Here is a 70,393-nt window from a genome sequence, read left to right as displayed (position 1 = left end):
CCCACACGAACACAGTGACATAATGAGGGTCCCTACATGCAAAACGAAGCATTGAGAACTGTGTAAGTGTACAGACCGTTTAATAAGAAGATAAAGATAAAGACAGTCCACTTCGTGTATACAGACAGGAGCCATCTTTGGTAAACAGTCTCGACTAATCAAACCACGAACGACGTGCTAAGTGAGCTGAACTGTATGAATGGCGTTCGTGGTTTGATTAGTCGAGACTGTTTACCAAAGATGGCTCCTGTCTGTATACACGAAGTGGACTGTCTTTATCTTTATCTTCTTATTAAACGGTCTGTACACTTACACAGTTCTCAATGCTTCGTTTTGCATGTAGGGACCCTCATTATGTCACTGTGTTCGTGTGGGGCTATTTTGAGCCTTGTTAGTGGTATAAACTAGCGATTTCTTTTTACTTATTAAATGCCCCCATTACTAGTGTTATACGCTAAACAGTTTTTAGAGATAAAACTCTTTACATTCGATTATCATGAAAACAAATCTCAGAGAACGGTTGACTAGGTACCAATGTTTTATTAGACCAAAGGTTCATTTTGCGCCGGAGTTCTCCTTTAAGAGGAAAGGAAATCCAAAACCTTAATTTGATTGTTTAGTTGTTTGTTTCTGGGAAACTGTAATGTTTCTTCAAATGTCTAAGACACACATTTGATCTTCATGCTGATGGATTTCATACTGACAGCGTAATTCTTCCAGGTTGACCAAACAACACCAATGGCGTAATGGGTGGGATCTTCCCCCCATAAATACACACCGTTGGGGTTTGTATAGTGACAGGCTGCATACCAAAATGCCCCGAGATACAGTTTGGCACAGTTATTCTCATAGGGGTCTTGGTCTTTGTCAAAGGTGGTGAACTTCTGTTCATTTTGGACAGATAAAGAGTCGCCTGCAGAGAGTTAAAGCATCATTGATGATATCAGGTGCACATTTACTCAACTGAGTGTGATTTTTTTTTTATGTGAATGAAAGTGTCCTACCTGCTCCTCCATCCTTGAACCCTGAAACATGCAGTTTATACCCGTCAGATTCACAATCCACAGAGAAGGACGAGTACTGAGCAAAACCCTTCCTTCCTTCAAAGTCCTCCAGATCCACTCTCAGCATGTACTTCTTCTTACGCGTCAGCTGGTACATGTTCTCCAGCCCTGTTCACACACACACACACACACACATGAAGAACATGTTCAACCAAACACATGATCATCCACACAAACGGACACACGCTGTGAGATCTTACCCAGCCAGTATTCGCTCTCCACATTCCCGAATCCTCTCTTGTACTGATTCCACGGCCGATAGAAATTCACACTGCCGTCCATTCTCCTCTGAAACACCTGTGATGGGTTTATATAGGATATATGATTCATAATGTGTGTTCTGATGTGTGTTTGCTGATCTAAAGTCACATTCGTACCGTCCATCCTCCGTTGTCTTCATCTTTCCCATCTGAGATCATGTGACAGTAAACCCAGACAGGAATGTCACCTGCAGGATAGATGGAGTAAATCCCACTGAGCTTTTGTCCTGCTTTATAAAGGTCAGAACAGTCGACCGGCATGTCTCCATCCTGACTGCACCCGCTCACCAGAACAACAAAGAGAAGAACCGCCAAAAACACCAACTACACGAGACAGAGAGAGAAAGAGATGAACATCACACTGAAAACCCTCTCTAGAAATGAAGAGTTGTTGATGAACTTACTGCCATCTTCAGTCTCTCCTCAGTAGATCACAGCAGAGATCTGATTTATCTAGACAAAAATCACAGAAACATTTACATTTTTTCAATCTAAATGTCTGAATGTTCTGTTCAGTAAATGAAGAATAAAACAGTAACTCAGTGTTTGTGTCGTTCAGTCCAACACAAACACTCTTTATATATCTGTCAGATTCTCAGACTCCTCCTCTGTTACAGTAGAAATTTACATTACAATGGATGCAAATAAAAAAAGACATCTGTCATCCTTGATACAAACTGTACATGTATGTAGTGAGACAAAATTGTATTTTATCTATTCAGTAAATCTGATTGAACTGGGTAATTTAGTTTATACCTACAGTTTGTACTTTGGATTAATTCCATCATTTGGGGTGTAAACGTGGTATCTCTCATAATGTGCCTTAGATTTCATGACTGTTCCCTGTGTTGTTTGCTGTGCTTGCAGTGCCTTGCCCCAAATTATTTTTCTTCTCGTTAGTGGTGCTTGCCAAAGGGAAGGGTTCACTATTGTTCTTTAAGAAAAACTCCCATTGATGGAATGTTCAGATTTTCAAACTCCCCAACTGTCAAAAATTCTAATCTAAACTCCCTGAAGACTTAGGCCCTGTCCCATTTCTCCCCCCTTAAAACTTCCACTTGGTTTTGAGTGCCCTCGAAAGTAAAGTCCCCTCAACGAGGGAAGTGGAGTTGAAGATCTTTCCCTATGAAATGGGACACCACTATATGCAAATTAGCGCGGCAATCCTCAATACGTCACGCGCAGCGTCAAAGTGTCTACTACTTCTACTACTATTTTCATTCATAAAATTGCCGGTTCCAGTTGTTGTGTTGCCTGTTGTGTGGGCTGTTTTCGTTTATCTACATCTGATGAATCAACAGAGAAGACATGTGGAATATAGAAGACGCATTTCCGGTAATTTTGCCATATATTTGTTTGTGTCTGATCGTTTAGAAGCGCACACAAAACCCAAAGTTTGCTTGTCTAACGTTAGTTGCAATCCGTTTCCGAACGCGCGCGCGCCGCCATGGGAACCGGGGCAACGTCTCTTGCGCGGATCATTGTGCTTTTAGTAGCTGTTTTTACCACCAACGTCCCGCAATTTAGAAACCGCAGACACTGCACTTTACAACAATCACCGATTGTGCTTAGTGCTGATTCTGACGTTAGGTTTGGGTTTAGAGAGAAATGACAGCGCGCTGTGAAGGGAAGATGATGCGCTAGACGAACGTGGCTAGTTTTGAATAATTTTACCTCACATATCTTCTTTTTATAATCCTTGGAAGCCAAAATCGAAAATAAAATTAGATTAACTAACTTACCCAGATCAGATGTATATTTGATTTGCTTTTGAAGCACTCGGCAGATATCATATGAACATCGTCAGATAGCTTCGTGAAATATTTTCTAACATTAGTGTTGAAAACTCAACAGTCCATTGGATGTGCATCAAACTAACATATTCCAACATATTTCGACATTTTAACATGCGTATTTGCGAAAATATACTTAAAATAAAATTGTTCCTTTCCAGCGGTGTCCGCCATCTTAGTTGAAAAATTTGACCGGCTCGCTGAGTTCGCAAGGTATCCTGGGTAATTTCATCTTCCACTTCGTTTTAAGCCTGCATCGGACCGCACTATGTTTTGAGGGTTGATTTTAAGGGGAGAATAGCACTCCCCTTGCTCTTTGGAGTATTGGGACACCCTACCCCTACACGAGAACGCGCAAAAACAAGGGTTAGGGCAGAAATCTAGGGTAAGGGGAGGTATTGGGACGCAGCCCTAGACTCAATCAAACTGCCATTCTATATACTATATGAGCCATTGAGACTCATTTAAACTAATAAACTCATCTATCTATCTACTTTAAACTTCAAACTAAATTAAACTAGTGTTGTCAAAAGACCCGGTACTTCGGTACCAAGTTGGTACTAAAAAAATGAAACTGTAATGGTACAAGCTTTTCTAAAGTAACGGTAGTACCGAAGGTTCTTGATGCGCTGTCCGAAAGGTGCAGGGTTGCGTCCTCTTTATAAAAATACTGAGACATGGCGACCGGCAGCGCTGCTAATGCAGTGGCTCTGAATCCACTTGTTGACAAAGGAGGAAAGAGCCACATATGGAAATATTTTGTATTAGGCTAATGTCATGTTGCTGTGGTATTATGGAATAATAGTGTAAAAGAATGCTTTTATTTTGAAAAGAAAAGGGCTGTTCCGGTTCTTGCCCGGATGTTAATGTGCTGGTGGCTAAATAAAGACAAGCTCCAAATACGTCGTTGTACGAACCTCTTTTGTTTCTTTACAAATAACGTGACATGGTGTCAAAAGTGGGCGACTTGTGAGCGGAGAAGGGAAAAGGAAAGGAAAACTAAGCGATCGTTTTGGCGAGAAATAGGAGACGAGCCAGCAGATATGTCGCAATCTACACCAACTGCTACGTTCACAATACAACCTCCAGAGCCATTTGATTTTACCAAGCCTCAAGAATGGTTTAGGAGATTTGACCGCTTTCAGCTCGCAAGCAATTTAAACGCAACATCGGAAGAAAACCAGGTAAACACGTTAGTGTATTGTATGGGCAATGAAGCCGAAGATGTGCTTAACATCCGGGCAAGAACCGGAGCAGCCCTTTTCTTTTCAAAATAAAAGCATTTTTTTACACTATTATTCCATAATACCACATCTCCCTTTCTTTGAGAACAAAGGGTAGACTACCTTTGTCTCTGCAGGTCTTAAGGGGTTTATTCTGCCCTTTTGCTGGAAGACCTGTCCCTGATCTGTCCCTTTTTTTTTACAAACAACTAATCAATAAATCACCAATCAAGTCTCTGCGGCTTTCTAACCTCTCTCCCACACCTGGTCCGCACAATCTCTGTGGTGGGGCCCTCTCTACTGGGAGATATTGTCAATGGTAGAGCTGGTTCTGGTGATGTTGGCTCTGGTGCATCTGGTTCTTCCTTTAGTGGCTCATCAAAGTCGACCACCCCACTGTTGGTCTGCAGTGGCACCAAGTGATGCCGGTTCCTCCTCAGTGTGCCCTGAGGCACCTGGACGATATAAGAGCGAGGGGTGTTGTGTGTAGATATCACTGTGCCCTGGACTCGTGCATCAGTGATCCACTCATCCTCTCCAGGTACGAGCGGCTCCAGGTTTTTCGCGCCGTGTCTCTTGTTGAAGTATTTTGCGTCTTTCCCCCTCTTATCCCTTTCTTTAGCCTCCAGCGCGTTGTAGTCAGGCAAAACTGGAGTCAGCAGGGTTGGAAGGGCAGGAACTGTAGTGTGGAGGCAGCGCCCCATCAACAGCTCCGCTGGACTATAGCCATTCTGTAGAGGGGTTGCTCTGTAAGCCAGCGATGCTAGATACGGGTCTGATGCCTTTGTTAGTAGGTTTTTTACGGTTTGTACCGCGCGTTCCGCCTCCCCATTGCTCTGGGAAAACTTGGGGCTACTTGTGATGTGCACAAAGCCATACTCTGCTGCAAAGGCTTTAAAATGGCTACCAGAGAACTGGGGCCCATTGTCACTTTAAAGAACTTCACAAATTCCATGACGAGAAAACATGGATTTCAGGTGCACCACCACATTTGTGGACCTTGTGGGTGACAGCAGCGCAATTTCCACATACCTTGAGAAGTAATCTACTAGTAGGTACATTTCAGTACCATGTCATTCAGCTGGCTGCTGAGCCCTGGCCACCATACCGTCTGTTTGGCCCGGCCCCTGCACTTTGACACCCCCAGGTGTAGCACATCACCTTGTAAGGTGAATGAGATGACGAGCCTTGTGCCCCGCAGCAGCAGTCCCTCATGCACAGTCAGCACTGTTCTCTCGGGCCAGTAATGTCTCAGCTCTCCCCGCAGTTGGCTTTTGTCAGGCCAGCCGTCTGTGCAGTACTTCATCAGTGCAGAGCATGTGCCGTCTGCCCTCAGGTGCTCGCGTAAGCTGCTCAGATAATCTCCACTGGCAGGAATGTTGCCGATGACAGAGTCTACATAGATGTTGGTGTCCTCTAGTAGGCTTGTATCTGTGTGTGTTCCTGCGGTTTCTTATGGGATCACGAGATAAGGTGTCGGCTGTCGCCAGGACCATGATTGACTGTATAATTGTACCTCATGAGTCGCATCCTAAATCTTTGGATTCTTGATGGGAGGTCATCCAGAGCCTTCCCGCCCAGCAGACTCACCAACGGCTTATGGTCAGTTTCCAGCTCGAATGGTCTTCCCAGGATAAAACAGCTGAACCTTTCACAAGCCCACGTTGCAGCTAATGCCTCCTTCTCTACTTGAGCATAGCGCTGCTCTGTCGGTGCCATTGACCTGGATGCCCCTGGCATCGCTCTTCTGCAGCAGGACGGCCCCCAGGCCAAATGAAGAGGCATCAGCAGAGATTTTTAGTGTACTGTTTGGGTTGTATAGTGCGAGCACTGGTGTGGATGACAGCTCTGTTTTTAACTGATCAAAGGCGGCCTGCTGCTCCGTCCCCCAGTACCAGTGGTTCTTCTTGGACAGCAGGTCTCTTAGCACTTTGTCTTTTTCAACCAGGTTAGGCAAGAAGCGGCCCAGCTGATTGACCATGCCCAGAAAAGGCATGACCATGCCGGCCTTTTGTGCGTTCTCTAGCACCGCCTGTAGCCGCATATTATGCTCGTCCTGTGTCTGTCCCCAGACCAGGATGTCATCCATGTGACACAGTACCCCCTCTAGACCACCGGTCACTTCTGTCATCATCATCCTTTGAAAGTGCTCGGGGGCTGAAGCTATGCCAAAGGGTAGCCGGTTAAAATAGTAGCGCCCAAAAGGCGTGATGAAGGTCGTGTATTTGGCAAACTCTTTTGTCAACGGTACTTGCCAAAAGCCCATATTGGCGTCCAATTTGCTGAATACTGTTGCGCCAGCTAGCATGCCCAGAGTGTGCTCGACAGAAGGCAGGATAAACTTTTCTCTGCATACTGATTCATTCATCCTTGTGAAATCCACACAAATGCGAACAATACCTGCTTTTTTCGGCACCACCACCATCCCGGCGCACCAATCAGTCGGCTCCTCAATCTTGGTCATTACGCCCATCTCCTCCATACGGTCTATCTCCTCTATCACTTTTCCCATAAGCGGCAGAGGGACTCTGCGTCTCTTCTGCGTGAAGAGAGAAGGGCACAGCCTCTGGCTTTAATTTAATTGAGTATGGCCTCCGTACAAGACCCAAGTCTCACTTGTAGCTGTACTGTCCACGTGTCTTTTCCCGCATCCACGGCTCCCAGGAATAAACTCCCTTCTTCTTCTGTAGTGACAGCATTCAGAGATTTTGCACTGGTTCTGCACACTTTACCATAATGTCCCGGTTTCCACAGTTGTGACACACAGCATCTGTAGCAGGGCATTCTGATTTTCCATGTGAGGGCATTTTACCACATCTACAACAGGCCTTTGAACCTTATTTGCCTGGTGTTTGTGCTTGTGGCTGAGGCTTTGGGTTTTCTGTAACTTTTTGCATGAACAGCATCAACATTAGAGCACTTGCTAGCGCCGCCATTTTCTCCCCTTAAATCACACTGCTGTCGTCTAACTTCTTCAGACTGCCTTGTCTTTGTTATAGCAGTTTCAAGGGTTAGGTCTCTGTCTAGCTGTAGCTTTTCTGACAATGAGACGTTTCTCAGCCCGACCACTATGGAGCTCAAAATGTGTCTTTATTACATGCGAGAAAATAAATGATCTGAGAGAAAGAAAAAAAAGTTTGAGAGAAAAAGTTATCACACTGATAGCAAAAAAAGCATTTCATGAGAGAAAAGAATATTTGAGAGAAAAAGTTTTCATATCAATAGCAAAAAATAATATTTGAGACTAAAAAAAGTTTTGAGAGAAAGTATTTTCTCATAGAACATAAAAATATAAACTTGAATTTTTTTAAATTATTTCTGAGAAAAAAAATCTCTCTCAAAATACTTTGAGAAAAAATCTTAAATATATATTTTTTGCTAACAGTGTGAAAACATTTTCTCAAAAAAAAAAAAAAAGTGTTTCTCTCAAACCGCTTTTCTTTGCTCTCAATGCTATTTTTTGCTCTCGTGTCAGGATTTTGCTTTCGCTGTGAAAATTGTGTCAGGTGAGCATCGTCTTGTCTTGGGAATCGAACTGAATCATTACACTATTGTTCGGTTCACCTAGATAGATGCCTCCTCTGCCTTTAGATTCTCTGCCCGAGCCCGAGGTCGGGCCGATATTTCCCGTCACTATCCTCGGGCCGGGCCGGGCCTTTGATCTAGAATATAAATCAGGATGCTGCAACGTGTATCCAGTGAGGATTCAGTGAAGTTTTTGTCTTCGAAATGGATTGTTCCTCTTGTGGTTAATGGGACCATCGTGCCTTTTAAATTAGACACGGGTGCAAAAGTTAATTTGATTAACATCAGAGATGTGAAAGCATTGAAAGAAAAACCTCTCATTAAAAAACGTACAGTTCCCCTCAAAGCTTACAATGGACAACCAATTGAAACACAAGGAGAATGTAGATTAACATTACAAGTCAAAGGAAAGATGCAAAGTTTGATGTTTGTTGTAGTTCCCAACGGCCATGAATCTCTTCTAGGAGATAAAGCTTGTGAAGACCTTCATTTGGTTAAAAGAGTGTATCAAGTCAACAGGGAAACCGTAGTCTTACAGACTGTCTGTGATGATGTAACTGACATTGTCAATTATCAAGAAGTTGAACAGCTCCGTCATTCAACATTGAACGACATGATTCAACGCATGAAATGCATTTTTGCAAGGCATGGAATTCCTCATTGTGTGCAAAGTGACAATGGTCCTGTCACGGGTCTATGATGGAGGACTCAAATGCAGAACGAGTGTTAACAGGTTTTATTGACAAACAGTAGACAGAAGACAGGATGTGTTGGGAGAGGTGAACAGTAGGGATGGCTGCCGCGAAACAGTCGTTCCGAAGCTTTGCGAGATCCCGAATCGCAGATGTTTCGAAACACTGATTCGAAGCGTGATTCAAAACACCCATGTCACGTGACTATGGCCAAACGAAGCCTCGAAGTGTTTCACTAGTGTTTCATCAGGTGTGATCCGCCGAATCAGCGTTTGATTGACACGGTCGGGAACAACAGACCACACAATCGCACATCTGTATAAAAGTGAAATCAACGCATATTGACCTCGTGGGTTTTTGTGAGAGGAGTTTGATTTTGAGATAGCGGATTTTTGGTGATAGTGACATTTATAGTGCGATTTGTTTAGTTATATTTAGGCTTAAATGTACACAACACATTGACTGATAGGCTAGAGAGTATAGTGACACATTAATAGATACATAGATATAAATATATATATAGACAGCTAGATTAATAGATAGATAGAGACAGATAGATTAAAGATAGGCTACATAATATAAATACATTGATAGATTATAGATACATATTATACATATCTAATTACATAGATAGATTAGAGATACATATCTAGATAGATTTGGATAGATAGATAAAATGGAGGCTCCCCAGAAGAGATGCCGTACATCTGTGGTGTGGGAGCTTTTCCATTTAGAAACCCCAAATAAAGTGAGATGTGTGTATTGTGATCGGCAGCTCGCCTGCAACAATACATCATCCAGTAGAAACACAGGACAGTTTATGGGAACTTTTTGATACTTGTATCATCAAACCCAGATGACACACAATGCTACAGCTGATGCCACAGTGGAAGTGAAAAAATACATCAACGATGCGTATTTGCCCACAACTCATGATCCACTAACTTACTGGAAAGAGAGAGTAGTAATCTTTCATCATTTGTATGTATTAGCTAAAAAATATATTTGCATGCCAGCAACAAGTGTCCCTTGTGAGAGGATTTTTTCAAAGGCTGGAGAAATTATCTGTAAAAAAAAGAAGTAGGCTAAGTAAATAAAAATATGTAAAAAAGTGAGACATTGTGGCTTGATTTATTTTATTAATATTCATTTTGCAGGACCAAAATAACATTATGCACAATGAGGAGCCTATAGGTTACAAAATTCACATTAGAAAAGTACAAAACAAAAAAAAATTCATGGCTTGTCAAGGTTGTTTCAGATCAACACTTGCAAGTGACCACTAGGTGTCGCCGTGGAGACGGGTGTCGGATTGATTCGAAGCCTCGAAACAATATGAACCATTTGATTTAACTGTTTCATTGCTTCACGAAGCCTCGATCTGCCCATCACTAGTGAACAGTCCAAACAATAGGCAGGGATGAGACACAATGACAGCCGTAGTAACTAGCCGAGCAGCACTTGTAACTAGCAAGATGACTGGAAGCTGGAGAGTAGAAATGGCAGAGCAGAATGAGACCTGAGAATACTAGCAGTGGCCAGACAGGAACTTGTAAGTACTCCAGCAAGGCACTCAGGGATCTCAGGCTCAGCACCAGGCTTCCTCCAAAGCCAAGAGTGTAAGCAGTCAGGGACACTCTGCTAGCAGGACTGGAACTAGAGACACAGAAGACAAGACAGACAGGACCGATGGCAGAACTAAAGCACAAAATACTTCTACAAATAAAACACTGTAGACTTTAGTCACAAGAAACAAACTATGTAGCACAGTAGTACAACATCTAACGAACTGGCAACACATGAGGGAAAGAGCACACACATAAAGGGAGTTAACAAGAGTAACAGGTGAGAACACTTAGACAAGGAACAGGTGAACACACTCACGTAAACGAGGACTGAAACAAGGGAGCAGAGAACATGAGGAACAGGTGACAACACTCACGTAAACGAGGACTCAACTAGACAAGAGGGCGTGGCACAGGGAAACAAGGAGGCAGGAACAGAGGAGCACATGGCCAACACAAACATAACCATATGTTCAAGCACAACACAAACATAGAGACATGAAACAAAGACAACACAGACAAAGCTGCCAGAGCAAGACCCTGACAGGTCCCCAGTTTAATAGTCATCAATTCAGGCTGTTTGCAGAACAGTATGGGTTTAAGCATACTACTTTAAGCCTTCTTTATCCAAAGGCAAATGGTAAAGCAGAAAAAGGGGTACAAATTGTAAAAAGACTTTTGACAAAAGCAGCGGCAAGCAATTCGGATGAAAATCTGTCTCTGTTGACTTACCGTTCCTCTCCACTCAGTTGTGGATTATCTCCGGCTGAGTTATATTGATGAATCTGCGTGACACACTTCCAAAATTATCTCTGAAAAGATAAAACAATTGGTTTGTCATTGAAAGAGATGCAAGATCTTAAAGAGAAGCAGAAAGAATATTATGACAAGGGAAGTCGGCAACTAAAACCTCTTTCTGAACGAGATGTAGAGTTGCGGAGCCTACTGGATGGAGAAAGAAAGCTACAGTCCTAAAAGGGGTAAACCCAAGATATCATATCTTGTTCAAACAGAAGATGGGCAGACCTTACGGAGAAATCGACAGAGTTTGCTTAAGACTGCAGAGAATGTCATTTGGTTGAGCCAACCTTGGAGCTGGTGTCCCCAGAAATGCAGTCTTGTGAAATGCCCTCTGTGGATCGGCAACGTCTTGAAATGTTCTCTTCGGATATGCTTTACTCTGAACTTGATTAATCTGTGCCAAAGACGGACATTCCTGTCTTACGGAGATCTAATCGAGTTTGAAAAGCACCTGTTCGAATGGACTAGTTTGTAAAAAAAAAAAAAAAAGATTGATGAATCGAGTGTTATATAGTAAAGTGTTGGTAATTATGTGAAACTTCTATGTAATATTGTAAAAAAAAAAAAAAAAAAAAAAGGAAAAGGGATGTAATGAGTACAGCTGTTATATGAAGAGTACTGATTGACTCCAGCTGGTGGCAGTAATGTGTTGTATAAGATGAAGTGCATTTTAAAGAATGATCAAATTTAATACATTTGTATAACCAAGAAAAAATTTGCTTTTTGAAACATTTAAATAATTGGATGTTTCAAACATTGAAAGGCATTGACCACAAAAAATCTGAAGGTGGCGGCAGATGTTATTGCTGAGTCTATTACTCACATTTTTATGTCCAATTCAGTACCCCAAATCTGGAAAGCTGCTTATGTTCTCCCCTTGTTTAAAGGTGGGGATTTATCAGAGATAAACAATTACCGTCCAATCTCCAAACTCTCAATACTGGCAAAGATCCTTGAATCCCAGGTAAATTTACAGGTAAAACAGTTCTTGGTGTTTGAAACAATTTGGTGTTAGAACTGGCCACAGTACCATTACTGCTGCTATGGTGGTAATATATGATCTTATTTGTGCTTTAGACAGAAAACAGCATTGCGCTGCTTTATTTGTAGATCGATCCAAGGCGTTTGATTCTGTAGATTATGAATTGTTGCTGAACAAACTTAGGGATGTTGGTTGCTGTCCCAATGCTGTTAAATGGTTTAGAAATAATTTTGTAGATCGGACTCAGTGTGTCCATGCAGAGGAGTTTCTTCAGATATCTAAAGGGGTCCCCCAGGGGTCTATTTTGGGACCTATTCTGTTCTCTATTTTTATAAATGATTTAGGTAAGGAAGTTCGAGCAAAAGTACACTTCTATGCTGATGACACTGTCATTTATACACATGCTCCTTCCATAGCACAGGCTGTGCAAGAGCTTGACTGTATTTCAGTCATTACAAACTGCTCTGCTCAATTTAAAATGGGTTTTAAATCCTCAGAAAACGATGTTCATGGTCTTTTCAAAAGCTCTCCTACAGTTGCCTGATGATCTTAGCATTTTTACGTCTGATGGTAAATCCATTGAAAGTGTACCCACGTACAAGTACTTGGGTATATGGATAGCCAACAAACTTTTATTTAATTTACATATGGCTAATCTAGTTAGGAAGCTCAAAGTGAAGATTGGCTTTTTTTTTTTTTTTATAAATCTAGCTTTACTTTCAATGCCCAAAAAAACCTTGTGGAAGCTACTTTTCTGTCTGTGATTGATTATGGTGACATATTATATTTGCACGCAGCCTCCTCAGCCTTCAGTGTGTCATGCGTCTCTACGCTTTATTACAAATGCAAAGTCCCTCACTCACCATTGCATTCTTTATGATCTGGTGGGTTGGACAGCACTGACCACCCGCAGAAAACAGCACTGGTAGATTTTTATACATAAAGCAATGCTAATCTTCCAGCTTACCTCTGTGCCGCCCTCTGTCTCAATTCTGCTAGTTATCCGCTACGCTCCTCCAAGTGGTTGCTTTTTAATGTACCCAGGGCTTTGACAGATCTGGGGAAAACTGCATTTTCATACTATGCACCGTGGGCATGGAATAATTTGCAAAAAGATCTTAAACTAGAAACTTGTATATCAATTGATCAACTTAAGAGCATCATAAACGTGGTAAAGGAGACGTGGTTGTTTTTCTTGAGAGGCCATTGTGATGTATGTAGCATTTTAATATGTTGTGTTTATGTACAGTATGGCTGCTACCTTGGCCAGGTCTCTCTTGTAAAGGAGATTTTTGATCTCAATGAGACTTCCTGGTAAAATAAAGGTACATTTTTTTAATAAAAAAAAAAAAATCAGAGAACACTCAGAAACTTAATGGCACTGTTAGCAAAATAACATATTTTTGTTAGCAGGGATGCATCTTCAGCTTTTAGATCTTTATATCAACAGGTATAAAGAGGTCTCTTTCCCAATCATGTCCAGTCAGATGAATTTCCCACAGATCTACTCTGAAACATCTCAAAGATGACCTGGAGAAATATGATGCACCTGAGATAAAGATCAAATGTCATAGTGTCTAAATACGGTGGTGTTCTGGCTGAAATCAGGGGGATATTTCAGTTGTTGTAATACATTTGTAATACTTTGTCTGTCATTAAATTGCATAGTGCTGATTAATGTTTAAAATAAAATAATTGAAAGTATTTTAGCATATTGTTACAAGATAATAATGTGAAGAAAAAAAATGATTCACAAGGAAGGTAGGCCTTCTGTATGTGTGTCAGATTTCCGTCAATATTTCAAGATAAATTAAAATGAAAGTTTTTGAAAATCCAAACATTTTACGACTTCTAATGAATTACAAACTGCTTCCAGCCCAATGCTCAACCAAAACATTTTTTAAAAAGAGATTGCAATGAAGATTTTTTAGAACTAGTGGCCACTGATCAAATAAACATAATCCAAATATAATATAAATAGTGTCTTATATAGGGAGCTCCAAAGTATGGAAGCTTTCTCTGTCTAACTCGCTATTTTGACTTTATTTCTCAGAATTGTAAGAAAAAAAGTCTTAATTGTGAGATTAAAAACTTGCTGGTACCTTTTTTTTTTTAAATTCTACGGCAGAAATAAAGCCTCCATAACAAGGCAGTGATCACCGGCGGTGAGGCTCTGTGAAGATGCATGATTGTATATTAATAACCACCAAACGATGCACGGCATCCTCTACATGTGGAATGAGGCTCCCCCTGTTGACGGATAACAGCGTTCACAGGCAGACTCAGGGTGTGTGTCGATCCGACGAGTCGTCTAGGCTTGGTGGTGGCAAAATCATTCCAGTGCACTACTAAAACCAGCGACTGCTCACTGTGTTTGCTTACCAGAAATGTCATGTTTTTCTTCACCTATATTCTCCACAGCTGACATCCATGAAGAACCTTTAACATCCATGGAATCTTTCCATTAGACAAAAGTATTTTTACAGTGGAAAATTTATTTAGATGTTCTTCATGTTAAGAAAAAAATGGTTTCTTCAAGAACTCTTTACTTACAGTTCTTTGGGGAACCAAAACTGTTCTATTGCATCGCTGTGTTAATCTAACCACACTGTTTTGGGCATGCATGACTTGTCTTGGTTAATGTTTGTTTGCCAAAAAGAAAATAGTGTATTTGTGTTTTGGGCTGGATTTAGATTTTTATTAAGGTCTGTTTGTTTGCAGTTTGCACTAGTTCCTCATTCAGATTCAAGACTGTCATAGGAAGAAGAAATACCTTAAGATGTTTACATCATAGATATCCATAATAAAGGCTAGACGTCTCGTCCGCACTGGCGGCCATCTTGTCACAGGCAACTCGCTCACTCGTAACATTGTGTTTTAATGGCGCATGTACTTTTTAAATAACCATAACTTGCTCAATTTTCTACCGAAAAATTTGGTTTGTTATAAACGTCAGAGATGTAGCTATGACACTGCACACTTATGAATAATAAGTGTATCAATAAATAATCATCCACAATTATAGCCACGTTAATAACGTTTGTAAGAAACCAAACCGTTTGTAAATCCGTCAAGATTTCACCGAGATAAGAGTATTTGTGTTCGTGCTGATCACTCATCTTACATCAGGCACCACAGAGCCTTGCCTGTGACAAGATGGCCGCCGGTGATGGCGATAGAGACTCCGCCGTAAGACATCTAGCCTTTATTATGGATATCTATGGTTTACATGACCTCATGTCATTATTTTCCAGCCAATTTGCCAATATTCACTTATAAACTTATATTCATTCACCAAAACAGTGTTCTCTGTTTGTTGCTGGTACTTTGATTTGCCAACTTTAAGTGCCTGGCCTTATTCTCTTACAGTGCTGTTGTGTTTTCTCTTGTGTTTGTAACAGTACAAACACACCAGAAACTGTATTTCTTCCAGTTTGTCTATGCACTTTACGGAAAATTAAAAAACAAATACTAATAAATAAGACTGTCTGAGCTTCAAGAAATCAATTCATAGCTGGATCCACCAGGACTTCTAAAAGTGAAATAACAGGATTTGCATGTTTGTGGGAAAGTCGTGCTTTATTTGAACAAAAATGGCTCATTTGATTAGCAGTCACGTGATCACACTGTTCATTTTCCTGCCTGTACTTTCAGAAGATCGCAAAAGATGTAGAAATCCAAATGACAAACTTCACCGAAGAATAGCTGGAGCTCATACAGGAACATTACAATATTGATTCATTCATTTGAAACTCGAAAACATCAGCTTACATTCATGTTATTTTATTTTGAAATATTTAAAAACATAAAATACAGCCATAAAACACACATTAAAGAGTATATTTGGAAGAGGAAGACCAATATATAGTTCTTAAGTAAATAAATAGAAATGAAACTCTTTTTTCTTTTTCAGAATAATAAAACTCATCTCTGGAGTTTTATAGTTAGACACAAGCAACTAACATTACAATGATTGTGTTTCTTTAAACATGTGATAGATTGGCTTGTTACCCCCAAATTTGTATGTGTATTTCTACCTGTTCACATTTATATACCTTTGAAACTGAATTAACTTATTTTTACATTTCAAACCTATTCATTTGAGTAGTCAAATATCTTACTTTTTACTCTACTACATTTTCCAAATCAGTCGTTCCTTTTTATTTATGAGTGGATAAAAACGTAACTGGTCAAACGAGCCAATCACAGTATAGCGTGCGCGCTTTGTTTTGAAATTGCCTTGGCGGTATCGCGAACCAGAGCCGTTAAATCTGAGAGTTGCGAACATAGATGTGATGTGACAGTGATCTCGCCGCCGCGCGGTCACGTTATTCGTGTAGCTCTCAATAGTTCCAAACAAATCGCGTTGACAATGATAAGCGGGACAGAGAGCAGCAGCTATTATTGCAGAAATGATCGGTAAGTATTGACGCATAACGTACATTGCTTACGTTGCCACTAAAATGACTTACAAAAAAAAGAAAAAAAAAGCTATTAAATGTGTTTAATTCTGGAGGGAAATTGGCTGCTCCCATAACATAGAATAGAATATATATGTGTGATGTGTGTGTGTGTGTATATATATATATATATATATATATATATATATATATATATATATATATATATTGGCGTTGTGCAGGTTTATGTGAATGTATCATAACATTAAGATGTTAATAATTATGACCATAGGCGCTGGAGAAAAATACATACAGTAAATACTGTAATTGTTTTATACCTTATGGGAACAGTCCCCTTCCCTCCAAAATTAAACAGACAAAAAATTAATTCAATTCAAATATATACATATACACACACATACACATATATATATATATATATATATATATATATATATATATATATATATATATATATATATCAGATAATTAATGTCATTTCATTAATAGATTGGTGTGCCAAGAGTGACATTAGTCTTCACTTAGACTGAGTTAAGCAAGAGTCTTGTGTCAAATTATAATAGGACATTATAGCCATAAAAAAATCAAAGTACTTACTTAAGTACATTTGAAGGCAAATACTTTTGTACTTTTACTCAAGTGAATGTTTAAAGGCAGCACTTCTACTTTTACTTGAGTAATATTTTACCTTGAGTATCTTTACTTTTACTCAAGTACATGGTATGTGTACTTCGTCCACCACTACGACAGAGTAAACAGGTCATGAACTAAAACATACAGTAGTTCTGCCGGTTTTATGCCCTGAGGTGGTGAAATGCAGTCAATGTGTGACGCTGCCATAGTGTTGTTGGTTTGTACAGTATGAGGCAGCGTAGAGACACTTCTGGGTCCGGTTTACTCACACACACACACACACACACACGAGGGACTCTGAAGACCAGCACTAACTGCGAGAGACATGATGGCATCAGCAGATAAAGGTCAGTCTAAGTTAAATAACCTAATGTGATACAGCTAGTTTAATACCATACTGAGAAATTAATCATATAATGTGCTTTCTGTTGCTGGCATTAAACTGTAAATCAGAAAGTAAATAGTGAAGATAATCCTCATTAGCATTTAGTCGCCATTTCACAACCTTCCATTTTTACTATTCTGTTTTACTGATTCATTTTATAAAATATATATTTGTATACAAGTACAGAGTATCATGATTATAATACTGTATGATGTTATCAAACTAATGATGAGGGATTGAATCACCAGCCTTAAACTAAAGGAATGTGACACAGCCTGTTAGTGGCTCAAGACGTTATTTTAGCATCAGTCTCAATGTTTGTATTCATACGTCAGTTTTCACAATGTTACATAACCAGAATAAATAAAAGATGAATCATCCATTATTACATTTATGACACTGTTGATATTTACAGGGATGTAAAGTGTTCATCTATTTGCTGCAACTTGGAGAATAAAAAATGATAATTATCTTTCCTCGGTGTAATGATGATGTTACAGATGTGATGCTGCTAATAGTGAGAAGCCTGATGATCAATGAAGGCAATGTGTGGAAAACGATCAGTCCCGTATTTTAGTCTGCGTTCTTCAGCGTGTTCTTCCCCAGTGTCAACAGCGGAGGACAATGCGTGTGCATTTATTGCTAGTTTGTTAATATCTCCATCTGTGTAGTTCTTTGTCATAAATGCAGTTAACATAATATGACGTGGGAGCAATTCAAGACGGTTTCCCATCCACTGTACAATCTGGGCTTATTTATTTTATAAAGTTCCTTTCATCTACACGGCATTAAAGTGCAATAAAATTGCTAAAATTTGTTATAATATTAATTTTATAATAAAGCGAAACACGCAAATAAGCTCACGAGTGATCCTCTGCCGCCATCTACGGGTTATAGTGGTCATGTAATGTTCATGTTAAAACTGTTTGTTTTCCATCCGTACGTAATTGACAGAAATCCTCTACTAAGGGTACGTTTACAAAACAATGAAATGCTTAAACGGATACGGTTTGCTGTGAGTTTTTTAGTGTACAGACGACACCATTGTCAAAACGATCACAAGGATCCACAAAAACGAGGACACTGTTTTCAAAAACTTGCACTTTGAAAACGGTTTTCAAAAGTTTGTGTTTTCAGGCCCCCAAACCGCTGCTGTCGTGTAAACGAACGACCAAAACGCATAAAAAATTCAAGTTTTTAGTTGAAGGCGGTGTCGTGTCAACAGCCCCTGAAGCATGGCACATTTCCCATGTTATCTTCATCAATGAAAATGATAAATGTAGATATTCTTTAAATTCAATTTTACTGCTCAAATGAAGAGTTAAAAAAATAAGTGTTTAAAACATTACATGTAAAAAAAAAAAAAAAAAAATGTTTACCCCCATATTACCAATCTAGTCAATTACAGTCATTTAAAGTTTTTCCATATTCTTAATGGATATTATCTAGTTATTTAAAATGATTAGCAACTAATTCAAAATTCAGGGATTGACTTGTAGAACCTATTGTTCTGTATTGTTCATGCCTACCCTAGTGTACAAACAATATTTTAAAATATATGTTTTAAATCAAACCCTCGTTGGAGGCTGAGCCCTCCTAATATTGAAATTCTAGAATCGCCCCTGGTTATGGGACTCTTTGGTGAACTTGAATCAACGAAATAAACGGATAATGCATAATGTATGCAACAAAAAGTGAGCTAAAAGTATAAACAGCACTCCAACTGATATCACGATACAGTAGCATGATGTTAGTTTTCATTTAGCCAGCTGGTTGGTTGGCTAGTTATCTAGCTAGTTAGTTTTAGCAAGTTGTAATTTGTTAGCTAGTTAGTTGGCTAGTTAACCAGCTAGAGTGTTTGCCTTGTTAACTAGTTAGCTAGTTAGTTGGCTAGTTAACCAGCTAGAGTGTTTGCCTTGTTAACTAGTTAGCTAGTTAGTTGGCTAGTTAACCAGCTAGAGCAGGGGTCTCCAACACGTCGCTCGCGAGCTACCAGTAGCTCGTGGCCTGATTGGAAGTAGCTCGCCAAGGTTGCCGTTCACATATCGCGTCTTTTGCGCGCTCAAGTTCGTTATTTCAAATGTAGCCGCTTGGGCAAGCGCGCTCATAATTGAAGCGACGTGCTCATTTTTCCCAGGCGCAGCGAGATGAAAACACCTCAACCTTTCAGAATGCTGAGAGCGCACCGCAGGTCATGTGACAAGATCCAACCAATCAGCTTCACCCTTTCCGTAACAACATTGAAAGCTCAATCAACATGAATTTTACTATTAATAATAAAAGATAAGCTAATGTGAATTGTAAATGTCCGTAATTTATCTTTTTTGACTCATTCTTTTTATAAAAATTATTTAAAGGCTGAAATATGTGAGGTTTATTTTTTTATAAAACCTTTTTTGTCAAAACTTTATTTGAACTTGTACATGTTAGTAGATAACATGTTGCAAGACACTCCTTTAAAATCTGGCCATCATTTTTAATGTTATTATTTTAATGTTTATTTAAACAAAAAGAGCATATTGATGCTATTTTTTTGTTATTTGCTGGTTTTCGACATATAACTTGGTGAACTGATTTTATTTAGTAGTATTTTTTTAACAGGATTCTGTGATAACCGTGATAATTTTGGTCACTATAATCATGAAAGGAAATTTTCATGCCATTTCATCTCTAGTTATGATGCACTATAAAATCAACTATAATTATGTGTTTACAGTATAATATGCAAAGTACAATTTTCTATAAAAAAAATTAAATCTCTGATTCTGTTCTTTTCTCTGACATTTAAGGGTGACATATATAAGCCTACAAAAACTCGTTTAGGTCTAAAACAGTTTGGATAGCTGTTACTATGAGTTATGAGACATTATTTAGGAGATTTAAGTATTGTACATAGCTCTCGGCCACTTTCATTTTTAAAAAGTAGCTCTCAAATGAAAAAAGGTTGGAGACCCCTGAGCTAGAGTGTTTGCCTTGTTAACTAGTTAGCTAGTTAGTTGGCTAGTTAACCATCTAGAATGTTTGCCTTGTTAACTAGTTAGCTAGTTAGTTGGATAGTTATCTAGCTAGTTAGTTTTAGCAAGTTAGCAAGTTGTAATTTGTTAGCTAGTTAGTTAGATAGTTAACCATCTAGAATGTTTGCCTTGTTAACTAGTTAGCTAGTTAGTTGGATAGTTATCTAGCTAGTTAGTTTTAGCAAGTTAGCAAGTTGTAATTTGTTAGCTAGTTAGTTGGATAGTTAACCATCTAGAATGTTTGCCTTGTTAACTAGTTAGCTAGCTAGTTGGTTGGCTAGTTATCTAGCTAGTTAGTTTTAGCAAGTTAGCAAGTTGTAATTTGTTAGCTAGTTAGTTGGCTAGTTAACCAGCTAGAATGTTTGCCTTGTTAACTAGTTAGCTAGTTAGTTGGCTAGTTAACCAGCTAAAGTGTTTGCCTTGTTAACTAGTTAGCTAGTTAGTTGGCTAGTTAACCAGCTAGAGTGTTTGCCTTGTTAACTAGTTAGCTAGTTAGTTGGATAGTTAACCATCTAGCTAGCTAGAGGGGCATGATGTTAGTTAATTGTACTGAGATACTAAGCACATCCATAGACTGTAAAAAAAAGTTGGACGATGCACCTTCACTCTCTTCCATTGTAGAAAAGAGAAGCCGCCAAAGTCTTAATATGCCGCTGACATCTCGGAGCGCGAGTCTGCGCAGCAGTGAGTGTGAAGTGGAGCCGCGATATCAAGGTCCCGCCCTCACCCCCGCAGAAACCGATGGTTAGTAATATTGAATTAATTACTAATTATTTTAAATAACTAGATAATATCCATTAAGAATATGGCAAAACTTTTCTGCACTGGCCTTCCAACATTTAAATCACTGACAAAAACTCACCTTTTTAAAATTGCATTTAACGTTTAGCTTAGTCCGGTGTGTTTTTTGCCCGGTGTGTTTTCAGTGTTTTTAATATTTGATGTGGTTTTTGTTGCTTTTATGATTCTATGTAAAGTTTCTTTGAGTATTCAGAAAAGCGCTTACAAATAACTCATTGAGCAACTCATTGCAGTCCCTCCAGAGAAACGCGATTATGCAATCGCATAATTCAATGCATAATCATTGAAAGCTGTAAAACAGGAGCACACTTTATTTTTTATATTTCATTTATTCATTTTTACAGAAGTTGTAGCATATTCCTTTTGTAAAGCTACAGAACTTGTTTGACTCATCAATGTTTTGTAAGTTTGATGTGTTTATTAAGGTCTGAAATAAAACAAGATGAGAACTGAAATATTCCAGCACTTTCTGTGATGTATATGCTTGCTTATCATAGGAAGTAATAAGAAATGACTCTTTACATTAAGGTAGTAGCCTAGTGAGAACAGGGCGTTGGGGAATCACTTTTTTTTTCTCTTTTTCATCAAACCGCAATTTTTGCAAGTTCCCGCAATTTTTGCAAGTTCCCGCAATTTTTGAAAGTTCCCGCAATTTTTGAAAGTTCCCGCAATTTTTGAAAGTTCCCGCAATTTTTGAAAGTTACTGCAATTTTTGAAAGTTACTGCAATTTCATCGCATAAAATTGCATAAATATCCCGCATATTCCATTGCATTTTTAAAGAAAACGGGCCTCATAATGAAGGATTTTTGCCCGCAACAATCACAAAAAAAACTGCGTTTTTCTGGAAGGACTGTCATTGTGTCGATGTGAAATATACAGTTATGGAAATGTAGAAAGCTCAAATCTCCGACTGAAAATCCCGGAAAAATTCAGTTCACCCAGAGAGGCCGTCAATCACAAAGTCACACTCCCGTTTTTTAGAGAATCAAATAATTAACTAAAGACAAATTTAATGAAAACACTTACACCAGCGTTATTAAAACTACCTAAAATGACAGAAACCATATTTGGGAAAAAGTGTAATTTCATTGTTTAGTTTGTCTTACATCATATTAGGTCCGTGAAGAGGGCTTTATGATCTGCATCCAGCCACCTGGGGAAGTTGACACATTTTGGCTTCACTTTTCAGGACTTGTGTGTGACCCTCGCACGAAGGGTCGACAACATGCATTTTGTACAATAACAAAATTAACATCTCAGTACATGAGTAAATAAATGGGTCTGGTGAAATAGCTAAAAATACATGGGGATTTAATCATCTAGAGCTCCAGCTAATGACATGAACTGTTCAACAGGTGACTCGCATGATCTGAGGATTGTGATACTGGGAGTCTGTGGAGCTGGAAAGAGTTCAATAGCAAATGCCATACTGGGTCGAGAGGCATTTAAAGAGAGCAGAACCAGAGAGAGTGAGAAACAGAAAGGGAGAATAGAAGACAGAAACATCTCCATCATCGACACTCCAGGATTCTTCAACACTCAACTGACTGATGAAGAGATGAAGAATGAAACGATGAAGAGTCTGTACCTCTGTTATCCTGGTCCTCACGTCTTCCTGCTCGTCATCAACCTGGGAAACTTTGAGGAGGAGCAGAGGAACCTAGTGGAGCAAATCCAGGAGAACTTTGGAGCTCAAGCTTTGAAGTTCACAATGATTCTGTTTATTGGAAGAGAAAAAATAACACTTAGAAAATGGAAGCTCGTTATGGATAGTAGAAAGTTTCAGAACCTCATCAAACACTGCAGAGGTAAATATCATGAGATCAACAGTAAAAGGGAGATAATTCAAACTCACATCACAAAGCTTCTAGAGAAGATTGATGAAATCGTCAAACAAAATGATGGCCAGCATTATGACATTTCCATTTACTTAAGAACTCCACTAAAGGGTAGAAAAGAAAAGATAAAACAAGAGAAAGAAACGAAAGTCCAAGAGACAAAACAAGAGCAGATAGAAATAGTGCGGGAGACGATTCACGTGCACAGTCTAAAGGAAAAGAGCACAACACATCGTGTGACTGAAAAGAAAGATTATTTTGCAAAAATAGTGACAAAAATTGAGATAACTGAATTATATGAAGACAGATTCTCCAGAGGTCCACACGAAAACAGGCATGATGAAGAGGAGGCAGTCAAATCACAGAGAAACTCTTTTACAGAAACAAATACAGTCCAGAACCCAGAAAAATATTGGGAAACAAGCGGAGCAGGAAAATGGGACCAGAAGAAACAACATACAGCAAGAGAACATCATCCAACCCAAGCAGGTGAGAACTTGTACTTTATTACACTTTTCCAAAATATCACGACATGTTTCTTGAAAAGTAAATTAAACATAATCTCTTATTTGTCTGCTCTAAAACCCAGTGTCACAGTCCATACAGAACAGACATATGAAACTTGGAAAGCACACAGATCTCAGGATCGTGATGGTGGGTAAAACTGGAGCTGGAAAGAGCGCCACAGGAAACACCATCCTGGGACGAAAGGAGTTTAAAGAAGAATTTTCTCCTGAATCTGTGACTCAGAAATGCCAACAACATCAGCAGACGGTAGAAGGTCGAAACGTCTCAGTGATCGACACTCCAGGACTGTGTGACACATCAATCAGTGAAGATCAACTGAAGAATGAATTAGTGAAGTGTGTCTACATGTCTGTTCCTGGTCCTCATGTGTTTCTGCTGGTCATGAGACTGGACGACAGATTCACAAAGGAACAGAAACACACAATGAAATGGATTCAGGAGAACTTTGGAGAAAAAGCTGCTTGTTACACAATCGTTCTGTTCACTAGAGGAGATCAGTTAAAAACACCTATAGAGGAGTTTCTGACAAAAAACAAGCGGATTAATGATCTAGTTATAAAGTGTAAAGGCGGTTATCATGTGTTCAATAACACAGATGAAGAAAATCGATCACAGGTCACTGAACTGCTGGAGAAGATAGAGAGAATGGTGAAGGAGAATGGAGGAGACCATTACACAAATGAGATATACAAGGAAGCTCAGAGGAAAATAGAGGAAGTAGAGAAGAGGACGAGAGAGGAAGAGGAGAGACGGAAGATAGAAGAAGAAGAAAAGATAAGGGATGATGAAAGAATGAGTTTGTTAACTAAGGCTAAAGGAGTGGCATTAGTGGGAACAGTGTGTGTAGGAGCAGCAGTTGCTACAGGAGCACTAAGTCCAGCTTTAATCTCAGGAGCAGTAGTTGCTGCACGAACACTAAGTCCAGCTTTAATCTCAGGAGCAGCAGTTGCTGGAGATGCTGTACTGGCCTCTATTGCTAAAGGAGCCACACTATCGGAAGCTTTAAAGGCAGGAGTCGTAGCTGCTGGAAATGCAGCACTGGCCTCTGTTAATAGTGGAGCATCACTACCTGCTTCTTTCATTGAAAGCAAGAAATCATGTACACAACAAAATCCCCAGAGTTAAACTAACTCTGCTCAGAGTACACATGGTCCCACTCTAAAGAATGTTAAAGTAACTCTGAATCAGAGTTAAAGTTAATGAGATAATTAAGGGATTAGCTAAGTGATGATTGAGCATTAGTGATGAACACCTGCTGTTAACAAGCAGAATCACTGAAGAAAAGAGAAACACAGGAACTACAACTGACTTCCAGCCACAGTCTTAGATGAAATCCACTGAAGATAAAAGAAGACATTAAATCTCTGAAGATCTCAGCAGAGGAGGATTAAACAACTCCACAAACAGCATTACCAGCTTCATTTATTACTAACCAGACTGACTTTATTTCTATTCTCATTGAGAATTAAAAGAGGGGTTTTTTTTTGTTGATGTTTTATTAAAAATAATAGTTTGGGTTTAGTCACCATTATGGTGATCAGTTTTTCCTTTTGTTGGGTAGTTTTTAGACTTTTAACAGTGTTTTTCTCTGGTTGTTGTATCTGTTTGTTTTGGCAAGAAAAGCAAGAGAAAAAGTGATCAGATGATAATGACTACTTGATAAAAATATAATCATCATATAAGCCTTAATTGTCAAACTTCTTAGCGGCCGTCATCTTGTTCCGTGTCCGACTCCGGTTCAAACTGATACTGTTGCACAGATGTGTCCTCAGAGACTCCCGCTGCCATTCTCTCTCCAAAATGTAACCTCAACTGTTGTCAAGGCAACACTCCACGTGTGTTGTGTCAAAATGCCCCACAGAACAGAGGGGCGGAGTCAGCAAGGCTCATTATCATTTAAAGACACATGCACTTAAATGGCGTGTGAAACCAGAGCTGTTTTTGACCAGTTAAAATTAGTGTTTTCTTACAATACTAATGAAAATTTTTAATTAAAGTATATTACAATAAGTATATTTAGACCCTAAATAATTATATTAACTTGTATAAAAATGGCATTATATGACCCCTTTAACCCTAGTGGTTAATTTAAAAGTTTCCCAAACAAGAAAACCTGGATTCCCGGCAGTTGAATGGTGAATTGGCCGGTATTTTTTTCTTTAAATTAAAATTGACGTAAATTACCTTTTTTTTTTGCTATAGCCTACCACTTACACAATACTTGTACTAAAATACTAAATTAAACAATCCTTATTTATTGTTTCCCAGAAATCAGTACCTTGTTAAATGAATTAGCTTGCCAAACTCCAAAGAAATACCAGAATACAAATGTTAAGGATAAAAACATTAAAAAATGTTAAGGATTTTTACATTAATGTGATAACCCCCTTTAAAAGAAAAACAAGGAACCCCCTTTTTTATATGAAGACAGATAAACACTTATACCCAATGATATGTAAATTACTTAGTGTCTTGTAAATAAAATGTACAAATCAACTTCCCTGTCTCAGAATTGTTTGTTTTCTCTTTTATGTTTTTTTCACTTGCATTTTTTACTTTTTTCCCTTTCTCCTGAAACATGCAAAGCAATAAGGAAAATAAAACAATATTTCCTTCAAAACAAATTAAACACACTTGAAGATTCACAACATGTTTTTTTTCCTTTCAGTATGCAAATTAGTTGCAAGTCAGTGACGCAGTGAAATATACACGAGTCAGTGACACAGTCAAATATACGGTCGTTTGTTATTGTTGGGGCCCAGTTTGTTGGTGCACATTTACAGCTGACGAATTCAATGTAGGCATACTCAAATTCAACACTCCCGAAAATGAGTTCACTTACGTCCATCCAAAAAATAAAATAAACCAAGCGTTGTTTCTCTACACTTTGGGCCTTATATAACATAGAATATATGAAGTCTCCAAAATGATGCTTTTCTAAAACAAGCAGTCAAATTTGCCTACCTGTCTGCTCATGCCATGTGCGATGCTCCTCCCCCTTCACGTAACTCACGCTATGACGCAAACGAATCATGCTCAATGAAAACCATGGTGACCATAGTCATGCAAACGAAACCATAGTGACTAACTATTATAGACGTGACAGAAACAACTAAACAGAACATGCTTTAGACCATGTATTCATCATCACATATTTAATCCACAAAGTTTATCAGCTATGCGAACACAGGGACCTCGTGCTCAGGCATCTCAGGCAGTTGGGTCTTCAGGTCAACTGGGAAAAGAGCAAACTCTCCCCTGTGCAGAGTATCTCTTTTCTCGGTATGGATTTGGATTCGGTCGCACAGACAGCGTGCCTCACAGAGCAGCGCGCTCAGTTGGTGTTGAACTGCATGAACACGTTCAAAGGCAGGACGGTGGTTCCACTGAAATTCTTTCAGAGGTTCCTGGGGCATATGGCAGTGGCAGCAGCGGTAACCCCGCTCGGCCTGCTTCATATGAGACCGCTTCAGCACTGGCTTCACGGCCGAGTCCCGAGATACAGGCATGCAGTGTTAGGGGTGTGACGGACCCCCAACTGCATTGGCACATCAATTGCCTCGAGTTGCTAGCAGTACATCTCGTTTGATAAGGCAGCTACAGGGCAGGCACGTGCTGGCAGTGGGAGGCTGGCACGTCACAACAGTCCCCCCCTGGCCCATTCCTCTGAGGAAGGATCTTCTGACTCAGAGACGGGGCACCCTATGGCACCCCCATCCAGACCTCTGGAAAGTCCATGTCTGGTTCCTGGACGGGACGTGGAGGTTCTAGGTGACTTACCCCCTGAGTTACTTAACACCATCACTACAGTACGGGCGCTGTCCACAAGACGTGTTTCCGCCCTGAAGTGGAACCTGTTCGTCGAGTGGTTCTTCTCGCCGAGAAGACCCCCGAAGATCTTCAATAGGGTCTGTGCTTTCCTTCTTCCAGCAAGGGTTGGAGCGAAGGCTGTCTCCCTCCACTCTCAAAGTACATGCTGCAGCTATTTTAGCATATCACGACCACATAGATGGCAAAACAGTTGGAAAGCATGACCTGGTTGTCAGGTTTCTTAGGGGGGTAAGATGATTAAATCCTTCTCGACCCCCCTCCATACCCTCTTGGGACCTTTCCCTGGTGCTTCGAGCACTTCAGGATGCTCCCTTTGAGCCTTTGCAGACAGTAGACTTAAAGCTTTTTTCCATGAAGACTTTGCTGCTGGTTGCACTGACCTCTGTCAAGAGCGTAGGGGACCTGCAGGCGTTTTCGGTCGACGAATCGTGCCTAGAGTTCGGGCCGGGTGACAGCCACGTAGTACTAAGACCCCGGCCAGGCTATGTGCCCAAGGTTCCTACCACTCCCTTCAGGGACCAGGTAGTGAACCTGCAAGCGCTGCCCCTGGAAGAGGCAGACCCAGCCCTGGCTTTGCTTTGTCCCGTACGTGGACAGAATTCAAAGCGTCAGGACCTCAGACCAGCTCTTTGTCTGTTACGGAGGCCAGCAGAAGGGAAAGGCTGTCTCCAAGCAGAGGATGGCCCACTGGATAGTGGATGCCATTGCCTTGGCTTACCAAGCACAAGGCGTGCCCTGCCCGCTCAGGTTACATGCACACTCCACGAGAGGCATTGCATCCTCCTGGGCGCTGGCACGTGGCTCCTCGCTAACAGATATCTGTAGAGCTGCGGGCTGGGCGACACCTAACACGTTCGCTAGATATTATAGCCTACGTGTAGAGCCGGTCTCCTCCCGTGTTCTCACCCTAAACGGGTAGAAGCACCGAGAGGCCCGGCTCAGTCGTCTTGCTGCACCCTACTGTGCACCCTTTTGCTCCAGAGTAAAAATCTGTTGAGTCCTCCAAAACCCCTCGGCCCGGACATGGCGGAGCGTCCGGCACCAGGCACTTATCCGCTGAATCCTTGAGAACCGGATCTGGGCTGGGTTCGGGATATCCTACGGGAATCCCATATGTGTATATTCTCCACGGCTGCTCCTAACGGAAGCCCGTGTCTTTCCCTTGGGCTAAGTCACCCACTATCTCATATGTAGTACAGCCTTCGGGCTAGTCCATATGTATTCCCCACAAAACTCCTTGAAGTAAGTGCCTTTCGCAGCGTCCTCCTTCCTAACTGAAGGGCATGCTTCCTAGTGTTATCCAATAATCTCACTGTATGGGTTATTACGAAACAACAGTGACAGATACACTCTGTGTAAGCCTCCTCCTATCGTCCTTCCAGGCAAGAAGGTGTAGAGGCTTATAGGGCTGGATGGGGTGCAGCTGATGCAAATGATTGCACGCCACTGTGCATTGGCTTGTTTAGTTTCACTCGAAGTAGATTGGCCTCTCTAGCGAGATTCCTATTCGTCGGTCTCGAGGCGTCTCCGTTCCCTCCTTCAGGGAATGAGGGTTACCATATGTAACCGAGACGGTTTCTCTTCATGGTTCGACATTTCATTTGGTAACATTAAGCAGTTTTGACTTATACACTGTTTAATGTTCACGTTATTTAACATTTTTTTCATTTTACAATTTTCTATCACTTGTTTCAGCTTCTTCTTCTCCTGTGTTTTGATCTGGAGATTCTGTACTAGAAGATGTCATAGCGCATCCTACCGTACAACAGTGGAAACATGGATAGCTGGAAAATTCAGTCAATGGTGGGGAAAGAGTAAAGTAGAATTAAAGTAAATTCCTATGTACACTACCAGTGGACTAGCCTACATAAAAATTCCGATACGCAGAATTAGAAACATATCTGTTTTAAATCAATATTCTTATCAATATTTTCAAACAATGTAAGTTTCATAAGACTATATATGAAAAACTATGTAAAAAATTTATATTTAATAGGCTACTCGATCAAAACTTGAGTTAACAACTACAAGCCAAGTATACTTTGAATACTTAAATATACTTTTAAGTATATCTCGATCAAAAGATTGAGCACAAGTACAGGCCGAATATACTAGGACTTTTCTCTCAGTATAAGTCAAGTACACTTAAGTGTAATTTTAAAAAGTGTAATTTTTCTGAGAAGTACATAAAGTATATTTTTGAGAAGTATAAAATATAGACTGAAAGTATACTTTCTTATTTTTAGTTTAAAAGAAGTATACTAATAGCACACTTGAATAAACTTCTTTTAGTAAGGGGACACACGACCCAAAAAGAACAGAATTTAAGTTTTCAATACCTTAAATCATTGCAGCACCGATCGGCAGGGATTATAGCCTCGGGCATGTATGATTTATCTTGGTAAATGTAGGGTGCCAAAAAAAAAAGGATTTTAGTGGGCTTTTTTTTTTGTGATTTAGAGAGGAATATTCTCCTCTCATAGTCTGTTTATCTACAGTTTGCACTTGTTCCTTATTCAGAGTTTCTGGTGTTTGTTGAGGAAATAAACACATCGACATAAGTGTTGATTTATTTTAATAGTAAATGCAAAGAGCTGACCAAAAAATACAGACAATTATTGGTTTACAGTTGCATGGTTAAGAAAGGAAAGCAAAACCTTGTTATATAGCAGATGTTTGCTTCTGTAAAATACTAGTGTTTCTAAGACACACGTTTGATCTTCATGCTGATGGATTTCATACTAACAACATAATTCTTCCAGCTTGACCAAACAACACCAATGCCGAAATGGGTGTCGTCTTCTCCCCATAAATACACACCGTTGGGGTTTGCATTGTGACAAAATTTGTACCAAAATGCCCCGAGATACTCTTTAGCACAGTTATTTCCATAGGAGTCTTGGTCTTTATCAAAGGTGGAGAACTTCTGATCATTATGGCCCGATAAAGAGTCGCCAGCAGAGAAGAGCATCATTGAGGACAATAACTCAATGGAAATGTGTTTTCATGAGTATGTATGAAAGTGTCCTGCTCCTCCATCAGTGAATCCTGAAACATGCCGTTTATACTAGGGCTGAACGATTAATTGCATTTGCGATAATATCGCGATATGATGAAACGCGATTTTTAAACTGCAAAAGCTGCGATTACACTCTGGTCACGTGACACGCGAGAGAAAAGCAGTCTGCAGATGTAGCATCAACTTGGCACGGCATACAGGAAAGAACAGTTTATGTTTGATTTATGTGATATTGTTGTAAAATATATATATAATTAATATATAATGTACAATAATATTTTCAGAGAATTTCAGAATCGAGTCTGAGCTTAGTTTTTAAACAGATGCGTGATGACGCTGCGTGTACTTTAGAAACAGCCGTATTCTGCCTCTCTCTCTCTCTCTCTCACACACACACACACACACGAAACCGCTCGAACCTTACGAAAAATAATCTTTCATAAAGTTCGGAAAGGTTTAAGCTAATTACAAGGACATTCGCGGGCTTTATCGCACTGGTTGCCGCTTTGCTTGATGTTGCGGTCTCGCCTGCCGGAATTTTCCTCACAAATGCTCTACTAAGGCATTATTTATGTCTTTTGGAATGCAGTTGGCTTATATATTAAAAATATGAAAATCACTGAGAAGGCTGCTTTCAATTTAAAATACTCACGCGCGCTTTGTGAAGAGCGCTCGCGCATGCGGCTGTGAGCGACTCATTGGTTAATGTACTGGCATCTCAAAATGCTTTTATGATGCGAAATGAATGTAAACGCGGTCAGTGACATTTTAAACCAACAGGACAAACCACATCTTATATTTCAAATGGGATCTGTGCACTAGTGTGAATGCAGCTTATCATATCTAAACTGAGAAGACAAATCACTCACAGCTCTTGAATGGAAAATGTTCAGACGGCCTACTTTTAAATACTGAAAGCACTCTTTGTTTATTGCTTGTAATGTTTTTTTTTGTTCCTCTTTATTTACTAGCTTTTATATTTATATAGCCTATTTAAAATTCTTAACATGTTTTTTAATGATTATTTTTAAATATGCGTATAATTACACAAATAAAGTTTTTAACTGTTAATAATATTAATTACGAAAAAAAGTATATCAGGAGGTGCCTAAAGATTCCCATCCCTACTATACAATGATTCATTGCTTGCCTTTGTCGAATAATACAGAAGATAACGAACTTAAAAAGTAATCGCATATTAAATCGCAATCGCAATATTGGTTAAAGAAAATCGCAATTACATTATTTTCCAAAATCGTTCAGCCCTAGTCTATACCCGTCAGATTCAGGATCCACAGAGAAGGACGAGTACTGAGCAAAACCCTTCCTTCCTTCAAAGTCCTCCAGATCCACTCTCAGCATGTACTTTCTGTTACGCGTCAGCTGGTACATGTTCTCCAGCCCTGTTCACACACACACACACACACACACATGAAGAACCTGTTCAACCAAACACATGATCATCCACACAAACGGACACACGCTGTGAGATCTTACCCAGCCAGTATTCGCTCTCCACATTCCCGAATCCTCTCTTGTACTGATTCCACGGCCGATAGAAATTCACACTGCCGTCCATTCTCCTCTGAATCACCTGTGATGGGTTTATATAGGATATATGATTCATAATGTGTGTTCTGATGTGTGTTTGCTAGGGATGTAACGATTCACTCATCTCACGATGCGATACGATTCACGATACTGGTTTCACGATACGATTTTCTCACGATTTTTTTAACAAATGCGATTTAAGACAAAAGTGTCCGTTTTATTATTTCTCAGACAAAATGCTGCACATTTCTTTTTAATTTAAAATATATTTGTCAAATAATAAAACTACATTAAAAAAATTCCCTTCAAGGTTGTTTCAACTCAGTCTTTCTGTCTGTTTGGTCAAGAGGCTGGACACTGGTACCTTCGCACACTATGTAAAAGACTGTGTAAAATTAGTAGTACCAGATTGACAGGGGTTTTACATTGTAATAAAGGCAAGATTCTAATTTTGTTATAATTTGTATCATTACACTAGTAAGAGTAAAAAAAAAAACACATTTAGAGAAAGAGATAGTAAAATAAATACAACACCTGGTTGCCACGGAAACACTGATGCACCTTGTGATCTCCGTGGCTCTCGCAATTGTAGTATTAATGACTTTTACATGAAAACGGAGGTGACTGGTGTTACTCACGGTGGTGATTATTATTAGTCTACGGAAAGTCAAAATGCCGCCACACCTCCGATTTGAATGAGTCAACGTCAACATCTACGCTTGCCGTCGCCAAAGCCATGTCTACTGTTTGACGGCACGTGCACACCAGTCTATGGCACACACTGGTGCGGCGCGAGCGGAGCAAACCGAGCGTTTTCAGTTCATTCCTATGGAAGTTGAGCTTGGCTCACACAAGATCAAGTTCCATGAATGAAGTGAAAACACTCGCTAGCTTCACGCCAGTGTGTGCTCGCTGCTATTGTGCTATTGTAAAGCGAGGTTCACAACTTCACAGTAGGCTATAGTAAACGCGCCCTGCTGTTTAAAACGTGTATCGCGATTCGTTTAACATTTCAACCGACTTGAATCGTCACACATTTTTATCGATTTTCAACCGGTTGCGAGTGAATCGTTACATCCCTAGTGTTTGCTGATCTAAAGTCACATTCGTACCGTCCATCCTCCGTTGTCTTCATCTTTCCCATCTGAGATCATGTGACAGTAAACCCAGACAGGAACGTCTCCTGGATAGATGGAGTAAATCCCACTCAGCTTTTGTCCTGCTTTATAAAGGTCAGAACAGTCGACCGGCATGAATCCATCAGCAACACAAACAACAGACGCCGTGAAAACAGAGAGCAGAGCCGCGACAAACACCGTCATCTGGAGAGACACGACTGATCAAGTTCCTCATTTACAATAAAAGTAAAAACAGTCGCTGTAAATGTGAACGAACGAACTTACCGCCATCGTCTCAGTATCTTCTCTGCTGATCACTGCAGATTATAATCAATGTTTTATTTTTAAATCTGGAAGAAATCAAACCAAAAAAATCATCAGATTATTGTTGTTTGTGGCCATTTTTCTGAGTTACACTGTTGTAGAAATGTCTTAATATTCTGTGAGGTAAAAGATGAAGAATGAAACAGTAACTCACCGTTTGGTATTTATGGAATGGACCACCGGAGGAAAATAGGGGAGGGTCATGTCTTTTTATTCTTTGTTGAGGGGAGGGTCACCCAACTTTTTGTATTCATGAAAACACCAACATTTTAAAGTGGCTTGTTTGGTGCATATTTTTCCATGTAGCTCTCTCAGTCTTGGCCCCCATCGCTAGCAGATTGGTCTGACCCAACAAAAATCAGACGCATAAGATAAAGTCCAGTTTGGCGCTGTTTGACAGTGCGCGCTTCGGGCGTACGCGCTCAAAAAAAGAGCATCATGTCAGAACAGAACGACAATTAAATGTTTACCCGGCAAAGCTTTAAAGTACGTGCAAATCATGAACCTTTGTGATTGCGAATGGGTGCGAATGCCTTTTTTCACAATCATTTTGGAGGGTCATAGAAAAATGTATTGCTGGTGAAGGGAGGGTCAAGTCTATTTTGACTATAGATCTCAAAACTCCTCCGGTGGCCCCTTAAATAAAAAACGAACAGTCCCTCACTCACCGTTTGTGTTGTGCCTTGTGTTGTTGTCACTCTTTATTTCTGTTAGATTCTTACGCTCCTCCTTTGTGTTACAGAAGAAATTTATATTGCAAAACCCTTGATTCTTGACACATAGCGTGCGTTAATGAAAGCTAATGCACCGCCTGTTTCTTTTAGTATTTATTAAATTGTTGTTTGCCTTTATTTTGACAGGATAGTGGAGAAGCAGCAGGAAAGTACAGCATCAACGCACCTCTGACAGAATGCCAATTTAATCCGAGTTCAATGATCATGAAACTTTGTTGAGTCACTCGCATCTTCAACTGACCTTTTATCAGTAAGAGCATCTGTCATTTCAGTCACTCTTGCATTTCACAATGTTGAAATACTAACGGGTGATAAGTTACATGGTTAGCAGAATACTGTAAATATAATTTAGTTCTTTTGTAAATATCACAATAATAAATATCTGTGCGACATACCAAATATATGCCTAAAAATCTAACAGTTCGATTTGTCTAAAATTTACATCTATTACATTTTTTCATGGAGATTTTTCAATGGAGAAATTATACTCATCAGTTTTAATAATTAAAATTATTACTTATTTCACATGGTCATAACAAACTACATTGACACATAATGCATTCATTACAGGAGTTTATTGAAGTTTATTGTTGATTTGTTTCAACTGTAAATTTAAAGTGACCCAAAACAAAAAAGAAGAAAATAACTGATGAGATTACACAGAACATCAGCCATAAATATTCTTACATGATTTACTAAGTTACACAGTTAATGGAGAAAAGGAAACCCTTAGACCTTAATTTATTTTCTTTAGAGAAACTCTGTAATGTTTCTTCAAATGTCTAAGACACACGTCTGATCTTCATGCTGATGGATTTCATTCCGACAGTGAAATTCTTCTTCCAGGTGTACCAAACATTTCCAATGGCGAAAATGGTGGGATCTTCTCCCCATAAATACACACCGTTGGGGTTTGCTTGGTGACAGTCTTTGTACCAAAATCCACCGAGATACAGTTTGGCACAGTTCTTGTCTTTGGTGTCTTGGTCTTTGTCAAAGGTGGAGAACTTCTGGTCATTATGGTAGGACAAAGAGTCGCCTGTAGAGAAGAAGAGCATCATTGAGGACAATAACTCAATGGAAATGTGTTTTCATGAGGATGAATGAAAGTGTCCTACCTGCTCCTCCATCCTTGAACCCTGAAACTTGCAGTTTATACCCGTCAGATTCAGGACCCACAGAGAAGGACGAGTACAGAGCAAAACCCTTCCTTCCAGTGAAGTCCTCCAGATCCACTCTCAGCATGTACTTTCTGTTACGCGTCAGCTGATACATGTTCTCCAGCCCTGTTCACACACACACACACACACACACACACACACACATCAAGAACATGTTCAACCAAACACATGATCATCCACACAAACGGACACACGCTGTGAGATCTTACCCAGCCAGTATTCGCCCTCGGTTGCCCCGAATCCTCTCTTGTACTGATTCCACGGCTGATAGAAATTAATTATGCCGTCCATTCTCCTCTGAAACACCTGTGATGGGTTTATATAGAATATATGATTCATAATGTGTGTTCTGATGTGTGTTTGATGATCTAAAGTCACATTCGTACCGTCCATCCTCCTTTGTCTTCATCTTTCCCATCTGAGATCATGTGAACAGTAAACCCAGACAGGAACGTCTCCTGCTGGATAGATGGAGTAAATCCCACTGAGCTTTTGTCCTGCTTTATAAAGGTCAGAACAGTCGACCGGCTTGAATCCATCAGCAACACAAACAGACGCCGTGAAAACAGAGAGCAGAGCCGCGACAAACACCGTCATCTGGAGAGACACGACTGATCAAGATCCTCATTTACAATAAAAGTAAAAACAGTCGCTGTAAATGTGAATGAACTTACCGCCATCGTCTCAGTATCTTCTCTGCTGATCACTGCAGATTATAATCAATGTTTTATTTTTAAATCTGGAAGAAATCAAACCAAAAAATCATCAGATTATTGTTGTTTGTGGTCATTTTTCTGAGTTACACTGTTGTAGAAATGTCTTAATATTCTGTGAGGTAAAAGATGAAGAATGAAACAGTAACTCACCGTTTGTGTTGTGCCTTGTATTGTTCAGTCACTCTTTATATCTGTTAGATTCTTACGCCCTTCCTTTGTGTTACAGAAGAAATTTATATTGCAGAACCCTTCTTGGCACGTAGCCTGTGTTAATGTAATTTATTAAATTGCTTTTTGCTTTTATTTTGACAGGATATCTATGAATCGTTGAGTCACTCGCATCTTCAACTGACTTTTTATCAGTAAGAGCATCTGTCATTTCAGTCACTCTTGCACTGCACAATGATGAAATACTAAATGTTGATAAGTTACATGGTTAGCAGGCTTGAAATGTAAAGTCATACAGTTTCCAAAAACTGTGCAAAAATGTCCATCCTTAACCCTTTCACGCATAGTGATCACTACAGTGGACAGCTGTTCAAAAAGCATTTTCTTGCATTTGCATGGGTTTTGATGGCATAGTTGCGCATCAACCTCTACAGTGGACCCCGTGCATCATCCTATACACTGCCTCCAAGTACAAAGCCAATGTGTTTCGATTCTTTTTCCCTCCAAACCAAGATGGCCGACAGCCACTCAGAAATCCCAAGGTGACCCATTCCTTCTATCCAAGGAGACTCTTGCAAGTAAAACAAATGTTGTGGCATCAAGCAATATCTAATGAGTCACAGTTACATTTTCCAAGTATTTTTAGATTGGGATAAAATTCTGATTAATCATCTGCCCATTATAGTGGACCTCATGCATCACTAGCTGTATTTCAGCTACAATTCATACTATTACTGTGACTGTTGTTCTTGAAAATACTTAAAGGAACACTTCACCCATTTCAACATTAATCTTTATTGAAAGTGGGTCATATATGTAGTCGAAATGTAAACAAATTTTTGAATTTGGTGCCCTCTTGACTGAGAAAAGACAGAAAATAACTTTAGGGCACATTTGTATGTAAGACAACAACTCCCACAATGCACCACATTGCACAGCTCCGCAAGCCACTCCCACTAATCCAGAACAGCGCAAACATCAGAGAAATCACTCTTTCGTCTACAAGGCTAACGTTAGCTGCCACCAGAGTTAGAAATTCATTTCACACAAAATTTCTAGTTAGTTGGCTGTGGCGAGCAGGACGAGGGCGAGGGACGTGAGAGCGGCGCGAGGCCGGTGGCGTGAGTGATAATGAACAACAGCTGTGAGACGCGCCGGTCTCTCTCACGGAGGAGCGGACGCATAAAACGAGCGACGACAGGGCAGATCGAGAGAGGAGCAGGCCTGATTTTATGTTGTGTTTTGTTTCTGTTGCGTGTGGCTGCTGGCTTATACTTTTGTATTTGTTTATTTTACTATTAAAATGTTTAAATGTTAGCCGGTTTCCGCCTCCTTCTTCCCACAACAACGAACCCCGTTACATTGGCAAACTCATTAGCGAATTACTCCTCGTTTGTATATCTTTCTATATGGTGAATTATTGCATGATAGATCTGGATGTTCAGTCAGAACATATGCGGTGCGACACTAGGATGGTTCACATCACAACACAAACGTCCGTGTGCTCGTCTGATTCAGAGATTTCGTCCAGGAGAAATTGCCATCGTTGAAATGCTCTGCAGCAGACGGACTCTATCTGTGTCCGTACAGCGAGAGCACAGGCACCAGCAGTCCGCCCAGCTCGAGCCAGTCCGGCTCCTCGTCCGCTCCAGTCCGCCCAGCTCAAACCAGTCCGGCTCCTCGTCCGCTCCAGTCCGCCCAGCTCGAGCCAGTCCGGGCTCCTCGTCCGCTCCAGTCCGCCCAGCTCGAGCCAGTCCGGCTCCTCGTCCGCTCCAGTCCGCCGAGCTCGAGCCAGTCCGGCTCCTCGTCCGCTCCAGTCCGCCCAGCTCGAGCCAGTCCGGGCTCCTCGTCCGCTCCAGTCCGCCCAGCTCGAGCCAGTCCGGCTCCTCGTCCGCTCCAGTCCGCCCAGCTCGAGCCAGTCCGGGCTCCTCGTCCGCTCCAGTCCGCCCAGCTCGAGCCAGTCCGGGCTCCTCGTCCGCTCCAGTCCGCCCAGCTCGAGCCAGTCCGGCTCCTCGTCCGCTCCAGTCCGCCCAGCTCGAGCCAGTCCGGGCTCCTCGTCCGCTCCAGTCCGCCGAGCTCGAGCCAGTCCGGGCTCCAAGAGGAGTCCAAAGGAAGATCTTGGTGGAGACACAGAGTAAAGGAAGACGCTGGAGACAGGGAGATCACTGGAGAGTGGAGAGGGGAATACTCCACTTAACATCAACGGGACAAGGAGCTGGGGTGAGGTGAGTGCACATATAGTGGTAGTGATGAGGGTGATGATGACGTGCAGGTGGGGACCAGGAGGGATGCTGGGAAGTGTAGTGTAGAGGATGGTGACTAGGTGGAAATGTGACAGTATGTGACTAGTGATGCATTACTTTACTCATTACATCAAAAAAGTAATCTGATTACGTAATGCACATTACTTTTAATGCATTACTTTACTCATTACATCAAAAAGTAATCTGATTACGTAATGCACATTACTTTTAATGCATTACTTTACTCATTACATCAAAAAAGCAATCTGATTACGTAATGCACATTACTTTTAATGCATTACTTTACTCATTACATCAAAAAAGTAATCTGATTACGTAATGCACATTATTTTAATTGCATTACTTTACTTGTTAGATCAAAAGTAATCTGATTATGTCATGCACATTACTTATAATAAATTACATTAATTGTTGGATCAAAAAGTAATTGGTTTACGTAATGCATGTTACTTGTAATGCATTACTTGTTAGATCAAAAAGTAATCTGATTACATAAAGCATGTTACTTGTAATACTCGTAACATCAAAAAGTAATGTGATTACGTCATGCATATTACTTTTTAATGAGTTACTTTACTTGAAATATTACAAAAAGTCTATGCGTTATGCATGCGTTATGAACATGTGTTACATGTTACTTGTAATGCGTTACCCTCAACACTGCTCATTTCAGATGAGATTGAAAACATCTGATCGGTAGGTTTTCTCAGAGGAGAGCTATGTTAGAAATGTGTCCATCTTGAACATAATCATAATTATCAGCTAATACGGGTAAATTGACATACTGTGGTACACTAGAGGGAGTTGGGTTTCCACAGTTGTACCTTGACAGGGTGTAGAGATCTCTGATGGAATCACGTCCTCATGTTCTGATATCAAAGATACACAGCAAAATTGGCAGTATTGGCAGTTTGCAATCTATGTGCATTACCGCCATCTACAGGAATAAGGTGTGATCACATTGGGACGTGAAATGACTTTGTTACCCTCTTAATTTTTTCTCTCTCTTCAAGGTACTGCCTACATGTCAAAAGTACATGCTTCACAGTTTCAATTTCCATACAATATGGGCACATTCCCGTCTCATGTTTCCCTATTATATGTAAGTTGCTGTTCAGGCCTGTAAGTCCTAGCCTTAGCCTAGTGAACCATGCACTATTAAACATATTACAGTAATAACTAGGGATGTAACGATATCAAAATCTCACGGTACGATACAATTTCGATATTGACCTCACGGTACGATATTTATTGCGATATTGTGGAAAAGCTCACGGTATTGTTAAATAGCTCACGATAGTGTTTGTGATGATAATCTAAATAATAGGGCTAAGGGGAAGGGGAAGACACCCCTTAAAACCAAGAATTTTCGCGAGCTTACTTGAAACCAAGGGGTACCCAGAATGCATTGCGCAACCGGCAACAATGGCAGGCATATCATCCAGAGAGTCCCATAAATGTAAGTATTTTTGGCTTAAATGATTGATTAAAAAATTATGACAGTCTTGTTTTGTGCTCTACACAGTTATGTACATATATATTTGCAACTATGTTGTTTATTGAAATGTTTTTAACGTTTTTAAAAATCGCTAGTTTGCTACGCTAGGCTATCCTAACGTTACATTGCTGATTTGCACAATCAGGCCCACATTTCGAGATCACCCAAAATGTCCGGGATTCAGCTTTTACTTTCTACAGTCGCCTTTCATTATGTGTACATTATTTGACACTGACACGTAACGTTACGTGCCAGCTTTTCAGGTGATGCATTCAGCTTCAAACGGATCCCGAACGAGACGAAAACACAGGAATATTAGCAATGCTAAAATGCACATCAACATATCACTTGTTTAGCGTTCATGTACGTCAGGAAAAAAAAAACATCTTGTCGATTTATTTTGATTAATATGTGCGAGCCTGCGAGGGAGAGAGAGCAATACAGCGCTTAGTTTTGAGACCTTTTGAGCCTTTCGCTTGCTTGGCTCCGAAGAGAGAGAGAGAGAGAGAGAGTGCGCGCGCGCGACCGGGGCTCGCTCTCTCGCTCTCTCTCTGCTCGTTCAGGTAAACATGCGCCCTGTCACAAGCGCAGCAGTTCATCTACATTTCTCTTCTCCCTTGATTTCTGCGATTTGTTGCAGACAATAAACACACTTGCAGACGGCATCTTGGAAGTTTGTGATCCGCGGGACTGTGTTTATTCCTCTTGCTTTGTGACGGACACCTGTCCTTTTAATATTGTAACCCAACCACGACGATATCGAGACACGTTTACCACCGCGATAGCGCGATATCGTCAATATCGTTACATCCCTAGTAATAACACAGCAATATTGTGTGTAATTAACAAACCAAATCAATAAAGTTATATAAAAGCATGTGATTACTAGCCTGGATGCCAGCCCGAACCCCGCCCACAACATTTTTTGATCGGGAAGTTCGGTCTGGACTCGCTCCATTGAGGAGTAATTATGATCGGTTCAGAAATCGTCGGGCCAATCAAATTGCCAGGGCGGGCTTTATACGATGATGGACAGATGATCTGCAGGGACGTAATCCTCACGTTATCAAAGAGCGCTTAGGTTGAACTGGTTTCCCTCACAGATGACTGCCGCTGGAGAACTGAGATGTAGAGATTCCGCTATCGCGTCCGTTGTAAAAGAAATCGACAGCGCATTCATTTTAAAAGACGAACAGAGAACTGCAATCAAGGCATTTGTCGATCGGAAAGATGTGTTTGCCGTCCTTCCTACGGGATTCGGCAAAAGTTTAATTTATCAGCTGGCTCCGATGGTAACTAAGAAGATGGGACGCAATGAAAACCCTGTGGTCGTTGTAGTTTCTCCTTTGGTCGCACTCATAGAGGGCCAAGTAAAAGAAGCAACACTCGTTATTTTACTTCTTCCAGCGTGCGTGCATTTGAGTTCTGTAGTTGACAACTGTGCTATGCAAAGTAGTTGACTTACTGCGTTGCTCTCATTGGTTGTAGGTCTATCCAATTGAGTGCAGAGTTGTTGTTTTTCCTGGTTCGGTTAAGACACGCCTCATAATCAAAGCCCTATGAAGCAGTATCAGACTCACATTCTGACTAGAATATGAGTATGACGAAGTCAGGCTTGGTGATTACTATAAAATACAAAAAATATAAATGTGAAATATTGCAAAGGCAATTGAACTTCATACAAGTTGAACTTCGCTTAAGCGAACTTGTATGAAGTTCAATTGCCTTTGCAATATTTCACATTTATATTTTTTGTATTTTATAGTAATCACATGCTTTTATATAACTTTATTGATTTGGTTTGTTAATTACACACAATATTGCTGTGTTATTAATGTTTAATACAGTATCTCTTGAGTTTAAACCATAAACGCATGCATCTGAAAATCTCTTTGAAAAATATGTGCAAAAAAAAAAACTTTTCAAATCTTGTTTTTCTGCATGAAAGGGTAAAAAATATATATTTATTTTGTCAGTATGAAGCACAACTCACATATAAGATTCTGTAGTTGAACGCGGCTAATTTGCGTGACCAACTTGAACAAAAACAAAATCTGAAATTTTCGACCTCGAAATCGCGCGGATTCTTATCGAAATGACTGGATTTCGCCCGCGAAATTTCCGCGAGAAACTGTGTAATAAATGTGACCATAACTTTACAACACACTAGCAATCATGCTATTTGTGTAGTATAAAACGCAAAACATGCGTTAAAACACCAATATTTATGGTCAAACTAACCTGTGACGAGCGCGTCCTCCCGCCAGAAAGGGCGCCAGAGTGCAGGAATGCGCGCGGCCGCGGTCGGTGATGACGTGTATGCTCTCACGCGTCCCGGAAGTGAAGCTGTTGCTGGAAAGAGTTTGGAAACAAACTGGCGATCGGATGATTAAATGTCAATCCTTTGACGGACAGATTGATTGTTGACAGCGCAGTGATTGACAGGCAGTGTGTGATGATGTATCGCGGCGGCGGCGCGTGCGTGCTGGTGATGTTAGTCCTGACGGTGTCGGAGAGCGGCGCGAGGATCCACCAGCTCAAACTCAAGGTCTCTCACACTTGTTTATGCATAATCATCTCACTAATCTGCTTTATTCACCTCCTTCGAGCGTTTCTGTCACATATCTGGGGTTCCATCGGGTCGAATGGTGTATTAATCGTTAAACGACGAATTTATTTGACCCATTTAACGATTTTCCTCATTTATTTAGCTTTGTTTTTATCATTTATCTCTTTTATTTTAGCATTTGTTTCATGTATCTGATGTTTCATCTTATGTAATGATGTATTTATCATAAAACGACGAATTTATTAATTCATTTTACTTATTTAATGAATTACCTCATTAATTTAGCTTTTTTTTATCATTCATCTCTTTTACTTTAGCATTTGTTTCATATATCTGATGTTTCATCTTATGTTATTATATATTATTCATAAAATTATACATTTATTTAATCTGTTTAATGATTTATTTAGCTTGTTTTTATAATTTATCTCTTTTATTTTAGCATTTGTTTCACATCTGATATTTCATCTTATGTAATATGTTATTCATAAAATTTTGAATTTATTTGACCTATTTAATGATTTACCTTATTTAGTTTTTGTTTCACATAACTGATGATTTGTCTTATTTTACTTATTTATGATTTATTATTCATAAAATCATTAATTTATCTCATTTATTTATTGTCTGTTTTTGTAGCTGGAAGCATCACAAACACACATTATGTCACTCATGACTTGTTAATCTCTTTCCCTCTCTCTCTCTCTCTCTCTCTCTCTCTCTCTCTCTCTCTCTCTCTCTCTCTCTCTCTCTCTCTCTCTCTCTCCCTCGTTCTCCCTCTCTCTCTCCCTCGTTCTCCCTCTCTCTCTCCCTCGTTCTCTCTCTCTCTCTCTCTCTCTCCCTCGTTCTCCCTCTCTCTCTCCCTCGTTCTCTCTCTCTCTCTCTCTCCCTCAGAACGAGACGCGGTTTGTGGTCCACCTGAACACGTTCGGGTATTTCGCTAACGGGACTCTGGACGTGCACCTGGTGTCTCTGAACCTCCCGGTGATGAAGAGCGACTCCAAGTCTCCGGTAAGTGTGTGTGTCGTCACCTTCTTCACTTGAGTGAAAGTACATAAGTAGGCCTACTCGAGTATCAGAAGTAATGTCAATGCTAGGGCTGGCTCGCAAGATCTCGATTCTCGATTCGACTCAATGAATAGTTTAATCCTATATAATATCCTGTATTTATAAAAAAGAACAGTGAACATTAGTTTACAAGTGGTTAATTAATAAAAAGAAACTAAGAGCCTTAAACTCTTTTTATTTTAGGAACATTAACACGCATACAATGAATAGACAGGACTTTGATGCGAGGTGAATCCTTGATCAAACAGGATCTGGTTATTTTATGTTTAAGATAAAACACATAAAATCTCGCAGCATGAGCTGTAACATGCAAGCCTATGACCAGTGGAGGAAAACCAACACTGGCTTTTGGGTGATCGAGAAATAAATATGGGGAAAAAATCGATCCTTTGAGAATCGAATTTGAATCGACCGGAAAAAAAGACGATTAATCAAAATTTTGTGTTCACACCCAAGCGATTTTCGCTGACGATGAGCCGAGTGAACATGCAAATTCATTCCCTGACATTAGATGGCGCCCATTAGCTCTGCAATACCACTCCATAACAGTTCTCTTTTATCAAGATTTTTGTAGTCGCTGTCGCGTTTGTCATATAGTTCTTTATGTTCCGACACCAACGATATTGCCTTGCATCTTCCTCGTCTTATTTCTTCCCGCAGTGTAGACGCTACTTGGCGTATATCTTCTTCGCCGTGCGAAAATGAATGGAAACACCTTAACATGTCTCAAATCAATTCGATATACCAATTTGATCGCAAAACAGCATGTGAGGTCATTACGCACAGGTTTTTATTCTCTTTAAAGCCGTTGGATGGAAACACACTTTCACCAGCTTTATTCGCATGAGTTTTTTTACCGAACTTCAGATAATCCGATTGACAAGTGGATGGAAACTTGGCTTATGAAAGTTGCCGTTTCTGTGTGTTTCAGGTGGGCTTTAGTTTGGCTCGGTCTCGAGTGACCGGGATCCTGACCTACACCGTGAGTATCTGACACACACACACACACACCTCTCTCTCTCCCTCTCTCTGTGTGCAGGTCGTCCTCGTGTTTCTGACCGTGTGTGTGTGTGTGTGTCGCTCTTCAGGCTGAGGAGGTGGAGGAGTGCATGCTGCTGAGGAAAGAGAGTGAAGATGAGCTCATCCTCTTCATCATCGACACAGAGAACCACAGGTAGAGCTACTGTACACTTCAAGCATTATTAAAGACACGTAAACACTCAGTAATAAAAAAAGAACAAATAAAAAAATAGCAATTGTGACAAATAGATAAAACTGAAGAAATATAAGATTGAAATAAAGTGTTATAAGATTTCAGGTGTAGAAACTGTAATCAAATGTAGAATAACACTGCACTTAATACAAATATAAAATATACATTACAAATATAGTTACAAAAGTTGAAAGAAATCGTACTAATCGCTGAACTTCATGAACAAAAAATATGTTTGAATTTGTGATATTGTTTGTGATTTTGATATTGTTTGTAATTATGATAGTGTTTGTGATATTGATTGTGTTTGTGTTCAGTGTGGGTGTAAAACACTTCGGACAATCTGACATTGTGCTGCAGTCCAGACTGAAGACAGGAGAAGGAAAAGGTAAAACACACGTGTGCGTGAGAGTGTGTGTGTGTGACGGTGTTGATGACTGTGTCTCAGCGAGGAGGAGAAGAGGAGAGTCAGTCGTCGGGGAGCAGTGTGTGTGTGTGTGTGTGTGTGTGACTGTGTTGATGATTGTGTCTCAGCGAGGAGGAGAAGAGGGGAGTCAGTCGTCGGGGAGCTGTGTGTGTGTGTGTGACGGTGTTGATGACTGTGTCTCAGCGAGGAGGAGAAGAGGAGAGTCAGTCGTCGGGGAGCAGTGTGTGTGTGTGTGACGGTGTTGATGACTGTCTCAGCAAGGAGGAGAAGAGGAGAGTCAGTCGTCGGGGAGCAGTGTGTGTGTGTTTGTGTGACGGTGTTGATGACTGTGTCTCAGCGAGGAGGAGAAGAGGAGACTCAGTCGTCGGGGAGCTGTGTGTGTGTTTGTGTGATGGTGTTGATGACTGTGTCTCAGCGAGGAGGAGAAGAGGAGAGTCAGTCGTCGGGGAGCTGTGTGTGTGTTTGTGTGACGGTGTTGATGACTGTGTCTTAGCGAGGAGGAGAAGAGGAGAGTCAGTCGTCTGGGAGCTGTGTGTGTGTTTGTGTGACGGTGTTGATGACTGTGTCTCGGAGAAGAGGAGAGTCAGTCGTCGGGGAGCTGTGTGTGTGTGTGTGTGTGTGACGGTGTTGATGACTGTTTCTCAGCGAGGAGGAGAAGAGGAGAGTCAGTCGTCGGGGAGCTGTGTGTGTGTGTGTTTGTGTGACGGTGTTGATGACTGTGTCTCAGCGAGGAGGAGGAGAGGAGAGTCAGTCGTCGGGGAGCTGTGTGTGTGTTTGTGTGACGGTGTTGATGACTGTGTCTCAGCGAGGAGGAGAAGAGGGGAGTCAGTCGTCGGGGAGCTGTGTGTGTGTGTGTGACGGTGTTGATGACTGTGTCTCAGCGAGGAGGAGAAGAGGAGAGTCAGTCGTCGGGGAGCTGTGTGTGTGTTTGTGTGACGGTGTTGATGACTGTGTCTCAGCGAGGAGGAGAAGAGGAGAGTCAGTCGTCGGGGAGCTGTGTGTGTGTGTGTGTGACGGTGTTGATGACTGTGTCTCAGCGAGGAGGAGGAGAGTCAGTCGTCGGGGAGCTGTGTGTGTGTTTGTGTGACGGTGTTGATGACTGTGTCTCAGCGAGGAGGAGGAGAGGAGAGTCAGTCGTCGGGGAGCAGTGTGTGTGTGTTTGTGTGACGGTGTTGATGACTGTGTCTCAGCGAGGAGGAGAAGAGGAGAGTCAGTCGTCGGGGAGCTGTGTGTGTGTGACGGTGTTGATGACTGTGTCTCAGCGAGTAGAAGAGGAGAGTCAGTCGTCGGGGAGCTGTGTGTGTGTTTGTGTGACGGTGTTGATGACTGTGTCTCAGCGAGGAGGAGAAGAGGAGAGTCAGTCGTCGGGGAGCTGTGTGTGTGTGTGTGACGGTGTTGATGAGTGTGTCTCAGCGAGGAGGAGAAGAGGAGAGTCAGTCGTCGGGGAGCAGTGTGTGTGTGTGTTTGTGTGACGGTGTTGATGACTGTGTCTCAGCGAGGAGGAGGAGAGGAGAGTCAGTCGTCGGGGAGCTGTGTGTGTGTGTGTGACGGTGTTGATGACTGTGTCTCAGCGAGGAGGAGAAGAGGGGAGTCAGTCGTCGGGGAGCAGTGTGTGTGTTAGTGTTGTCACGATACCAAAATTATTGTTTCGATACCGATACCAAGTCAAGAATTGCGATTTCGATACTTTTTCGATACTTTTCCTGAAAAGGGAGAAACACTCTCAAATATCATTGCTGTGCTTTATTTTAAAACTGGGACAACATTCCAATCATAACACACTAATAAATGAACATTTGAACAGCAGATAGGCTATAATAACCATTTGAACAAAATATGAAATATGAAAAATATAAAAAATAAATTAGAGCAATGACATTCAAGGTAAAACAATAAATAAATTTAGCAGCATTATCTCAGTTATCATAAGAAACATAAGATTTTATCAATATCAATGCCACTGACGATTCTGCTTATCGATCCGATTCTTTAACGATTCTCTTATTGATTCATGATAGCATTGTGTGGAAAAAAGTAGTCATATGCTTTTTCGGGGGGAAAAAACAAGTGTTTTTATTTGTTTTATGTAATTTATGTAATAAATGAAACCTTATTACAAAGTGTTAACGATTAGTTATACACCGATTCAGACAGATCAGTTGTTTTAACCATTCATTAAAACGAATCGGTTCAAATGAGTCATTAGTTCGCGAATTGGACGTGTCATTATCGGACGTGTGCGCGTTGTGTGATTATCCAGGCGGTTACATCCCACTGTCATCACAGAAAACATTTCATGACTGGATAGTTTTTTTCGTTTATTTAAAGTGTAGTTTATGTCAGCTGAATGTGCGGAACGATTCAGAGAAGATAAGGCAACGTATTTTACCACAATTTACACCCAGCGGTAATTCAAAAAAAAAAAAAAAAAAACTCCGAATGCTCCACATGAAACTTTAGTCTCCCGACCTTACCATCGTGTCGAATTATTTTGATTAATATGTGCGAGGGAGAGAGAGAGAGCAAGACAGCGCTTAGTTTTGAGACGGTGAAGCCTTGTTTATACTTTCGCCTGGCTCCGCAGAGAGAGAGAGAGTGCGCGCGCGCGACCGGGGCTCGCTCACTCTCTCTCTCTCTCTCTCTCTCTCTCTCTCTCTCTCTCTCTCTCTCTCTCTCTCTCTCTCTCTCTCTCTCTCTCTCTCTCTCTCTCTCTCTCTCTCTCTCTCTCTCTCTCTCTCTCTGCTCGTTCAGTTCACGCGCCCTGTCACACGCGCATGAGGAGAAAAACACAGACGTCCATAGGGAGGCACTGGAAGCGTGCGTTGCACACACCAACATGCAATACTCTCTTACAAATCTGGAACGCGGTCATTCTTAGAAGTATCGATACTAATAAATGTAGGTATCGTGAAGTTTTTAATTTCCGAGTATCGCGATACTTTTGAAGTATCGGTGCACCGTGCAACACTAGTGTGTGTGTGTGACGGTGTTGACTGTCTCAGCGAGGAGGAGAAGAGGAGAGTCAGTCGTCGGGGAGCAGTGTGTGTGTGTGACGGTGTTGATGACTGTCTCAGCGAGGAGGAGAAGAGGGGAGTCAGTCGTCGGGGAGCAGTGTGTGTGTGTGTGTGTGTGTGTGTGTGACGGTGTTGATGACTGTCTCAGCGAGGAGGAGAAGAGGACAGTCAGTCGTCGGGGAGCAGTGTGTGTGTGTTTGTGTGACTGTGTTGATGACTGTGTCTCAGCGAGGAGGAGGAGAGTCAGTCGTCGGGGAGCTGTGTGTGTGTGTGTGTGTGTGTGACGGTGTTGATGACTGTGTCTCAGCAAGGAGGAGAAGAGGGGAGTCAGTTGTCGGGGAGCAGTGTGTGTGTGTGACGGTGTTGATGACTGTCTCAGCGAGGAGGAGAAGAGGAGAGTCAGTCGTCGGGGAGCAGTGTGTGTGTGTGTGTGTGTGTGTGTGTGTGTGACGGTGTTGATGACTGTCTCAGCGAGGAGGAGAAGAGGGGAGTCAGTCGTCGGGGAGCAGTGTGTGTGTGTGACGGTGTTGATGACTGTCTCAGCGAGGAGGAGAAGAGGAGAGTCAGTCGTCGGGGAGCAGTGTGTGTGTGTGTGTGTGTGACGGTGTTGATGACTGTCTCAGCGAGGAGGAGAAGAGGGGAGTCAGTCGTCGGGGAGCAGTGTGTGTGTGTGTGTGTGACGGTGTTGATGACTGTCTCAGCGAGGAGGAGAGTCAGTCGTCGGGGAGCAGTGTGTGTGTGTGTGACGGTGTTGATGACTGTCTCAGCGAGGAGGAGAAGAGGAGAGTCAGTCGTCGGGGAGCAGTGTGTGTGTGTGTGTGTGACGGTGTTGATGACTGTGTCTCAGCGAGGAGGAGAAGAGGGGAGTCAGTCGTCGGGGAGCAGTGTGTGTGTGTGTGTGTGTGTGTGACGGTGTTGATGACTGTGTCTCAGCGAGGAGGAGAAGAGGGGAGTCAGTCGTCGGGGAGCAGTGTGTGTGTGTGTGACGGTGTTGATGACTGTCTCAGCGAGGAGGAGAAGAGGGGAGTCAGTCCTCGGGGAGCAGTGTGTGTGTGTGTGTGTGTGACGGTGTTGATGACTGTGTCTCAGCGAAGAGGAGAGTCAGTCGTCGGGGAGCAGTGTGTGTGTGTGTGTGTGTGTGTGACGGTGTTGATGACTGTGTCTCAGCGAGGAGGAGGAGAGGGGAGTCAGTCGTCGGGGAGCAGTGTGTGTGTGTGTGTGACGGTGTTGATGACTGTGTCTCAGCGAGGAGGAGAAGAGGGGAGTCAGTCGTCGAGGAGCTGTGTGTGTGTGTGTGTGTGTGTGTGTGTGTGACGGTGTTGATGACTGTGTCTCAGCGAGGAGGAGAGTCAGTCGTCGGGAAGCGTGTGTGTGTGTGTGTGTGTGTGTGTGACGGTGTTGATGACTGTGTCTCAGCGAGGAGGAGAAGAGGAGAGTCAGTCGTCGGGGAGCTGTGTGTGTGTGTGACGGTGTTGATGACTGTGTCTCAGCGAGGAGGAGAAGAGGAGAGTCAGTCGTCGGGGAGCTGTGTGTGTGTGTGTGTGTGTGACGGTGTTGATGACTGTGTCTCAGCGAGCAGGAGAAGAGGGGAGTCAGTCGTCGGGGAGCAGTGTGTGTGTGTGTGACGGTGTTGATGACTGTGTCTCAGCGAGGAGGAGAGTCAGTCGTCGGGGAGCGTGTGTGTGTGTGTGACGGTGTTGATGACTGTCTCAGCGAGGAGGAGAAGAGGGGAGTCAGTCGTCGGGGAGCTGTGTGTGTGTGTGTGTGTGACGGTGTTGATGACTGTGTCTCAGCGAGGAGGAGAAGAGGGGAGTCAGTCGTCGGGGAGCAGTGTGTGTGTGACGGTGTTGATGACTGTGTCTCAGCGAGGAGGAGAAGAGGAGAGTCAGTCGTCGGGGAGCAGTGTGTGTGTGTGTGTGACGGTGTTGATGACTGTGTCTCAGCGAGGAGGAGAAGAGGGGAGTCAGTCGTCGGGGACCAGTGTGTGTGTGTGTGTGTGACTGTGTTGATGATTGTGTCTCATCGAGGAGGAGAAGAGGGGAGTCAGTCGTCGGGGAGCAGTGTGTGTGTGTGTGTGTGTGTGTGTGACTGTGTTGATGATTGTGTCTCAGCGAGGAGGAGAAGAGGAGAGTCAGTCGTCGGGGAGCTGTGTGTGTGTGTGTGTGTGTTTGTGTGACGGTGTTGATGACTGTGTCTCAGCGAGGAGGAGGAGAGGAGTGTCAGTCGTCAGGGAGCTGTGTGTGTGTGTGTGACGGTGTTGATGACTGTGTCTCAGCGAGGAGGAGAAGAGGGGAGTCAGTCGTCGGGGAGCTGTGTGTGTGTGTGTGACGGTGTTGATGACTGTGTCTCAGCGAGGAGGAGAAGAGGGGAGTCAGTCGTCGGGGAGCAGTGTGTGTGTGTGTGTGTGTGTGACTGTGTTGATGATTGTGTCTCAGCAAGGAGGAGAAGAGGAGAGTCAGTCGTCGGGGAGCTGTGTGTGTGACGGTGTTGATGACTGTGTCTCAGCGAGGAGGAGGAGAGTCAGTCGTCGGGGAGCAGTGTGTGTGTGTGTGTGACGGTGTTGATGACTGTCTCAGCGAGGAGGAGAAGAGGGGAGTCAGTCGTCGGGGAGCAGTGTGTGTGTGTGTGTGTGACGGTGTTGATGACTGTCTCAGCGAGGAGGAGAGTCAGTCGTCGGGGAGCTGTGTGTGTGTGTGTGACGGTGTTGATGACTGTGTCTCAGCGAGGAGGAGAAGAGGGGAGTCAGTCGTCGGGGAGCAGTGTGTGTGTGTGACTGTGTTGATGATTGTGTCTCAGCAAGGAGGAGAAGAGGAGAGTCAGTCGTCGGGGAGCTGTGTGTGTGTGTGTGACGGTGTTGATGACTGTGTCTCAGCGAGGAGGAGAAGAGGGGAGTCAGTCGTCGGGGAGCAGTGTGTGTGTGTGACTGTGTTGATGATTGTGTCTCAGCAAGGAGGAGAAGAGGAGAGTCAGTCGTCGGGGAGCAGTGTGTGTGTGTGTGACGGTGTTGATGACTGTGTCTCAGCGAGGAGGAGAAGAGGGGAGTCAGTCGTCGGGGAGCAGTGTGTGTGTGTGTTGATGACTGTCTCAGCGAGGAGGAGAAGAGGGGAGTCAGTCGTCGGGGAGCAGTGTGTGTGTGTGTGTGTGTGTGTGTGACGGTGTTGATGACTGTGTCTCAGCGAGGAGGAGAAGAGGGGAGTCAGTCGTCGGGGAGCAGTGTGTGTGTGTGTGTGACGGTGTTGATGACTGTGTCTCAGCGAGGAGGAGAAGAGGAGAGTCAGTCGTCGGGGAGCTGTGTGTGTGTGTGTGTGTGTGTGACGGTGTTGATGACTGTGTCTCAGCGAGGAGGAGGAGAGGAGAGTCAGTCGTCGGGGAGCTGTGTGTGTGACGGTGTTGATGACTGTGTCTCAGCGAGGAGGAGAAGAGGGGAGTCAGTCGTCGGGGAGCTGTGTGTGTGTGTGTGTGACGGTGTTGATGACTGTGTCTCAGCGAGGAGGAGAAGAGGAGAGTCAGTCGTCGGGGAGCAGTGTGTGTGTGTGTGTGTGTGACTGTGTTGATGACTGTGTCTCAGCGAGGAGGAGGAGAGGAGAGTCAGTCGTCGGGGAGCTGTGTGTGTGTGTGTGACGGTGTTGATGACTGTGTCTCAGCGAGGAGGAGAAGAGGGGAGTCAGTCGTCGGGGAGCAGAAGGAAGGGAAGAGTGAAGATGAAACCGGGAAACAGAAGGAAACGTCACAGGATCAGTCCATAGCTCCTGTGAGCACCGCTAGCAAACCGGTCCGTACGCCACAATACTGACATCATTCTGCTCAGATCTCATACTCTATAGGTTTCTTCTGTATAGACATATGGTATTAATTTTATTTGTGCAGGTCTCAAAACATTTGATTTCTAAAACCTTGTTTAAACTTTTGTCTGTTTGTCACTGATGGTGAATCAGGTGGAGAGTTTGAACGGGAAGACGCTGGAACTGGAACAACACGGAGACTCCTACAACTTCAGCGTGAGAAACACTGCTTGCACACACACACACACACACACACACACACACTCTCTCTCTCTCTCTCTCTCTCTCTCTCTCTCTCTCTCTCTCTCTCTCTCTCTCTCTCTCTCTCTCTCTCTCTCTCTCTCTCTCTCACAGATACAGAAACATACAGACACTCACACATATACACTCACTCACTCACTCACTCACTCAAACACACTGATGATGTCAGCTGACAGTCTGCTTTCTCTGTTTCGTCTCATGAGCTCACAATCTCACACACACTGATGACGGTCTGCTTTCTCTCTGTCTCAGTTTCGTCTCATCATGAGCTCGCGATCTCAAGGCCTTTACAACCTGGACTTCCAGAACTGCAACAACATGAGGCAGAGGAAGCCGAGTCCGTATTCTCTACATGTGAGTGAGTGTGTGTGTGTGTGATGGGTAGGTTTAGGGGTAGGGTTAGTGTAGGAACCTGCTAGTGTTGCGGAGCGGGCGTGTTACGGATACATGGTGTACATTTTTTAAGCAATCAAAAAGAGTGTCTAATTAATTGAAATAATGTATTATGAATCATTAAACTTATACAACATTTAAAACAAATATATGAAAAATATTTTCACTAACTCTGTGTTTTTTCTGGTAATAAAATGAAGACATAAAACACAAATTTTATCATTTATCATCAATTTTAATCATATGAAATTAAATAAACTTTTTGTCAAATAACGTGCTGCACAATGAGCTTTACTGTTAAAATTAAAACATGGATTATTTCTTAAATTCAGTTTTGATGATAATTTATTTGGATTAGTGTTAGTATTATTACATTGGGACATATCTAAATTCTACTGTACAACGGTAATATATTTCTGTCAAGTTAAACCGAACTTTTATTTTGACGGGTTGCCGTGAAGACCTTTTGAGTTTCTGTGTGTTTATAGCTATTGGCGCTTTTCCATTACCAGTACCAGCTCGACTCGACTCGACTCGCCTTGGCTCGCCTCGACTCGGCTCGCTTTTCGCTCCGTTTACCATTGCAGAAAGTACCGCCACAAATAGTACCCGGTCGTCATAGCGACGCATTTCGTTCCTCGTTGCCCCATCAAGCTCTCGCTGGATCCTCTCTTTGGCAACCAAACAAAGGAATGTCTGCACCTCCTCGTTTGACCACGGCGTATTCTTCCGAGTTGCCATAATAATAGTAGTAAGTTTAGTCACTATCTCTGGCCAAACTATTTAAAATACTCCATCTGGCGCGTGCAATGATGACGCAGATTCTCTGTGACCAATCAGCAGTCGGCATTGTTTTCACGTCACATTTTAGTATCGGGTTAGCTCGCCTCAGCTCGCTTGGAACCTCGCCGGAGGTGGTACGAAAAAAAGTACCCGAAAGCAGGTACAGGTACAACTTTTACACAGTGGAAAACCAAACAAAGGCGAGTCGAGCCGAGCCGAGCCGAGGCGAGCTGGTACTGTGTAGTGGAAAAGCGCCATATGTTTCCATCCACACGGTTTTATCCGCATTAAGTGATATCGAATGAAACATGCCTTATGGAAACATTTCATGAATATCGACTCAAATGAAATACGATCGGTCTCATCGGATTTTATCTTGATGGATATACGGTTAAATGATCACGAAGTGACTTTCGGAGTGGATCTAGAGCCTGGAGAGGAAGTTCATGCATTTGTGTCTTCATATAGGCAAAAAAAACAGCGCAAGCGTTACACGTGCTTCAGTGTGTGTGTGTGGTAAATTAAACTGCTTTTTTATGGGGGGCGGGTGGGCGGGCCGCCCCCCTAAAACAATGGTAGGGGAAACACTGACCATTAAGCCTATGGAGGTCTTCACAAGTATAGTAAACCAAACGTGTGTGTGTGTGTGTCAGGTGGAGATCACCGAGAAGAACCCCAGAGGTTATCTGTCAGCGTCTGATATTCCTCTGCCGCGTCTCTACATCTGCATGGCAGCGATCTTCTTCACCGCCGCTGTGGTGTGGACATACACACTGCTCAAGTACAGGTACACACACACACACACACAAACACACACACACACACACACACACACTCACTCATCCACTACACTGGATCTGTCACTGTGAGTAAACGCTGTGGTGTGGACATACACACTGCTCAAGTACAGGTACACACACACACACACACACATCCACTGCACTGGATCTGTCACTGTGAGTAAACGCTGTGGTGTTTATGATATGTGTTTATGGTGTGTGTGTGTTTATGGTGTGTGTGTGACAGGTACAGTGTGTTTAAGATCCACTGGCTGATGGCAGCTCTGGCCTACACTAAAGCCGTGTCTCTGCTGTTCCACAGTGTGAGTAAAAACTCCCTCCAGCAACTCTTATTTTCAATTTAATTTAGTAGTTTTTTGTTATTTTAGTACTTCAACTTGGTTGTTATTACAGTGATTATAAATGATACAACAGCGATATACTCATATGCATATGTACTCATAAATAACTCTATTTACTGTGATATATGTGTTGGTTTCCTGCTCTGCTCACTCGTTTGTCTTCCTCCAGATCAACTATCACTTCATCAACTCTGAGGGTCATCCTATCGAAGGCTGGGCCGTCATGTACTACATCACTCACCTGTGCGTATCTCACACACACACACACACACTTCCCTTCTGTTCTCAGAACGCGTGTTGAATGTCATGTGATGTGTGTGTGTGTGTGTGTGTCAGGCTGAAGGGCGCTCTTCTGTTCATCACACTGGCTCTCATCGGCACCGGCTTCGCCTTCGTCAAATACATCCTGTCAGACAAAGAGAAGAAGATCTTCATGATCGTCATTCCTCTGCAGGTGAGTGAGTGTGAGTGTGAGTGAGTGTGAGTGAGTGAGTGAGTGTGAGTGTGAGTGTGAGTGTGAGTGTGAGTGTGAGTGTGAGTGTTAGTGTGAGTGTGAGTGTGAGTGAGTGCGAGAGCTAGTGCGAGAGCTAGTGCGAGAGCTAGTGCGAGAGCTAGTGCGAGAGCTAGTGCGAGAGCGAGAGCTAGTGCGAGAGCTAGTGCGAGAGCTAGTGCGAGAGCTAGTGCGAGAGCTAGTGCGAGAGCTAGTGCGAGAGCTAGTGCGAGAGCTAGTGCGAGAGCTAAAGCGAGAGCTAGTGCGAGAGCTAGTGCGAGAGCTAGTGCGAGAGCTAAAGCGAGAGCTAGTGCGAGAGCTAAAGCGAGAGCTAGTGCGAGAGCTAAAGCGAGAGCTAGTGCGAGAGCTAAAGCGAGAGCTAGTGCGAGAGCTAGTGCGAGAGCTAGTGCGAGAGCTAGTGCGAGAGCTAGTGCGAGAGCTAGTGCGAGAGCGAGAGCTAGTGCGAGAGCTAGTGCGAGAGCGAGAGCTAGTGCGAGAGCTAGTGCGAGAGCGAGAGCTAGTGCGAGAGCTAGTGCGAGAGCGAGAGCTAGTGCGAGAGCTAGTGCGAGAGCTAGTGCGAGAGCTAGTGCGAGAGCTAGTGCGAGAGCTAGTGCGAGAGCTAGTGCGAGAGCTAGTGCGAGAGTGCGAGAGCTAGTGCGAGAGTGCGAGAGCTAGTGCGAGAGTGCGAGAGCTAGTGCGAGAGTGCGAGAGCTAGTGCGAGAGTGCGAGAGCTAGTGCGAGAGTGCGAGAGCTAGTGCGAGAGTGCGAGAGCTAGTGCGAGAGTGCGAGAGCTAGTGCGAGAGCTAGTGCGAGAGCTAGTGCGAGAGCTAGTGCGAGAGCTAGTGCGAGAGCTAGTGCGAGAGCTAGTGCGAGAGCTAGTGCGAGAGCTAGTGCGAGAGTGCGAGAGCTAGTGCGAGAGCTAGTGCGAGAGTGCGAGAGCTAGTGCGAGAGCTAGTGCGAGAGCTAGTGCGAGAGTGCGAGAGCTAGTGCGAGAGTGCGAGAGCTAGTGCGAGAGTGCGAGAGCTAGTGCGAGAGCTAGTGCGAGAGCTAGTGCGAGAGCTAGTGCGAGAGTGCGAGAGCTAGTGCGAGAGTGCGAGAGCTAGTGCGAGAGTGCGAGAGTGCGAGAGCTAGTGCGAGAGTGCGAGAGCTAGTGCGAGAGCTAGTGCGAGAGTGCGAGAGCTAGTGCGAGAGTGCGAGAGCTAGTGCGAGAGCCAGTGCGAGAGCTAGTCCGAGAGCCAGTGCGAGAGCGAGAGCGAGATCTAGTGCGAGAGCGAGAGCTAGTGCGAGAGCTAGTGCGAGAGCTAGTGCGAGAGCTAGTGCGAGAGCTAGTGCGAGAGCTAGTCCGAGATCTAGTGCGAGAGCTAGTGCGAGAGCTAAAGCGAGAGCGAGAGCTAGTGTGAGAGCTAGAGCGAGAGCTAGTGCGAGAGCTAGTGCGAGAGCGAGAGCTAGTGCGAGAGCGAGAGCGAGTGCGAGAGCTAGTGCGAGAGCGAGAGCGAGAGCTAGTGCGAGAGCTAGTGCGAGAGCTAGTGCGAGAGCGAGAGCTAGTGCGAGAGCTAGTGCGAGAGCGAGAGCTAGTGCGAGAGCGAGAGCTAGTGCGAGAGCTAGTGCGAGAGCTAGTGCGAGAGCGAGAGCTAGTGCGAGAGCTAGTGCGAGAGCTAGTGCGAGAGCGAGAGCTAGTGCGAGAGCGAGAGCTAGTGCGAGAGCGTGTGTGCGAGTGTGTGTTTCTGATCTGTTGTCAGACACTGATGTTGATGTTCTGCTGCAGGTTCTGGCTAACGTGTCGTACATCATCATCGAGGAGACGGAGGAGGGAGCGAGTGAATACGCCCTGTGGAGGGAGATCCTGTTCCTGGTGGATCTGATCTGCTGCGGAGCCGTCCTGTTCCCCGTCGTCTGGTGTGTGTGTGTGTGTGTGTGTGTGTGTGTGAGGCTCGTGATCTGCTGCTGTTCTGTGTTATCTGATGGGGTTTTATCATTATGTGTCCAACAGGTCCATCCGGCATCTGCAGGAGGCTTCCAACACAGATGGCAAAGGTGCGTGTGTGTGTGTGTGTGTGTGTGTGTGTGTGTGTGTGTGTGTGTGTGTGTGTGTGTTTTATCGGTACAGTTATCGTTATAGTTACCAGTATAATAATCAGTATTGTTATCGGTATAGTTATTAAGTATCATTATAGTTATTGGCACAGATATGAGTATAATTATCAGTACAGTTAATTATTGTTGTTATAATCGTTATTGTTTTTAAGTTATCGTTGTTCTTGTTTGTGTGTGTGTGTGTGTATGTTTGTTTGTAAATACACAATGCTTGTGTGTGTTTGTTCTCTTGTAGCTGCCATGAACCTGGAGAAGTTGAAGCTCTTCAGACATTATTACGTGATGGTGAGACGTTTCATCCACTCGCATCCACTCTAACTTTATTCAGATCATTGAGCTGGAGCAGAGTGAAAGCGTTTGTGTCTGTCCTCAGATTGTGTGTTATATCTACTTCACTCGGATCATCGCGATCCTGCTGAAGGTCACGGTGCCGTTCCAGTGGCAGTGGTGTCAAGAGGTAATCCTCGGGAATACTCCAGAGTTCGGCTGCAGTACCGAACGCCTCCACTAGAGGAAACTCGTCTCCCATTCATTTCCAATGCGCTCGTTTCTGACCGCGAGGAGCACAAGTGTCAATATTTAATACAGGACCTTTTAACCTGTTTGAATCATGTACATGATTTTTGTGCGTTCACACAGCAAGTGTCAAAAACCTTTACCAAGTTTCGCACCATTCCAATGAAGTAGAAAATAAAAAAATCTTAATTTATTGAGCCCTCCTTAAAACCTGGTGTCATTTGTCTTGTGTTTGCAGTTTTTAGTGGAGATTTCTACTCTGATCTTCTTCGTCTTGACGGGATTCAAGTTCCGTCCAGCGTCAAATAACCCGTATCTCCAGTTGCCTCAGGACGAGGAGGACCTGGAGATGGATGAAGTGTAGGTCTCTCTCTCTCTCTCTCTCTCTCTCTCTGTGTGTGTGTGTGTGTGTGTGTCAGAAGTTCAGTGTGTGATGTTTCTTCTCTCCGCACACAGTATAACAGAATCAGGAGCGCTGGAAGGCATCCACAAGGTGAAGAAAACGTCTAACGGCCGAGAGAGACAGAGAGAGGTTGCGTTGTGAGTTTCATATCGAAGAGGGCGGGGCCTGGACTTTAAGCCCCTCCCCTTCCAGGGAAACCACAGACTCGCTATGCAAGTGAAATAAAGACGGGATGGGAGAACCGTGTGAGAATAAAGCGCGACTTCCGTCAGTTTTCCGTGAGAGAACGAGCTGATTTTCCCATACGGACTCTGGGACGGCGGTGACAGACCCAATCTTTCGCTTGGTTTACAGTAATGATATGGTCACTGCTCTATCCGTTAATTTGTTTGCTAATTTTTTTTCTTTCATTCCAAAGATTTACAATCATTATACTGGATGTGCTCAATTAATTTGATTTTAGCCTTCTTTAATTTCCAATTATTATTTAACCGAAGCTGTTTGATGGTGTGTTTCTTTTCTGAATTGATGCTACTGTTTGTATATCATGTTTTTTCTTTTGTTGTTGTTGTTTTGTTTATTAGACGGCTGGAGATTGTTGTTGTTGTTGTTCATAAAACAGGTTGGTTACCCAGACACCATCAGTTACGCTGAAACTTAATCTGAATGAAACCAGTGTTTCTTTTTCCTCAGACAGATGGAATAGGTGGATTTGTGGCCGTTATATAAATATCTTTAATGTGTGTTTCACCAGAGTCCAGTACTGTTAACATTAAATATTCTGTCCTGGATGAAGTTCCTGAGAATTTTATCAGACATGATAACGATTCGCACCAATAACGATTTGTCTTTTGCTTCTTTGGAGTAGGTTGTGATATATTTTTCTGATGACTCTGATTTAAATGAATCCTGTTATAAATGAAGGACTAGCCACGTTACACCGCGTATATACTGCGCATGCGCCGACTGCAGGGTTGCCGCTAAAACCAACGGTCTACAGTGAAAGCGCGCGAAACTTCAGTCATTATAATATGACGTTGTAGTTCAATCGCAGTATAGACACGGTTCAGACGTGAGAACTTCACTCCAGTTTTTACTCCCTCCTTCAATGCTTTTAGTCTGGCTAATATTTCCACAAACTGTCTGAGAAATAAACTTTTCCTGCTTGATTTATATTGCTGGTTTATCATGTGAATTGTGTTCGAGTTTAAAATAAATCAAATAACTTAATTGTCGACTCGTTTCTTTGGCTTGTGAATGTGTGAGGAAAAGAGTTTATTTAGCGCTTCCGCAGCGCGCGCCTCTCTCGTCTCGTGCTCGAGCGCACGCGCAGATGATCGTGCACGCGCTCCGGTGCCGATGTCATCCACCCAGTTTCATCTCGCGCTTTCAAATAAACCACAATGTGAGTATAAAATAATATGTGCATTTGGTTTTGTAACAGAAATGCATGGATGTTAAATATGTGAGGAATGCTGTAATTCACTGAGCTTGAATGGGCAGTTTTGATGGATGCCTGAAATCTTAAAAGTTTTTACTGCATAGCCTTAAATTAGGCTATGATGGACTGAGTTAACGGGACTTGGTAATGTTGCAGATTAATATTAATATATTAATATTATATATTTTTATATTTTGCATTGAGAAATAGACTAGTTCAAATAAATGTTTTATGACAGGGATGTGTGTGATCGATGAGGGTGTTTCGGGTTTAAGTTTCTCCGCAGTGCGGTGTGTGTGTCTGAGAGAGAGAGAGAGTGTGTGTGTGTGTGTGTGTGTGTGTGTGTGTGTCTCAGAGAGAGAGAGAGTGTGTGTGTGTGTCTGAAAGAGAGAGAGCGACTGTGTGTGTGTGTGTGTCTGAAAGAGAGAGAGAGAGTGTGTGTATGTGTGTGTGTAAACCAGGACCAGCTGAAAGTTTCTATTCTTGGCTTTTCTCAGGGACTCTATTTATGATGCAGCATTTTCTCTCATAATTCAGTTTTCATTTTTTTTTTTTTTAATTAGTTTAATTATTAGTAATGAATAAATGTTTGTGTTTATTCATTTTAGTCCTAATAATTGTATGGAAGCCCATTCCTGCTCAAAATAAATAAAAAATGCTTTTGGAAATGAAATAAAGTCTAAATGATTTTTTTTTTTTCAAAGTCATAATTGACATATCTCATAATTTTTATGACATTATGACTTTGTGTTACACTTTATAATGTCATAATTAGCTTTTTTTGTCATGATTTTGACTTTTCATCTGATAAATGACTTTTTTATGTCTTAATTACGTCTTATTGAAGCATGATTTATACATATTTTTTTTTTTTCAGAAATGGATGTTCATATATAGTTACAGCTCATTGATACAGTGATTGTTACAGTATTTCAAACGCCTCATAGAAACTGTAAACGTACAGTTTGAAAAGATCCGCATTCTGGTGAAATCAGTCCATTTCAGTTATTCTTGTAATCTCACATTGCTAGAAATATATCTTACCTGTGATTTTGCTGGCAAAACACACGTTTGTTTCTGTTGCATTCACAAGGATGTGGCAAATTATTGATTATTTATGTTAACATTTTATTTTAGTATTTAGTGAATGTTTACACATTTCATTGCATAAGTTAAAGGGTTAGTTGATCATCCGTCATCATTTACTCGTCAAACCTGTTTGTGTTTCTTTCTTCTGTGAAACACAAATGAACATTTTTACAGTTTTTTTGTCCAATGAAAGTCAATGGGGTCCAAAGTCATTCTTCACAATATCATAAAGTCATACAGGTTAGTAATAGTATTGCAATGTCAATATACACCAAAATCGATGTGTGACCGAGTATTGTGTGTGTTTCCAGGAGTGTGTGTGTTCTGTCGCTGCTGCTGTCGCTGCTGTCGCTGGAGTCGCTGGCCGTCAGCGTCGGGTCAGATATTCCTCATCATTATTAACTAGGGGTGTCACCATTCCCGCATGACACGATACGATACATATCACGATACGATATTATTGCGATACTCCAAATGTACTGTTGATTAAAATGCTAAATTTGATATTACATTGTGTGTGTAAATAAATATTCTTGGACTTTGGTGCTGAAACCCAAAGCACAGACAATAGAGACACCAGAATACACACATTCATGATTCTGAAGCTGAAAATACTGAATTATTTTAGACGAATATGCTTGATCTCGGTCTCTGACTAGATATGTTACCAGTAAAAAGTGGCCAACGTTATTTTAAATATAAGACATTTGGCATTATCAGGACACACACATATTCCCTCATTACATTATTATGCATTATATTCACTCACCTAAAGGATTATTAGGAACACCATACTAATACTGTGTTTGACCCCCTTTCGCCTTCAGAACTGCCTTAATTCTACGTGGCATTGATTCAACAAGGTGCTGAAAGCATTCTTTAGAAATGTTGGCCCATATTGATAGGATAGCATCTTGCAGTTGATGGAGATTTGTGGGATGCACATCCAGGGCACGAAGCTCCCGTTCCACCACATCCCAAAGATGCTCTATTGGGTTGAGATCTGGTGACTGTGGGGGCCATTTTAGTACAGTGAACTCATTGTCATGTTCAAGAAACCAATTTGAAATGATTCGAGCTTTGTGACATGGTGCATTATCCTGCTGGAAGTAGCCATCAGAGGAAGGGTACATGGTGGCCATAAAGGGATGGACATGGTCAGAAACAATGCTCAGGTAGGCCGTGGCATTTAAACGATGCCCAATTGGCACTAAGGGGCCTAAAGTGTGCCAAGAAAACATCCCCCACACCATTACACCACCACCACCAGCCTGCACAGTGGTAACAAGGCATGATGGATCCATGTTCTCATTCTGTTTACGCCAAATTCTGACTCTAACATCTGAATGTCTCAACAGAAATCGAGACTCATCAGACCAGGCAACATTTTTCCAGTCTTCAACTGTCCAATTTTGGTGAGCTCTTGCAAATTGTAGCCTCTTTTTCCTATTTGTAGTGGAGATGAGTGGTACCCGGTGGGGTCTTCTGCTGTTGTAGCCCATCCGCCTCAAGGTTGTGCGTGTTGTGGCTTCACAAATGCTTTGCTGCATACCTCGGTTGTAACGAGTGGTTATTTCAGTCAAAGTTGCTCTTCTATCAGCTTGAATCAGTTGGCCCATTCTCCTCTGACCTCTAGCATCAACAAGGCATTTTCGCCCACAGGACTGGATGTTTTTCCCTTTTCACACCATTCTTTGTAAACCCTAGAAATGGTTGTGCGTGAAAATCCCAGTAACTGAGCAGATTGTGAAATACTCAGACCGGCCCGTCTGGCACCAACAACCATGCCACGCTCAAAATTGCTTAAATCACCTTTCTTTCCCATTCTGACATTCAGTTTGGAGTTCAGGAGATTTTCTTGACCAGGACCACACCCCTAAATGCATTGAAGCAACTGACATGTGATTGGTTGATTAGATAATTGCATTAATGAGAAATTGAACAGGTGTTCCTAATAATCCTTTAGGAGTGTATAGTAGTTTAATGTAGAACTGACACTAAAACTTTGAAAATTCGATTTTTTTTCTCATACCGAAATTTTCATTTTGGGTGAACTATCCACAATACATATTGTTGCATTTTAGTATTGCGATATATTGCACACAATATATTGTTCCACCTGTTCTGAACCCTGCGCTGGCGACGGCAGGATTGAACCCGTGCCTGTGTCTCCCGCAGCCCCAGTAACTCGTCCAGCGGTCTCTGCACCGCGTCTGACCAGTGTCTTCAGTTCCAGCTGGTCTGCAGGACGCACGAGTACGAGGTCAGACTCACCAAATCAAAACCTAGAGAATCAACAGTGCTGGGGAAAGCTACTTTTAAAAGTAATGCATTACAATATTGCGTTACTCTCATAAAAAGTAACTAACTGCGTTACTTTTTAAGAAAAGTAATGTGTTAGATTACTCTTGCGTTACTTTTTCTCACCTGGGCTGGACTTGCTTGTTTTTGTTTTTTATAACAACAAATGTTTTTGGTAAATGTTAAGACCCTTCACACCAAAAGTGAAATGAATAAGCCTTAAGGCCTGTTCACACCGGGACGAATTTCGCGCGCGATATTCGCCGACGTTTAACGCCTTGCGACTAAACTAAGGGCGCCAATGTGAGTGTGCACACCGACGTGGAAAACGCCAAGCGTGAAAGCGCCATTTTTTTTAAAAACGCCTCTGGTTCGTTTTTTTGGTTTGACACACCGCGTCAAAAACTATCGGACCAATGAGATTGGCGCTTTTGCTCACGAGTCTGGAGTTACAGTAAAACACAACTTGGGGGCGCTCAAACACAAAACGGTCTTGCCGAGCACACATACGTAACGGCGAAGAAGAAATACGCCAAGTAGCGTCTACACTGCCGAGGAGAAATAAGACGAGGAAGATGCAAGGCCAGATGAATGTAGAGCTGCTGGTCTCGTTGGTGTCGGAACATAAAGAACTATATGACAAACGCGACAGCGACTACAAAAATCTTGATTAAAGAGAACTGTTATGGAGTGGTATTGCAGAGCTAATGGGCGCCATCTAATGTCAGGGAATGAATTTGCATGTTCACTCGGCTCATCGTCAGCGAAAATCACTTGGGTGTGAACACAAAAAACGCGTTGAAAAACGCTGACGAATAACGCGCGCCGATATTCGTCCCGGTGTGTACGAGCCTTTAGGCTGAAGGAAATGCATTGTCAAGAAAATGTTAAATAAAAAAATGTACGTTTACCCATTCAAAGAGATAGGAGCTGCACTTGCATGTTTCAAAGATGGCCGTCGAGTGAAATGACTTGACCCTCATCCTTCCTTGGGGTCATATTGAGCCGGAAAATATTTTAGAAATGGTTTACAAATTGAGTGTTCATCAGAAACCACAAATACACACACACAAACATTCGAGTTTTGTAGTCACTTTTTTGTTTTGTGGGGTCAAATTGACCCCTTCAGGAATGAATGGAATGTGAGGAATGCTTCAGTAACATAGAAAAACCTAAAAATGCTCAAAATTCAAACTAAAAATGCTAAAACTTTACCAAAAAATTATTTTATAATGTCTACATGTGTATCTGAATGCACACTAAATGAACTGGCTTTAGGACCCAGCGGAACAGCTCCTCTGCTCCATAATATAGCTATAAGTCATGAAATATCACATTATATTATTATTATTTTCCACAAGAGGTCAGCAAAGACTCACAATGTAAGCTATTTTGAGCTGAATTAAAAGGGTTATGCATGAAATTGTGAGTTATTTTGAATGTAAGTTGAAAGAATGTGAGGAATGTGCTCAAATGACTAAATTACTATTTATTTATTGATCAAATCTAGTCATTTAAAGGTAAAAAAAAAAAAAATCCCAAAAAATTGCATAAGAAATAGAAAAAAATATTATCAAAATGAAATAAAATAAGCTTTCTGGACAAAAAAAAAAAAAAAAAAGTATAATTTTAGAGTCATTTTGACCGGCGAGGGAAAGATGAAGGCAAAAGAGACTCTGGTTGAATCTGAAGTCTGATAAGTGTGATGTGTGTGTGTGTGTGTGTGTGTGTGTGTGTGTGTGTGTGTGTGTGTGTGTGTGTGTGTGTGTGTGTGTGTGTGTGTGTGTGTGTGTGTGTGTGTGTGTGTGTGTGTGTGTGTGTGTAGGTGCGCCGCTACTCGTCCTCGCGCTGGGTCTCCACGGACGCGGAGGCGTATTTCCTCGGCGTTGGAGCCGCCATGGCCTTCAGACGCCTCTATCATTACATCTCTGGAGCCAATAAAGAGGGTCTGTGAGAACGTTCATATCATAAACGTGCTGTCAGGTGACGCGACTGACACAGCTCTGTGTGTGTGTGTGTGTGTAGGCGTGACGTTTGAGATGACGGCTCCGGTGCTTGTTGAAGTTCCTGAGGAAGTGAAGATGTGGGAACCGGCGATCTACACGCTCAGCTTCCTGTTGCCGTCAGCCTATCAGGAGCGTCCGCCCACTCCCACCAATGAGAAGGTGACGTCCAGAGGCTCCACCCATTTTGTTTCAGTCTATGGTAGCGACATGGAAAATAACACTGCAATATTTATTACAATAATACATTTAGTTAAATGCTGCAGTTGTATTAGTATTAGTATTTAGCACTGCATTAGGTTGACAGAATTAAAACTCATTTGAACAAACTCTTTCCCCGCCATTGAAGGAATTTCTGTGTTTTCACTGTTATACGGTAGGGGGCGCTATTACACATCTCCTGAAAGAGTACTGATCAAAACACATGCGAAGAAACAGAAACAAGCGATCTCATATGTAAGCAGATCGCAGATGCATATGTAAAATAAAGCGATCATCAACATTAAACGGCATATAAATCAAAACTGCCTAATGTTACTGAATGAATTGTCGACCCAGGACGAGCTGCAGGACTGAAGCATTAGGGCTGTTGATGGACTCGATCGACTCCATCTGTGTTTTCATCATCGCTCTGAATTTGTCCGGATGTAGTCTTTGAGCAAAAAGCGTGATTTTCTCTGCTTTTTGCTCAATGTTTTTCACCTTTTTGTAATGAAACTTACCCACATTCAAGTGTTGATCAAATTGTGGAACACACCTGTTGGTTTCTCTCTTCGGTTCCTCGTTTAGGTAACCATAGCTTTAGCCAGAAACAGATGTCGTCAGGTGTACCCAACCTTCCTTGAGTGTTTCGACCCTTAGGCCCTGTGTCCACCAAAGCGTTTTTAGAGCTGAGTGTGTATTTCAGCGATATCGACCGGTCGCCGAGAGTTGAAGAATGTTCCAATCAAGCCGTCCAATCACAGTGGAGGAGGGGCGGGGCCAGTGTTGGGAAAGTTCATTTTCGACATGAACTAGTTCAAAGTTCAGTTCACAAATTTTAAAATGAACTAGTTCAGTTCATAGTTCATACTTCAAAAAATGAACTAGTTCATAGTTCTTTTTTTCCATATATTGCTGCGAGTTTTTTTTTTTTTTTTTTTTTTTTTTTGCCACAGGCAGCCCATATACAACCACAGACAGCAATTATTTTATCGACGGGCAAAGTTTGCACAGAAATTAAAGATTTTTCCCCATCCTCACCGACCTTGTCATAAAACTCGTTTAAATGATCATACGACGCCTCCTCGCTCGCTGCTTTGTCGACTACAGCTGCTTTTTGTTTTGATGACGCGTGCGGCGGTGCGTGCGACACTGGTGGCTGGTGTTGCCAGATTGGGTGTTTTTTTCGCTACATATTAAGGCCTGTTTACGTGTGTTTTAGCCGGGTTTTCGCCTGGAAGGCTCTATAGAAATCTGGCACCCTATTGAACGAAGTTAATCTGAGAGAGCGCGCGTTCACAGACACCAGAATGAACGCGCGTTCACAGTAACGTTCATCAGGCAGTAATACAGTACGTTCAGTTCACGTTCGCCCCAAAATATGAACGAGTTCATTGAACGCGTTCAGGCACAACACTGGGCGGGGCCAATACACACCGACCAACCGCCACATTCTGCTTGTACAACATCAACAGACGACAACAAGAAGCATAATAATGGAACAAAATAATTTAAAACAAGAGCCAGACCAAATATTTTGCATTGTATGGACATTTGAATATGTAAACAAACTATCTGTGAAATGAGATACTAGTAACACTTTCGCGGATATTCCGTACCATAGCAAAGCGTCTCGACTGAAAAAACGCTCTCAAGCGCCCACAGCTAGCGTTTCCAGCAGAGCCGTTGGTGGACACGTGGCCTTAACCACAACACTCTCCAGTTGGTGGGGCGGCAGTGGTGGCCAAATCCCTGCCCATCTGCTCCTGGCTTCCAGCTGTTCCTCTCTCTTACTCCACATCCAGCATGAAGCTCGATCAGCCTCTTCTCCCATCCTACGAGCAGCTTCTTGCTCTCTCGTCCTTACCTAAAGCTGACAGCAGCCGAAAGCCTCTTCACCCTACCTCCACAGGGAAAAGCCATGCCTTCCATCCCTTGTCTTTGCACATGGATCAAAGGCTGATATTCCAAGGCCTTCCTCACAGCCCTCCTCCCATGGACCCGGTCAGCTCGATTAGGAGGATTTGTCATTTAAGTTAGACCGCCTTTCTTCTGTCCGGCCTCTTGGATCAACCGGCTGATCACTGGTGTGTGTTCCAGACAGCCTGAACAGCCTGGGATACCACCGTTCTAGATGGAAGTCTTGATGTAGTTATTCTGAATCATGTAGGACAGGTGGTCAACCTCCTTGCTTCAATATGAGCGTCACATGATACGTGATTTACTTGTTTGATTAGTAACAGACATTGAGCAAAACCTGAAAGACTTCATTTTGCTTTAGTTACATTATTTGTAATCCTAGTTTCCAATAAAAAAACAGCATGTGATGTGATGTCAGTGTGTGTCATGTCAGTGTGTGTGGTGTTCTTTCAGCTGTATTTCACGGAGATGCCCGACATGGACGTGTACGTGAGGAGTTACGGCGGCTGGATGCTGTCGATCACGTCTCGACTCCACACACACCTGCTGAGCCGAGCGTTGACCAGAGCCCACGCGCACTTCAACCACACACACCACTACGCCGTGGGCTACGACAGGTCTCAACACACACACACACACACACACAAACACACACACACACACCCACACCCACACACCTGCTGACCAGAGCCCACGCGCACTTCAACCACACACACCACTACGCCGTGGGCTACGACAGGTCTCAACACACACACACACACACACACCCACACACCTGCTGAGCCGAGCGTTGACCAGAGCCCACGCGCACTTCAACCACACACACCACTACGCCGTGGGCTACGACAGGTCTCAACACACACACACACACACACACACCCACACACCTGCTGAGCCGAGCGTTGACCAGAGCCCACGCGCACTTCAACCACACACACCACTACGCCGTGGGCTACGACAGGTCTCAACACACACACACACACACACACACACACACACACACACACACACACACACACACACACACACACACACACACACACACACCTGCTGAGCCGAGCGCTGACCAGAGCCCACGCGCACTTCAACCACACACACCACTACGCCGTGGGCTACGACAGGTCTCAACACACACACACTTTATTTGTTCCTGGTTTTGTTCTGTACTTTTATTCCAAAGAAATAGTGTTTTGCTGAAAACGTTTTAGTTCACACCACCCGTCATTTTCAGCTTTATTTCTTCTTTTTTTTTGCTTTTTTTTTTTTTTTTTCACATCTCATCAGTCCCTATCTTTTCCTAATTATTATTATTATTATTATTATTTTTTTTTTTTGTGTGTTATGTGCAATGTCTAAGGTGCATTAAAAGAGGGAGTATTTCAGCTTTATTTCTACAGCACTTTATACAATACAGATTGTTTCTAAGCAGCTTCACAGTAATAAACAGGAAAATAACCTAATCAATGATGCAAATGTTATTTATTTAGTAAAATGTGTGTGTGTGTGTGTGTCAGTCCTCTGAAGCTGTTGAACAGGCATAATGAGGTGTGGTACGTGGCTGAAGGAGAGCCGGTCTGCGGATCGAACCCGACTGACGCACACTAAACGGGTAACACAAACTTATTGAGACACGTCTGGCTGGAGTTTCACACTATATTAACTGAATTTCCTTCTTTTACTCTCACAGGAAGCAGATGAACGTGTGTGTGAATGTGTGTGTCAGAGAACACGTCCACAAACACCAGCCTGGCTGACACACAGATCTCCAATAATGCATGTGTTAGTGTTGTGTGCTCATCGACGGCTAATAAACTGAACAACTGCTGACACCTTTGTGTTTGTGTCTTTACTGCTTTGTGAAATATTGTATGACTATTGAAAGATTGTTGTGAAATATTGTATGACTATTGAAAGATTGTGTACTTTTAGTCGAGGCATTTACAATGTGACTGTGTCTCAGATGCAATCAACTCTATCTGAGTGTGAGAAAGTGTGAACCAAATGCTCATACAGACGTGTGGCCAATAGAAACTGATGGGTGTGAATGAGCAATGTTGTTTCTTTGTCAGAGTAGATTATATACTACATATAATATAATACACACTGTAACACGAGCCACCCTAACGACCGCTCAGCAAAATCCAACACTTTTTATGAATGTGATCAAAGAAACACTTGGTGGTTTAAAGGGTTTGAGTTTATTGATGCCGGACAGAGTTACGCAGCATAAAACACACGTCAGGCTTTGATTGGTTGAGCGGCGATGACATCACTCAGACCACGATGACCCTCCAGTGGACTTTAAATCTGCAAAACCAAACAGACGGACTAGATTGAAGATCTCATCAGTGAAATCACACGCAATTCTTTCTCTTTTATGGCGTGTGAGACTGTACAACCGTCCAGTTTTAGACGCTTCATTCTCAACATACAAAACTCGCTTATTTGAAAAGTCACAGAAATTTTGTTGGAAGTAATGCATTAATTTACACATGACTTGGAAAAAAGTAATTGATTACATAACTCACATTACAGAAAATATTAAAGGTGCAGACTGTAAGAATGACTAGTGGTCGAAATAGGTACTGCAGTCCAATTCAAAATATCGGAGATGGTGGTTTCTCCCGCCTCCACGGACTCGACGGCGCTCACACGGGTCGCCAGTTTGAGCATGTGCAACAGGAACGAGCGCAATGGACAATGAAAATCGGCAAATTGGCAACGTGCGGTATCACAGACCAAAACAAAAACAAAGATTCCAGCCTGGAAACACACATTTCAGAGTAAAATAACAAAGCCTGTAGAAGTGCTTTTCAGAGAAACGAGTACGTGAACTTAATATCTCTATATATATTGAGGAAACATGCTATGGTATTTTTATGTTTTAGTAGAGTGAAAGAGTTACACACAGCATCTTTAAACAAACTAAATATTTAAACAATCTATTTTACCTTGTCGCCAAATATAAAAATAAAAAGCTAATTCAAAATATCACTAGAACTATAACAGTATATCAATGATGGTATAATAACACTGGCCTGTAGTATAACTGCAGAATTCTTTATACTTGACATTTATTGACTCAAACAGACATCAAAACTACTTTAATTAGTGGCAGTCAGACAAATGTAGTTACGTCCGCGGTGTGAATATTGGAGGAGACGCACGTGGAAGAGTATGATTTCATGCAGCACTTTCAACACATTTATAAGACATTTTCAGCCTCTGATATTAAACGGATCGTATACCTCAGCTGCGGTAGCTCCGCCCACTGAAGCCACTACATCTGCGGTAGCTCCGCCCACTGAAGCCCCTACATCAGCTGTAGCTCCGCCCACTGAAGCCCCTACATC

General features: G+C 42.2%; 5 protein-coding genes, 1 long non-coding RNA gene and 1 pseudogene across 6 annotated transcripts; 3 read left to right on the top strand and 4 right to left on the bottom strand.

Moving 5' to 3' along the window:
• Positions 1 to 587: 587 nt before the first annotated feature.
• On the bottom strand, positions 588 to 1,775 carry LOC130076430 (microfibril-associated glycoprotein 4-like). The gene is made up of 4 exons (XM_056241508.1): positions 1,442 to 1,775; positions 1,265 to 1,361; positions 1,005 to 1,172; positions 588 to 913 (listed from the first exon to the last, which is right to left on the bottom strand). Exons 1-4 carry the CDS (start codon positions 1,583 to 1,585, stop codon positions 660 to 662), a joined length of 663 nt encoding a protein of 220 aa, XP_056097483.1. The 5' UTR covers positions 1,586 to 1,775; the 3' UTR covers positions 588 to 659.
• Positions 1,776 to 22,530: 20,755 nt separating this feature from the next.
• On the top strand, positions 22,531 to 24,652 carry LOC130076423 (uncharacterized). The gene is made up of 2 exons (XM_056241498.1): positions 22,531 to 23,488; positions 23,589 to 24,652. Exons 1-2 carry the CDS (start codon positions 22,720 to 22,722, stop codon positions 24,650 to 24,652), a joined length of 1,833 nt encoding a protein of 610 aa, XP_056097473.1. The 5' UTR covers positions 22,531 to 22,719.
• Positions 24,653 to 29,992: 5,340 nt separating this feature from the next.
• LOC130076422 (microfibril-associated glycoprotein 4-like) lies at positions 29,993 to 33,339 on the bottom strand. Its single transcript, XM_056241497.1, has 7 exons — positions 33,332 to 33,339; positions 33,041 to 33,250; positions 31,875 to 31,971; positions 31,642 to 31,780; positions 30,509 to 30,542; positions 30,390 to 30,425; positions 29,993 to 30,317 (listed from the first exon to the last, which is right to left on the bottom strand). The coding sequence occupies exons 1-7, from the start codon at positions 33,335 to 33,337 to the stop codon at positions 30,060 to 30,062; spliced, it is 780 nt and encodes a 259-aa protein (XP_056097472.1). The 5' UTR covers positions 33,338 to 33,339; the 3' UTR covers positions 29,993 to 30,059.
• Positions 33,340 to 34,660: 1,321 nt separating this feature from the next.
• On the bottom strand, positions 34,661 to 35,979 carry LOC130076429 (microfibril-associated glycoprotein 4-like; annotated as a pseudogene).
• A 6,222-nt stretch (positions 35,980 to 42,201) lies between these two features.
• LOC130076434 (protein GPR108) lies at positions 42,202 to 58,835 on the top strand. The gene is made up of 20 exons (XM_056241510.1): positions 42,202 to 42,479; positions 43,395 to 43,511; positions 44,500 to 44,550; positions 44,657 to 44,742; positions 45,099 to 45,169; positions 46,319 to 46,564; positions 50,422 to 50,438; positions 51,887 to 51,994; positions 52,158 to 52,220; positions 52,518 to 52,619; positions 54,095 to 54,228; positions 54,468 to 54,543; positions 54,752 to 54,825; positions 54,919 to 55,036; positions 56,838 to 56,968; positions 57,063 to 57,106; positions 57,402 to 57,451; positions 57,540 to 57,623; positions 57,921 to 58,042; positions 58,139 to 58,835. Exons 1-20 carry the CDS (start codon positions 42,387 to 42,389, stop codon positions 58,224 to 58,226), a joined length of 1,875 nt encoding a protein of 624 aa, XP_056097485.1. The 5' UTR covers positions 42,202 to 42,386; the 3' UTR covers positions 58,227 to 58,835.
• A 147-nt stretch (positions 58,836 to 58,982) lies between these two features.
• On the top strand, positions 58,983 to 68,668 carry soul5l (heme-binding protein soul5, like). Its single transcript, XM_056241496.1, has 7 exons — positions 58,983 to 59,490; positions 60,927 to 60,992; positions 62,794 to 62,878; positions 64,742 to 64,862; positions 64,942 to 65,081; positions 67,494 to 67,657; positions 68,555 to 68,668. Coding segments are annotated over exons 1-7 (669 nt in total). The 5' UTR covers positions 58,983 to 59,488; the 3' UTR covers positions 68,646 to 68,668.
• A 551-nt stretch (positions 68,669 to 69,219) lies between these two features.
• On the bottom strand, positions 69,220 to 70,387 carry LOC130076433 (uncharacterized). Its single transcript, XR_008805647.1, has 2 exons — positions 70,289 to 70,387; positions 69,220 to 69,347 (listed from the first exon to the last, which is right to left on the bottom strand). It is a non-coding gene; the product is annotated as an uncharacterized LOC130076433 (long non-coding RNA).
• Between the last annotated feature and the right edge of the window lie 6 nt (positions 70,388 to 70,393).

The sequence above is a fragment of the Rhinichthys klamathensis genome, unplaced genomic scaffold (genome assembly GCF_029890125.1).
Source record: "Rhinichthys klamathensis goyatoka isolate OS25496 unplaced genomic scaffold, OSU_Roscu_1.1 h1tg000650l_1, whole genome shotgun sequence".
Taxonomy (NCBI): Eukaryota; Metazoa; Chordata; class Actinopteri; order Cypriniformes; family Leuciscidae; genus Rhinichthys; species Rhinichthys klamathensis.
This window is presented reverse-complemented; position numbering and strand designations above follow the sequence as displayed.

Coding starts and splice junctions, on each gene's coding strand:
- LOC130076434 (XM_056241510.1), top strand. CDS start 42,387: ATGATGTATCGCGGCGGCGGCGCGTGCGTGCTGGTGATGTTAGTCCTG. Junction 42,480..43,394: donor TCCACCAGCTCAAACTCAAG/GTCTCTCACACT, acceptor TCTCTCCCTCAG/AACGAGACGCGGTTTGTGGT. Junction 52,221..52,517: donor GAGACTCCTACAACTTCAGC/GTGAGAAACACT, acceptor TCTCTGTCTCAG/TTTCGTCTCATCATGAGCTC.
- LOC130076430 (XM_056241508.1), bottom strand. CDS start 1,585: ATGCCGGTCGACTGTTCTGACCTTTATAAAGCAGGACAAAAGCTCAGT. Junction 1,173..1,264: donor GGAGAGCGAATACTGGCTGG/GTAAGATCTCAC, acceptor GTGTGTGAACAG/GGCTGGAGAACATGTACCAG. Junction 914..1,004: donor GTTCAAGGATGGAGGAGCAG/GTAGGACACTTT, acceptor AACTCTCTGCAG/GCGACTCTTTATCTGTCCAA.
- LOC130076422 (XM_056241497.1), bottom strand. Junction 31,972..33,040: donor AAGACAACGGAGGATGGACG/GTACGAATGTGA, acceptor AACCCATCACAG/GTGATTCAGAGGAGAATGGA. Junction 30,426..30,508: donor GCGTGTCACGTGACCAGAGT/GTAATCGCAGCT, acceptor GTTCAGCCCTAG/TATAAACGGCATGTTTCAGG.
- soul5l (XM_056241496.1), top strand. Junction 65,082..67,493: donor CCACTCCCACCAATGAGAAG/GTGACGTCCAGA, acceptor GTGTTCTTTCAG/CTGTATTTCACGGAGATGCC. Junction 67,658..68,554: donor TACGCCGTGGGCTACGACAG/GTCTCAACACAC, acceptor TGTGTGTGTCAG/TCCTCTGAAGCTGTTGAACA.
- LOC130076423 (XM_056241498.1), top strand. CDS start 22,720: ATGAAGAATGAAACGATGAAGAGTCTGTACCTCTGTTATCCTGGTCCT. Junction 23,489..23,588: donor ACATCATCCAACCCAAGCAG/GTGAGAACTTGT, acceptor TCTAAAACCCAG/TGTCACAGTCCATACAGAAC.